This window comes from Scophthalmus maximus, chromosome 15 (genome assembly GCF_022379125.1).
Source record: "Scophthalmus maximus strain ysfricsl-2021 chromosome 15, ASM2237912v1, whole genome shotgun sequence".
Classification (NCBI taxonomy): Eukaryota; Metazoa; Chordata; class Actinopteri; order Pleuronectiformes; family Scophthalmidae; genus Scophthalmus; species Scophthalmus maximus.
Genome location: NC_061529.1, coordinates 18,501,823 through 18,562,770, shown reverse-complemented (window position 1 = coordinate 18,562,770; position 60,948 = coordinate 18,501,823). Strand labels below are relative to the sequence as shown.

At 43.7% G+C, this 60,948-nt stretch overlaps 3 protein-coding genes across 5 annotated transcripts; 2 read left to right on the top strand and 1 right to left on the bottom strand.

Moving 5' to 3' along the window:
• The first annotated feature begins 5,360 nt into the window (after nucleotides 1-5,360).
• si:dkey-16j16.4 lies at nucleotides 5,361-23,817 on the top strand. The gene is made up of 5 exons (XM_035610865.2): nucleotides 5,361-6,084; nucleotides 14,051-14,132; nucleotides 14,340-14,854; nucleotides 18,790-18,843; nucleotides 22,581-23,817. Exons 1-5 carry the CDS (start codon nucleotides 6,016-6,018, stop codon nucleotides 22,704-22,706), a joined length of 846 nt encoding a protein of 281 aa, XP_035466758.1. The 5' UTR covers nucleotides 5,361-6,015; the 3' UTR covers nucleotides 22,707-23,817.
• A 1,089-nt stretch (nucleotides 23,818-24,906) lies between these two features.
• On the bottom strand, nucleotides 24,907-34,865 carry LOC118286209 (solute carrier family 4 member 1 adaptor protein). 2 transcript variants are annotated; one of them, XR_004785340.2, is made up of 15 exons: nucleotides 34,014-34,865; nucleotides 32,842-33,055; nucleotides 32,560-32,688; nucleotides 32,409-32,469; nucleotides 32,183-32,322; nucleotides 31,928-32,088; nucleotides 31,495-31,564; nucleotides 31,215-31,404; nucleotides 30,922-31,018; nucleotides 30,586-30,820; nucleotides 30,110-30,208; nucleotides 28,272-28,351; nucleotides 27,337-27,406; nucleotides 25,743-25,974; nucleotides 24,907-25,323 (listed from the first exon to the last, which is right to left on the bottom strand). XR_004785340.2 is itself a non-coding variant. In XM_035610468.2 (14 exons), exons 1-14 carry the CDS (start codon nucleotides 34,845-34,847, stop codon nucleotides 25,925-25,927), a joined length of 2,430 nt encoding a protein of 809 aa, XP_035466361.2. In that variant the 5' UTR covers nucleotides 34,848-34,865; the 3' UTR covers nucleotides 24,907-25,924. The 2 variants fall into 2 exon arrangements, 1 of the variants encoding a protein (XP_035466361.2); XM_035610468.2 differs by having other exon boundaries at nucleotides 24,907-25,974.
• Nucleotides 34,118-40,113, top strand: supt7l (SPT7 like, STAGA complex subunit gamma). 2 transcript variants are annotated; one of them, XM_035610470.2, is made up of 5 exons: nucleotides 34,118-34,255; nucleotides 35,908-36,379; nucleotides 36,581-36,905; nucleotides 37,503-37,740; nucleotides 39,295-40,113. In XM_035610470.2, the coding sequence occupies exons 2-5, from the start codon at nucleotides 35,949-35,951 to the stop codon at nucleotides 39,591-39,593; spliced, it is 1,293 nt and encodes a 430-aa protein (XP_035466363.1). In that variant the 5' UTR covers nucleotides 34,118-34,255; nucleotides 35,908-35,948; the 3' UTR covers nucleotides 39,594-40,113. The 2 variants fall into 2 exon arrangements, with proteins under 2 accessions (XP_035466363.1, XP_035466362.1); XM_035610469.1 differs by lacking the exon at nucleotides 34,118-34,255 and adding an exon at nucleotides 35,032-35,162.
• The last annotated feature ends 20,835 nt before the right edge of the window (nucleotides 40,114-60,948 follow it).

Here is a 60,948-nt window from a genome sequence, read left to right as displayed (position 1 = left end):
AGTCTGAATATCCTGAGACTTGAGGCTTAAGTTGGACATTCAAGCATTCCTGCACATTTATATATTACCCTATTGAAAATGTATGGTCATGCTGTAATATAGGATGTGAAACATACTGGTTTGCAGATATGCATGTATGAACTGGTTCCTGAATATGTTGCAAACAAGCAAAATGTGCATGTTTTGTCCCTTCTTGTTATGAGCAGCTTCTTTATAATTTATATTGAACCATTAATGCCTCCATTTTTTTGGAAAATAAGTCATCTCACAGACATTCTTCCTGTAAGGGTGTGTGGCCACACGCCAAGTGCACTGTTGCGTAAACCAGTCCTGTGAAGCAATGCAAAGAGAGGAGCAGGGAGTGAGACAAGTACTGCGTAAAAGTCAGCCTGTCTTTTGTGTTTTTAAAAACTGTACTGTGGAGAGAAAATAGCAGCCTGGGAGACTAAAAGTAGCCTCTCCACCACAGATGGCCCCCACGTTTTCCGCCAGTGGGTCAGTGGGTGAGGGAAGAGTGGAGGGGAGTGGAGGCGAGAGGAGAGGCTATGGCCGTCCGCCGCTATCCAGGGGAGAGTGTGGGCGACGCGGGCAGCAGGAAAGAGAAAGACAAGGACTTCCAAGGCCTAGTGGGCCGAGGTTTGCAGTATGCACTGCTAAAAACAGACATGATGACGTTCAGGGGTCAGCCGGCCAATTTGTCATCAGCTATTTCAGCAATGTTTAAACAACTGACGAGGGAGGCAGGAAAAAATGTTGACATCACGGCCGCGTGCTCACATCATTTCTTGCCCCCGCATTCTTCCGAATGTGCAGTCATCAAAGCAGAGAAGTCAAACACTGTTTCCTGGATATGAGATCAAGGCCATATTTGGACGGGGGACAACACTAGGTCAAAGTGGCTGATGGGTGGAGTCATAGCATCACCTTTAGGTGGTGTCTGGTCCTGCTGCTGGTCAGAGTGCATGAGCCAAGGTCCTCTCTTCTCTTCTCTTCACAACCTCAAGAATTGCTTTCAGGATTTGTGAATGTGGCTCTGTCCTCTCTGAATCACATTTTGCAGTGATGAATAACTGTGATGAAACCCCGGTGAACTCTTACAGCAGCGTCTCTTATATTCAGTGGAATTACTTAGACGCAAATGTTTGGTAAATGACTATACTTCAAATGAAGAAAGAAACATTTGTGACTCTTTGTGACGCCTTGAACAGATTGTACCGCCCCGTAGTGTCATGTTAGGATAAATCAATTGTATACTTTCGGCTCTTATTGTCACAGAAGAATGAACAAACACCTCTCACACCTCTACTATCGACAAACACGTAGAAGCATTTCAGCCTTCACTCCCACTGATCTGTGCAGTATCACTGAGCTGCCAGCAGAGAGCAAACAAGACTGTTGTTCACTCAGGAGCTGTGTTTGCTGTGGCATGGTACCGCAAACATTAACATCTACGAAACGACTAGGGATAAAAATGAACTACTTACATTCTCCAAAAAACAACGTTCTGCTTTTTGAGGTTTTTCAACTCCAAAATCAGTACAATCCATGAGCAACTGGCCTCTGGTACCATCATACAGACTGATTTGCCATCAGCAAGTGCCATGAAACTGTCTATGTGACTCATCACTAAATCCAATTCCTCCACATGCCACCTGGATCCAATACCCACAACCCTAGTCAAAGCATGCCTGCCCTCTATCATCTCACTGATGACCTCCATCATCAACTCCTCCCTGTCTACTGGTACAGTCCCCCCTCACTGAAAGTTTCCATTTCCAATGCTATGCTGACGATACACAGCGTTATGTGTCCACCAGGCCAACCTCTACTCTCCCCTCCAGTACCCTCACTGCCTGTCTCCAAAATGTACAGCTATGTATGACAAACAAATTACTTGAAATTCAACAGTAATAAAACTGAGCTACTCCTCATTTGCACAAAAAACACACTGTCAAAAAGTAAAATCTGTTCACTCCCCATTGTTGACGCCACTTTATCTGTTTCCAAACAGGTTAAGAGCCAGGGTGTTATCCTGGACAGTACCTTCTCTTTCTCCAGCCATATACAACAATGTCTCCCTGGATTGTGTTTTTTCATCTACAAAACAACTCCAGATTATGCCCTGCTCTAACACAGCACTCAGTCCTGGTCAATGCTCTGGTCACATATGGCATTGACTACTGCAATGCAATCCTGACTGGTATCCCCAACAAAGTCACTCCAACTCATCCAGAACTCTGCAGCACGGATTATCAAATGTTCCAAGTCCACTGGACATGTCACACCCCTGCAGTTTCTACTACACTGGCCCCCTGTTTCTCAAAGGATCACCTTCAAAATCCCACTACTGACATTTAAAGCAGTTTACAAATTATTCCCTCCTTATCTCACAGACCTCCTTGAGACCTATACACCCTCCCCCTCCCCCTCCCCCTCCCTGCGGCCCTCATCGGCAGGTCTACTGGCACTACCAGACATCAAACTCAGTACTGTTGGTGCCAGAGCTTTCTCCCATACAGCACCAAAACTCTGGGTCTCCTTCCTTCCTCACATCCACTTACTGGACTCCATTACATGATTACAAAACTGATCTTAAAGCCCATCTTTTAATTTAACCTACACATTTTAACTTCCTTGTGTTTTACAATTGTTGATTTTAACAAATGAATGCTTTATAGTATTGTATTGTAGTACTGTATTTGATGTAGGTGACCTTGAGAGCCATGAAAGGCGCCATTAAATAAAATGTATTATTATTTTTACGAATAACGATCAGTGAGTCGCTCACCAAAGTCATACTCTACCATTACGACGTTGCCATTTGCAGTGATGTGCTGGAAATGGGTGAGTTGTCAGGAGAACGACCTACATTTCCCAGAATTTTGAGATTGTGGCAATTACTAAACAGGGGCTTGTTTTTGTCACTTTGGCCCCAGAGTGGCGTGATCTGGCCTTGACATTATTTGTACATTTCTGAACATGGTTTAAATTGACAGGGGCAAATAGCCAGACACTCTTTAATTTGATGTGTACTTTTGGAGATGCACGTCATTGTCAAGTTCATGTTAACTTGTTGATCACAAGGTAAACTCAAGGGCAACTTTCACTAACGGACAAACAAACGGGGTAAAAACATTTTATCCACATTTTTGAATTTAATATATTTTATTGACATCGAAATCTGACAGAATAAAGGTCAACGGTCATATTATTAACGTAACTTGTGGTACACCACCCACCCCAACAACAGCCACACAATGCTTGTGACTATCCTTGCCATCCAGGATCTCCTCTCTGATGTAATCCATTTATTCCTTGCCTCTAAAAGAATACAAATGCTGCCCCCAGGTGGGCGAAAACGTCAAGACATGAGCCCAAAAGGGTGAAGTGAGCCTACTAGTCGCCTCGACAACTTGTCAATGGCTCTACATGATCTAAAGCTTTTCTATTCTCATTATGCGACACCGTTTATTGAAATTATGACATCTGAATACACTTTTACACAGGTCTTAGGTATCGCTGACTCGCTTGCTTTATTCAGCAACAAATTGGATTTGCACTGACATTGACCTAGAGCCAAGTCACGGGTTCCTTGAAAAGTTTACCAGGTCATTGACCGGAGGTGTTAAGTAAGAAAGCCTATCACAATCAGGTGAGCCACAAGGCTTTTAAAGGCACAGCATGGTGTGAATGACAAGAAAGTGTCTTAGTTATTGTTGCATATTTAGTGTTAAGCAAGTGTTTGATTAGCATTTGGATAGAAATGTATTTCAGAGAGAAAAACGAAATTCTGCAGTGAAGGATGTGCAGCATGTGCTCACATGCATCGGCAGCTCGGAGAGTGGTTGCAAAGAATGACATCATTGAAACTGGATGCCCCACTTAAAACAATTACACCTGACCACCCCCTACACCCACTCCACCCCCAACAGAGATTCTTGAAAATGTGTGGTGGTTGTTGTTAGACATTAGAATACCGCAGGGAATAACAGCGGCAGAGAGGAAAACGATGGAAAGCCTCACAAATGGAAATTTCAGCCTGATCTCACATTTGGAAATATTTTCTTTCCTTGTGACACAAGCACCTGCTGCTATTTTAGAGCATTTCCATACCTCAGTAAATAGTATGATCCCTTTGTTTGGCTGTATGATCATAATATGCTACGGTACAGTGGTTATTATAGTCAAAAGAAAAGCTGAACCAGTCACATGAAAACATATTTTATGTTTTTGTGTCACGGTACAGGCTCCAAGAAATGGACAAAAACTGACACGACTACACTAATGGTATTATGGTCTGAATGACAATCCACAATGTTTGATAACTCAGGCATTCACACTGGGATAACAACCTGTGAATTAAACTATGGTGACATTGCAATTCATAGCTACTTTCCTGCTGAACCATATTTACAGTGCTGTAAATAATGTGTGGGAACTCCAGGCGTTTGCTTGGTGTGGCACAAAAGGAATGCGTGTATCTAAGGTGTCAATACATCTCAGACAATAAAGCTGATATTGACACAATTTGTTTTTTTTAACAAGAAATGTGGGAACGTTTAACTCTTCTACATTTGTAAAGCTTCTGGTGACCTTACACCAGAGGTATTCTGGATTCAACTGCTCATCATTGTACAAAATACTTATAATTGGCCGCACTTCAATCAAAAACAACAGTCACATGTTATTCACACAGCAATGCCTCTTTTATGACAAAAACAATGCAGCGGTATAATAATATAGCATCATTTTCCTGCACCAAGTGCTATTACTTTTGATGCATTGGTTAAATTTTGTTCAAATTCTTTCACACTTGTAGATTGTGACTGCAGGAATTTAACTTATATTGGAATATTTTTTTTCCCTGTGTGCCTCTAAATACTTTTTTTCCACTACTGCATTAAGGATATAGAAACACTTAACTTCGGGTCATTTACAAGTTGTACACAACTATTCATTAAATGCTTTATAACGCGCTATAGCGAAATCAAAAGCAGACATTGCGTTTGTCAATAACTGAGAGGCGGCTGAATCTATCTATCTAATGAGTCTTCGTAGAAGAAGAAGTTGTAATTATCACCAAATATTGTGCATTTATAACCATTTAAAATGTCCTGCATGGTGTTATGTGGGAGGAGACTGCTTTATGTTTTTGTGCATATGAATTAGGATCCTCCTATAAAAAAACCAACAAAAAAAACGAGGACATAAAAAGACAAGATAGTGTGGCTTTAACTCTCAGAGAGAGAGAGAGAGAAATATGACGTCACTCAGCGGTGCGGCCAATCAGAGGGCAGTACGCTGCCCGCTGGAGGAGCAACCGTCCTTGCGTGGCTGGCGCGCGTGCGTGCACTCGGCTGCGCGTGTGTGCGCGCGCGTGCGTGTGAGCGTCTGAATGCGAGCGACTTTTATGTTCTTTTTTTGTTGTTGTTTTTTTCATGTCTTTTTTTTTTCTATACATCTTCTTCTTTCGGTCCCCAATGTCTGTGAATGACGGCGTGGCAGTGAGTGGAGGTGTGTGCGCTGAGTGACGCGTCCTCTTCAGAGGAATAACACACACACACACACACACACACAGCGAGAGAGAGAGAGAGAGAGAGACAGAGAGAGAGAGAGAGAGAGACTCCACACAGGACCGCAGACTCCTAATGAAGTCGCGCACAGCACGTTGAGTTACGCGCGGCCGCGGCTACGCAGTTTTGGAAACGCAGTTCGCCGTGTCATGTTGTCGAGCGCCGCTCACTTCGAGGCGAAAGTCCGCAGCCGCGCGCGGTGTTGACCCCTGCTCCCCTCCCCTTCCCCCGTCGCCTCTCGATGTGGCACCGTGCACTCAGTCCAGCGGCAGTCCCGGCGGGCCCCGTGTTTCCTCACACGCGTCAAGTCGCCCGATGCTCGCGGGGCGACTCGCAGGCCGTCGCTCAGCGGTGAAAGACCAGAAGAGAAACAGAAAAGAGAAGCCGACTGCGGGGGACATAGGGCCAGAGAGCTCCTCCGAAAGACAGCGAAGCAGAGAAAATGCTGAAGACACTGACGAAGAAGCTGAGGAGACATTCACTCAACGAGATCCATCCTTTCCAGCTGAAGGTGAGCGAGACTCGGTTCACCATTATCACGGGAAATGAAGGTTGAAGTTGTCAATACACTTTTAGGAGTTCTCAGCCCCCCCCCCCCAGTGAACTTCGCTTTACTTTAGTCTGGTGACTTTTTTTTTGTTCACACTCTTTCCCTTTCCCTTTCTCTTTCACTCACACACACACACACACACTCACACACACACACACACACACACACACACACACTATAAGACAGCTACACGCCAAGAGACACACACACACACTATAAGACAGCTAGACGCCAAGAGACACACACACACACACACACTATAAGACAGCGACACGCCAACAGACACACAACATACACGTCTTTGTGGAAAAATGAGCAGCCTCCGTTTGTTCATTCCTATTCATATTCACTTGCATGTGTGTTGTCTGGAGGTATTTCCCTGCGTCTGTGCACCTCAACCCCCTTTCTTAAATCCCGCATCGGGGAGGGGTTCACTCCTCTTGGCTTACAGGACCAAGACAGATGTTTACAAGAAGAAGGAGAAGAAGAAGAAGAAAAGAGAAAAAAAATCCACATAGCTGTACAAACACATCAGCAAACATGTGGCAGGTCAACAAACTCACACTCCTTGACTCACACGCTGCAGCTCAGATTTGCTTTTGTCGTCCCAGAACAGTAAATCTAACACCACGCGAAACAAACGCTTCAGTGGAAACCTTATTGTCATGAGCTGTAGTTGTCTCAACAATTGGCATCTTTACGCCCCAGTTTTCCACAACAGCGTCTGTGTAAGTGCTCCCCGATTGTCACTGCCTGCCCAGTTTGCATAATGCCTCCCTTTTTTTGTGAGCAGAAGGGTGAATTGTTACCTGCACGGGTCACTAACTCGCTCCATCCAAGACACTGTTGTGCGTCAATGGACTGTAAAGTCGCATGGCAGCCATTTTGTGCCAAAGCGCTCTGGTTCAAAGGCCTGGCCGCGGATACAGGGGGAAAGTGTGCCATCCCCATTATCCACTATTGTTTGTGTTGTTGCTCTGCTCAGCTGAAGGACTCCTTCTGCTGAAAGCGGTTATTGTGATGGGAACAGTGAATAGGGAGTAGTGGGTCTGGTGCCTACATCCTAACCTAACCTCACCCCTGGCACGGGATGTCTTTTGCCTTCGTGTCGTACTGATACAAAGGCTGTGGACAAAGGAATTCCAATTGGAAACACTCCTAATTAGTAGAACAGCGGTTTCTTCACATTACAGCATCAGCTGTCACTTAAAAGTGCACAATGGCTGCACTTACATGAAACCTTTAAAAACCAACGTTGACAGTTGATGGATGACATGACAGTACGACCAAAACATGCACCACACTGAAAAATCTGACCCCCCCCCCCCCCCCCAACATGGTTTCTGTCATTTGTCGTGGTTCTTATCATTTTCAGATTTTTAGAGATTGACTGTTGTTCAAGTTCGGCGCCCGTCACTACTGCTCAGACACTGGCTCCAAATGACGTCACCAGCACAAGATGGCATCACCCGTATCTGGGATATTTTGGGTTTCATTTTTCTACAGTAGGATCACAGACTGTATATCAAAACGGATGCAGTCCAGAAAAGTCTTGTAATCTCTGGAATGGCCAGCAGAGGACGACTCCACTAGTTGCAAAGAGAGTCCGTTTCTATAGAAGTCTACGAGGAAATGATGCTACTTCTCACTTGATTTATAATGTCAGTAAACATTTTCCTGAGGAGTTTATGATCTCAATCTTTAGTTTCAAGTCTCCTGCAAAACATCATAAATGTAAATTATGCAAAATAGACAATAAAGCACCGTATGCATTGGAGCATGAATGCAGCATGATTGACAGCAAGTGACATCCAGTCCGTGCATGGTTGCAGGTGTAGGTGGACGCGCAGTGGACGAGCTCTTAATGAGACCCACCCACCTGTTTCTACGTTCCAAAAAGATGGAGCTGGTCAAAATACTAAACTGGAGGCTTCGAAACGGTCTTTCACAAACCAATGGGTGATGTCATGGTGGGGGCTTCACTTGGGGGCGTCACTTGAGTTGCGTCACTTGCGTTGTTCATTTATATATACAGACACTGGTTGAAGTAGTGTTGTACTGTTGTATTATGAAAGATTATTATGGTATTAAGCTTGTAGGACACCCAATGTGGGATCCTCCACAACCTGTATCCACGCAATGGATTTGTTAACTTCTGAATGTAGTAAATTGACAGTTCATTTCGATTTTGATTCTATTTTCACGGTTTTGGGCGTCTTTTATATCAGTAACAATAGCAATGGACTTGGAACATGGCAACATCATAAAAGAAGCAGTCAGGAAGTCTGTAAACAGTGACTAATGTTTGCATTTGTCTTTTCATCCAAATTAGTTTTTTCTATTTTGTGGGTTTGTTTAAAACACGTTGACTGTTTATTTGACTACTTAAATTTTTTGCCCCATCGATTCTAATCTCTGACAGGATGTTGGTTAGTAGACAAGGGTTATTATTGATTATAGAAACGACGGGAAAGGTTAGACAAGTTGTAATGAACTGGAACTATCCTTTAAAGGGATAATAGTAGCTTTAAATAAAAGAAACCAACTATCTTCATAGAACGCCCCTAGATACATCCTTAGTGGGATATATGATGGACAGACTATGCTATGGTGACACCTGGGGTCTAAATGACCCCAAACCAAGTTTATCATTTCTGTACTGCAGTGTCTTGTTTCTTAACTGTGAACTTTTGCTGTTGTTGTGAATGACAGCAAACCAAGATTGGGTTTAGTGTTTTCACCTCAGCAGTCTGATGTGAACCCTATTTTTAGTACACATTCCCATTGTGGCTATTTATTGACATCTGTTGTTTTAAATTAATGCTTAAGTAAGAAAAAAAAAGAAGCAGATTCTGGTCCTGGTTTGATTTAGTTGATGATATTTGAGTTGGAGGTGTACAGTAGTTGTCACTAGCTGATCAAGGGCTGAATGACAGGATAGTTGAGAAGGGACTGAAGGCCCCTTTGGCCCGGTTACATTACCAGTTACAGTACCTATCCCAGGAGCTTACACTAATCAAGATCACCTTGCGCCGCTACAGGGAAGATTCGCTGGAGTGTGAGCGAAAATTGAATCGACCACCTCTGACCCTGTGCTGTGTGTTTTTATGAGGGGACGGGGGACGGAGTGTGACAGTGTCTGTGTCTGTGTGGAAGGACAGGGCAAAGCTGATGTGTGTGTGAACTGGGTGGTGTGTGTACGCTGTGACATTGCCATTGATCCAGCTTAGCAAGCCGCTCAGCGTCGCAAGGGAGTGACAAGGATTTCATTCAACTGTTGTTGACACACAAACACAAAACTCTTTGTCTGCCCTTTGCATGTTTGCACAAAAGCAGTTTTTATGCCTTGGAGTTTGTATTTTTCACTTTGCTTATGTGTCTCAGCTGTCTGAATGATATCCCATAGCTGGTGTAGGTCTGCAATATGGATCATAAAGTTTAACTATGGATTATAAGGCTGTGATATAAACCTACTGAATTATAATAATTGGCCTTTCATGTGTCTTCCGTACACATATTTTATGAGAATTAGCTCAAAACAGTTGTCTTGCTCATCAAATCAGCATTTTTATTTTCCAATGCATGCAGACGTGTAAATGCGTTAAAGAAATATAGTGCGTATTGTATTGCATCATAGTAGATTTGGTTAGCATGTATGTTTTGAAAGTTAATGTAAAATCATGACCAATGATTTACATCAAGATTATATTTGAATTGAAGGAATGACTACTTTAAAAGCTAACTTTCAGAGATATGGCTAGTACACAAATGTGAAAGAACCAGTACAAGGTCATTTAGCTTTTAAATGTTACGTCATCTTAACCAACACATTTGGTTGTCACTGTGAATGTGATGCTAATGACTAAGACGCATGTGGTGAAGGGTGTGACTGGGTGGCTCTTATGGACATCTGATTGGGTTGTGTTTATGTGCTTCATACATACATCATGCACTTTTTTTCTCCCTTGCAATTAGTTCCTTATTTTGTAGCACAAATGTGTTGACTGTACTTTTCTTCTCAGAGAAAATCCTTTTTCGTGAGACACAGGCAAACATCTGTCAGTTCAACGTGGCATTTTTGTTTCATACGTCTCATCTGTGCTGTTATAATCAAGCTTGTCTGCAGATGGAAATAGGAAGATGTGTACGTGGTATGTGCAACTGGGGTTGTACGGCGCTTCATCCGAAACTGACATTTCTGGAAAGGCAGTGTCTGCAAGGATTATAATATGAGGCAGCCTATCCAGGTTGCAGTGGTGCAATCCAGGCTTAACCACAGCATTATACAAGAGCTGCAAATAGAAGGAGCTGTAAGTGACAGGAAAAATGGCGAGAAGAAATTTTATATGACGTTTCAAGAGCTGATTTTCATCAAATGAATCAAGTCCAGCTCCCTAAAGCTGTTTGTAACATTTGAAGATATATAATATGCAGACTACAAGTTAATAATTATGCAGCACTTTACCTTGTGACGAGATGCTATTTATTTTTCAACAAAATAATATTTTGTGCATTTATAAGACAAGTAAAATTGGACCAATGCACGGTTGGGATCTGGTCAGCTTCTGTATGATGGGGAAAGCCTGTGATTTATTTTGTTGAAGGAAAGCCCTTCCATCCTCTTTCTCAGACTCCCGAAAACTTGTTTGGAGTTCTGGGAAATGTCCAGAGCAACATTTGCGGAGATTTGCGGTCTCACATGCAGCCCCAGGAAAATATGCTGACTTCAGTGCATGTCTAAAAGCAGCTTAACTGTAAGTTAAGCAGCTGTAAGTTCAGTAAGGCCAAGTCTAGTGATAGTTGAAGCAAGATGAACCACTTGCACTAACCATAGAATATGTGATTCAATGAAAAACACATGGAAGTAATCTGGTTCTCTCTTTCATACAGGTATTATTTGTAACAATTCTGATGATAGATAACTAAGAAAACTGATGTCGCGACATCCTTCACGTTTCTTCTGTCTAAAAAAAAAACCCCAAATGCATAACTGAGGGTTTAAAACAATACTGGGAGCAGATACACCTTGTATTTTAACTATGGACTGTTGATGGATACCTGCTAGTCATTTCTCAGATAGTGTTGTAGACTTTTTAAGTGGCGTTAAGTGTTACAGTGACAACAATGAGCCAGCAGATTAGAAGTAAGGAAGTTAGTGAAAGTAGAAGGCTGTCGTGTCAGGCACCACAGCACACACACACATGCGTTGTGCTTGTGTCTGTCTGAGTCATGCAGTTGTTAAAGCATATTGTGACGGAGCGTGAAACACAAGAACAAGTCTTGTACTACGTTATCGGACATCAACACATGTCACAGTAGTGAGCTGCACATGGTAAATGGACTGTATTTATATAGCGCTTTTCTAGTCAAATAGACCACTCAAAGCGCTTTACAGGAAAGTCACATTCCCCCATTCACACACATTCATACAGCGCTGCTATTTACCACGCATTTTTCTGTCACATGCATACACATTAATCCACTGTCAGAAGAGCCGTCAGAGGCAAATTAGGGTTAAGTGTCGGCATGTGTACTGGCGGAAGCCATTTCTGTTGTTTTCACATCCATCAGGGACGGCCTGTGAGGAAGTCCCAGAGGGGACAAAAACGGCTAAATCGTTACTGTCATGTTATATTTTACTTGTGTTGCACAGAGAATGATTGCTCTTTGGAGAAAGATCCAAATGTCCAGGCCATAAGAAGCAGTGAAAATTAAAGCAGCCAATTCTGACTGGCTCTTTCTCTGGACTCGATCGTAAACCAGGAGCAAAGCTGTGCCAATCACGGCGCCAGTGCTCGCTACTTTCAGACCAAATGCAGTTGTTCTTCCTCACCGTCCGTTAGCTGTCGCTTCTGTGTGTGCGCTGGAAAAAAAATCTCAGTTTTCGGCCTGGCCCTGGCTCTGTAAACCAAAAAAAAGAGAAAAAGGTGCGGGCCGCACCACACAACACTGCGAATGCAGTTTGTAAACTTCACTCGTCGACACCTTAAAGCTACAGTGTGTAATATTTAGAAGAACTTATCCACAGAAATTGAATATATTGTCCCTAACCAATGTTTTTTCGTAAACTTTGAATGAGTTAAATATGGGTACATGAGGCGGATCCGTTCAAGTCGCCATGTTTGCTACGTCGTGTTGAAAACGGTTGCACAAAACAGTCGAATACGTCGAATTAGCACTGGATTTTCAGCGCTGCCGGAAACCAGAAATGGATCAGCGGTGCGCCACCATAAATTGACCCTGTTAGTTGCTCAGTTGCTTGCGGTTTAGAACTTTACCGCCAGATGCCACCAGAAAATTTAAAGAAATTACACACTGGGGCTTTAAGAAACGTGCTAGCGGGTGGCGTTGCAACTATGCGTTTTTGGCCTAGTGGTTGTTGCGTCAGACTCCCATACCCAGGTCGCGGGTTCTCGGTCCGGCCCAAGCAGTAAAATCACAACAACAAAGAGAAAAACAAGCTTTCTCCAAAATCGCTTACTACCCCTTCAAATGCAATAGGAGATGGCACTGTGATTGGTTCATTGCATGTTACACCTAAAGTACAGCCATGTATAATTAAGAGACTAAATACAACCCTTTTGAACCATTTGCTGCCATTGAGCAACCAAGTTGATCTGGACGCTCCATGAATGTACTTGCTCCAGTTGTTTAGATCGTGGGCAGAACCCTTCAACTCTTTCATCCGGCTGATTTCCCCGAGCGTTTAAACGCTGTCTGTGCCGAGCACAATCAAGACGTGAAGTTTTTATGAACCACCAACGCCACTTCATTCCTAGTATCCTGCAGCGGTAGCTTTTAATAGGATTTCAGCTGTTTCGTGGATGCCACCCAACTATAATTCACTGGAGTGAACGGTGTAGCCGAATCTCCAAGTCAACCACTTGCCAAAATACATTTCCTTCCCGCAGTTATTCCTCGGTGTGATTTTCTCGTGGAGTTCCTGAGCTGATGCAGTTTCAAACGGGAGAGCAGAGGTTTGGGCCTGTTCTTGCAAATCTTTCCCACAACTCGTGTATCGCTGAACCTTAATAACCTAAATAACTGGAACAAGCAGTGGGACAGCTGATGTTGAACAGGTGGGGAAAAAAGGGAAGCTAAAGCTACAGTATGAGACACATCACTCTGATTTTCATTTTACCAATTTGAATTGAACACCCTTTTTGCCCTTATTGGGCTTTGAGGCCCCAGGCTCCTCTCTCCCTCTTCTTGCAGCGCGAAAAAAGAGACGTGTGCGTGTGCATGTGTGTGTGTGTGTGTGTGTGTGTGTGTGTGTGTGTGCGTGCGTGTGCGCACGCATTAAAAAGTAGAAGGGAGTACACTATGATTGTGTGGCTGTATGTGTGTATAAGCATACGCACGCACAAGCACAGATGGCAGCTGCTCAGCGAGGCCTCGCAGTGGTAATTACCGAGTGTGAGGCGCATTACTTAACTCTTAGCGTTGGAGTCTGCAGGGTATCTGCATTGTTCCTATTGGTGCAGACGGGGAATTGATTTTAGGTTGGTTTCGGTCGTGAAGAGGGGAAAAAAAAAGTTTGCACTTAGTCTACGCTTTTCTACTTCTTTGTTCTTGCCCTTTGTGAGCATTACAGAGCCCATTTCACATCATGTCTTTGTTACAGATTTAGTTTTTTAACAGCGAACTAAACCCAAAATTAAGAATTTGTTCACCCCATTTTCCACTGCATCGTTGCAGTGGTTAAGGTTTTGCTTCTTGTTTAGAGTATTTAAGTTGCTCTCTATATCTGATGTTTTAATCCTTTATTGATTCAGTGAAATTGAAAACAGCTTTCAGATTTGATCTGAAGCAACATTTAATTCTAATTCAAGAAATTTTTTTCAAGAGAGATATTAACCAAGGTAGAAAATGTAATGGGTTAATTTACCAGACATATTTGACCTACAGTATCCAATCCTTTTTCCAGATTTCTTACCATGGCAGTGGAGAGGGAGTGGAGAGTGATGACTCAGAGGGGGAGAACCAGGAACTGGCACAGATTGACAGAGGTACTTGTCCTCTGCCAAACAAGTTAATTTTGTTGTAAACAGATGATGAGCTCTTCTGCATCATTAATTCATTCACACACATTATAATTAAATGTTTCAAGTCAACACATAATGTGCTTGTAGATAAAAAACCTATGCACTCTTTTGCAACCACATTCTCCACCTTCTGCGTTGACATTTTCCTCTCCGTTGACCCCTCTACTATAGAGAGACGGAGAAATTGTGCCCTCACCCCTTTGGCCACCAGCCAGCAGCACAACCAGGGTCCGCTCTCTCCAGCCCGGTTACGGCGCCTCCGCCTCCTTTTAGATGCCAATCTGGATCGACACTCTTCAGAGGAAGAGCTCGAGAGAATCAGCTGCGGGGACAACAGGAAGTGGGTGTCTGCACTCCCTCAGTGCCACGGTGACCACCACAGCAGCGCCTCCAGCGATGAGGAGGTGCGGGACCTCTGTGGCTGCGGGTCCCCGGCTGCCTCTGCAAGGCCGCTGGTTGAGCCAGGCGCTTGCCTGGCTGCCTCCCCCAGTCCTGTGCTCTTTAGCTCCAGCCCACCACGTAGCCTAAAGCCACCGCCCATTTGCTTTCAGCTGCAGGTGGTCCAGCCAGTGGCACGGCCCATTATTTTGACCCACTTTGACCAGGCAGCGCCATACAGAAAGTATCGACACAGCTACGGCGGGGAGCCGGGGAGACCCAGTCTGGACCTGGAGAAAATGCAACAGGTTAGTGATCCCAGTTCTAGCTACATGCCTCATGACGTTTTTTTTTTTACTTGCATAAATCCCTTTCAATGACATTTAAGCTAGTAGTTTAATAATCACAAAGTTGTTTGTTCCGTTCAAAACACTTAAGGTCAGGGGTCCAGTGCAGTCATTAACATATCATTAGGTCATATTATGACATATTAACAACATGACATGATTGGATGACTTGTTTAGATGCTTTATAAGTAGCATGGATATTTGAAGGTGACTTATTATTACCAAAATGTAAAGATATACTACTGTTATATATTTAGGTTGCATTCATGTGTAAGTAGGAGGTCATTTAATGTTTTCCTCGTACACAAATTAATTTTCTACACCTCAATACTTGAAAGCATCCATATGATGCCTTGTTTTCATGTCAAAAACTATTTTTGATTACTTGAAGTATACTTCGAAGTTAATAGCAATAGTAATACAGTCAGCCTCTGTAGCTGACTGTATATACATATATACATATATATGTACCTTTCACTAAAAGTGATAACAGTACTAAACAGTAGATGAGTCTTGCACTAGCTCACACTGCCATGTCAGGCGAGAATTGGGTCCAAAAATACAATGATGTCCCTGCAGACTACCCGACTGCCATCAACACACACGCGCACAAGCACGCACACAAGCAAACAAAGTCTTCCCTTTCCAAAGCTGGACGCTGGCCACCACGGTGGTCTGGCTGGAGAGGGATGAAGGAGACGGAGGCACGGACGGCAGATGTCCGCCCTCCTTTCTCACAAAGGCTGGGGAGCGAGTGGGGAAACGATGGAGGGGTGGAGGCAGAAGGAGAGGATTAAACAAACAACAGAAAAACGTCAGCCGCTAATGAGTCATGGAGAAGCTGGTCCACTAATTATTAAAATCCAATAGACTTGTTGGCCCACTCTCTGTGTGTGTGTGCTTGTGTGTGTGTGTGTGTGCTTGTGTGTGTGTGTGTGTGTGTGTGTGTGTGTGTGTGTGTGTGTGTGTGTGTGTGTGTGTGTGTGTGTGTGTGTGTGTGTGTGTGTGTGTGCAGAGAGAGAAACTGCAGGTTTCAGGGGTCCATATGTCCATGGGGTTTTTAGAGGGAAGGAACAGATGATGAGAGACAGCGGGCAGCAATGAGAAAGGTGAAGAGAAAAAAAAGAGGAAGAGAGAGTGTGTGTGTGTGTGTGTGTGTGTGTGTGTGGTTGGGGGGGTGGGGGTTACGCATCTATCATCCTGCCCATCTTTTTGTGGCTGCTCGTGTTCATCCTCCTGTTTGTGAGTTTGTTGGAGTTTGTTGCAGTGTGTGTGTGTGTGTGTGTGTGTGTGTGTGTGTATATACACCCACACACACTCAGTCAAGTGGAATGGGAGGTGCTGCATGGAATACAATAGGGGGCCTACAGAGGTAGCTCGCAGACACTGACTCAGTCTCCCATTAACCCTTTAACTGGACACTTTCCAAAGTCTGCCTCAACTTGCACGCCATGTCATTTCTGTCACAGATGCTCCTCTGGAGTTTTTTGACCAAAGAAAGAAAGATGGCCGAGTTGGGCCTTTAAAACAACCCAGCAGAAAACACTTAAAGCTGTTAAAACAAGGAGGATTCAGTGTGGCGCGGCAGAGCGTCAATCATCGATTGGTGGTCAAACTTTTGCTCAATGTCACATCATTCAATGTAGACTACAGACTCCTGTTTTTGTAATTACTTCCTTCTGTAATCGCATATGTGATGTTTTACTGCATCTATGAATTGCTGATGTTGGAGGAAAAAACACGACCAAAGTATCACTTTGTCTAATTGTTCTTGGTAAAAGGCAGATGAATATTTTTCATACTTTTCAAACTATTTCATTAAAGGGGCAGGATGTGATTCTAAAGCAGTACACGTTTTTGTAAAAATCTGTGAATATTTCCCTGCCGTTCGTTAGCTAAATGGCTTTGGTTGCGCCACACAACACTGCGAGTGCAGTTTGTAAACGTCACTCGTCGATACGTGTAGAGACGTGCTAGGAGGTGGCACTGAAACTCGAACCTGATACGCGGGTTCGCGGCCCCGGCTCGAGCAGGAACATCACAACAACAACAAAGGCAGAAGCAAGCTTTCTCCAAAAACCGTACAACCCCTTTAGGTGTTGCAATAGAAAACATTATTTTTAGACCAAGCTGTTCCTTATGAGTCCAGATGTGGTCTCCAAACCCCTCAATGGCCACATCTGACCCGGGACTTTCTAAAGCCACGGACTGACAAGCTTGCAAGGCTGCCATTGCCCCAGTGTGTGACCAGCATGAGCTGCAACCTTAGTCATACTGTACATTTATTTATCTTTTAACGTTCTTAAAGAGGCAGGGTCAAAGGTTCAGAGGGTTGTTTTCTGTTAGTCTCTGATTATCCCATGCTAATCCATGACCAATCGCTCAGACAAGGCCCTGCCATTGTTGGTTAGCCTGATGATCGTGATGGAATAAGACTTCTTTTTTTTTTTTTACACAATGTTGCCATTTTGCTAGTTTGCCTAACTTGCAGTCAAGCATAGCTGTTTGTTATTTAAATTTTATTTTGTTACCCAGTATTTCTATTTCCCTCTATTTCTATTTATTTCATCATCATCAAAAAAAACAAATCGTCAGGTTGAGATGTAAAACAAAATCACGGTGAGTAATCTCTCACATTGAACGTTATGCTCAACGTGTGTGTGTGTGTGTGTGTGTGTGTGTAGTATAAGAGGGGAGTTATGGTGGTGATATATTACGGAATGACTGACGGATAAATTCATCAATCAGGCTCATGGAGGCGTCGCAGTCACCTGGACGATTATTGGAGCCAATATTCAAAATGTTTATGATTATCAGTATATATATAAGATAATTTAATTTTAAAATGTGGTAATTTGGCTCTGATGCAGCCAACGTCACTATAACTTCAGCAATGTCCCGTCCATGTTTGTTTGTTTGTTCAACTTCATAATAATACGGCTGATAGCTCCCTGCACTTTTTTGGGGTTAAGGTCATGTTGAAAGGTACTGTGAATTAAACATATGCTTTAAGGTATTTCAACCAAATTTTGTGTTGAGAGTTTGTATCATTGACGGCTTTTTTTACTGCAGACAAATATCAGTTTCAATATCTAATCTGTATCGGTCTAATCGGTATCAGTATCGGCATGGAGAAGCCATATGGGTCGACCCCTAGAACCTTTGCTGTCTTTTTTGTTTGTTTCTTTTGAGCAGCTAAATTGAACAGAAGGTGCAAATTTCCGTTCTGAATTCATACTCGAGCAGCTTGCGTGTAGTCCCGTTGATTACAAGAAAAGATAAGAGCCGGCGGGAGGTGAGCATGAGGGCAAGTGCACACCAGCTCGCTCCCACACCACAGCAGCAGGAGTCTTGTGTTTCCATTCTTCCCTTGCGCTACCCTACCCCCCCCCCAAGAAGCTCCCCCTCCCCAGCCCGAGACAATTCGATGATTGTGTGGTCCCTCCACCCCCACTGAGTTTTTGAAACTAGTGGAGCGGAGTGGACATGGAGTGGAGTGGGAGACAGGATATTGCATAAGCTTCATTGACCGACTGTTTAGTTGAGTGAGACAGCTGGATTTGCCTCACTTCCTTGACCCCCCCGATCCAATGTTAATTTACCGCCAGTGATCACTCCATGTCATATCACTCAGTATGTTGCTGTTTTAATGTTTAAAAAAAATTGCCGTTCAAATAATGGCTCAATTCTTATAATAGACAAATGTGCTGCGGCCACGTCTTTGGGTAATCGTGAATACTGTATTAAGCAGAACATGACAATGTGTGTAGATTACACACACGTTTGGTTTCATACACGCAGAGAAGCTGCCGCAGGAGTTCTACACTGCGTTGGGAGAAAGGGAAGTGAATTCTCCTCCGTAATCGTCACCCTTGCATTCTTTTTGTTCTCCACAGAAAATGCTGCTGAAAAAGAACTGCGGAGGGAAAACGCGGACCATAAAGATCCGGGTGAGTGTAAACAACTTATGGTATGCAACTTATGGTATGAAACCCAGTTGTGATGGAGGATTGATTGTTTTATACACGTGGTATTTATTAGAACGTGCGCGCACACGCGCACGCACACTTTTATACAGACCCATAATATGCAGTCCGCATCCGGTTGTCCATTACAGCAATGATCCCCATCTTGTTGCCAACACCTTGATGTCCATCCAACTGCATGCTGGTACAGCATCTGGCAACAGTGTTTGCCCTCATGCCTCGAGTCAAGCCTGACGTGTCTTAAAAAAAAACTGATAGCACTGTCAGATAACTTCTGCAAGCAGCAAACCATGCTCAACACTGTTTACTGCTCTTTGCTTTTTCATGTTGGTTTGATCTCTTGATCTCACCCGACAACATTTAATAGCCCAGTTTCCCACTTGCACCATTAGTGGCCTTAGAAGTGCACATTTACTCGCCTAAATACTTAGAGATTTTTCATAAGACAGTGTCCCCCCCTGTTCTTCCTGTAAAGTGGGGTTTCTCACTTGGAGGACAGCGTTTCCGATAATCATCCACCAACACCACCGGCCACTGCAACTGCGCACGGGTGGACGTTGTGTGTAGTGGGTTAGGAGAGCGTGTTGGAGAACTGACTGGAACAAGCCTGGGCATCTTGGCACAGAGCAGGGTACTCCAGACGGATGCACAGTGTGGTGAGAAAAGTGACGTAATTATCACGTTGTGTGGGCTAGTGTCACTGAAACCTCATCACACACACACACACACACACACACACACACACACACACACACACACACACACACACACACACACACACACACACACACACACACACACACACACACACACACACACACACACACGTGTACAGCATCTAGGCTGCTCCGATCCTCCACGTTGGCATGTGTGATCAGTGCAAATATGTACATACACCCAGGATAATCTTTTAAGAGTGTTTTCGTGAAGAACAAGTGAGTGGAGATGAGCAATGGAGCCGAGGAGGAGGAGGAAGAGGAGGTGGAGTGTTGTGCGGTTCCCTTGTGGTGTATTTCCAGGGATGAAGTCATTTTCCATTTATAGCCTGGCTGGCTGCTGTCGGTTTAGCTCCACTGATAGTGCTGTTGCTCATTATCGTCAGTTCTCGCTGGTGTAGTTGGTGGTGTTGTTGTTGTTGTTGTTGTTGTTGTCCCGTCTGTGACGTCTGTGGGCATTGGGCACATTCCAGTTCATGGATTGTTCTTAAAGTGAGTACACAGTGAGCCTTTGGTTTGATGAGCCATTTGGGGTCTTGTGTTGACTTTTGTGCCACCCCATCCTGACATCCATTCCTCCTTCTCTGTTCCATCTTTTCTCGGCCGTGACCACTCCCCTTCTATCTCTCTTTCCCCCCTTTTATCTGTCAAACCTCCAGTTCCCTGGTCGGGTTCCAGAAGAGACACTGGATCTGGATGGGGCCCCGACTTTGAGACTGGATTCAAGCAGGCATGGGAGTTGTTAGGAAGGGTTGGGGAGGTCAATGATGGTGGTTGCGTTTGTGTTTTAAGGAGGAGGAGGGAGGGGGGCTCAGTAGGAAAACATAGCGGTGGCTGCTGCTGCTTCCCCCTCTCGGGGTTGGAGGTGAATTGGAGAGTGGTTAGAGCTTCCCAGGCTGCAGGAGGCGAGAGTGACGGCGTCTGGTTTCAGCCGCCGCAAAAGAATGGGCGGAGAGGAGGGCGAAGATTGATTGAGGTGAGGGAAATGGTGCAGTTCGATATGGGGGGAAAAAAGAAAAGTGGACGGGCAAAAGGAAAATGTGCTGCATACCCTCTTTGATTTTTGATTGAGGTAAATTACATGGCTTAGATGTGATCGAAGGACACTGGTGGTCGAGCATGAGAACAGACATGTTATAATGAGGAGATGATGCTACCGCCAGGGCTGGTAGGTGTATTTTTGTTACCTTTTGGACAGAGCTCGGCCAGCTGCCCTCCCTTGTTTCCAGTCTTTGTACTGGCGGTAGCTCCATATTCACAGCACAGACATGAGGGTGGGAGCAATATTCTCATCTGACTCTCTGCAGGGAAACAAATTCACCATGGAAGGATTACGAGACAATGGCCCATGGGCACAGACGTGTAATTCTACCTGGCAAATATATTAAGTTCACAGAAGGGGTTGTCAAAAGTATCGGTACTTTGATACTTTTTCGATACTCATTTAAATTTAAAATGATACAATCTCCATTCATTTAATTTTCGATAGTATCGAAAATACCAAAGCTGACCTCCAATCAAGCACAAGCAGGCAGCAGCGTGTCAGCAGCCGATGCGCGACCCCGCGCTGTGGTGAAGTGAAACTAGGTGACGAACATGGCGAGTCCTCAGCAGGCCGCTTGCCTCAGAAAGAGGCTTCTGTTACTAACAGGGGACCCCGTGAACCCCGGGCCGCCTGGACCTGTGCCTGGTTGGCCTGTTTTTGTGGTGGGGGGGTAGACCTAATGATAAAAAGGGACAAACCTAGAACTACATTAAATCTCCAGAGAGAAATATTTTTGGCGTGGTGTTTTAACTCTCGCTGCTTTTGACGTCTGCACAAACTGGGGATCACGTACTTTGGGGACCTGTACTCACTTAGTGTGACCCCTATCGGGCCCTAAACGTCTGTCATGCTGTAGATGTGACCTCGGAGCAGCTCTGCGGGGACTATTAATGTGGATAGGTAGCCCTCCTGATGTATGTCTCTCTCCCCCGCAGTTGGACAGGCTCGCAGCGACCATATGGAGAACATCTTAACTTGACTGTAACTTGTTCCTGAGGCTGCGATATCTGTTTTCTTCTCTTTTTTTTTTTTTTTTTTCCACCTGTCAGTTTTTGCCTGTTTATATAACATTGGTAGGTAAAACGGTGGTCCTGGGGATCGTTGCTGTGTTACTGTGGCTCACTGCTGAATCCCCAAAGATGTGGGCTGAAGTCATAGCAACACCTGTAGCCTCACGTGCACTGTTAATAAGGGTTTTGTTTTTGTTTTGTTTCTCATATGCACTGATGTCACTTGGTATTTTTCCAGCGAGAGTTGGCATCTGAGTGGAATCAGTCGGTCACAGGGATGCATCTGTCCCAGTTCTCAAAGAGGCATTTGGCTCTGACAATATACAGCTATCCATACAAACGCACGTTTATTCCATGGGACCCGCTCCCTAATTGCAGTGACTCTGTCTCAGGGTCCTAATCTTTCTCCGTCCGACCTCTCACAAACTTCACTCCCCCCTCAGCAGGCTCCGGAGAAAGTGCTGCCTCGCTGCCAAGTCCAACAAAGTCATTTCCTGTCGTTTCCTGTAGGGAGGAAAAATGACCAGGGCTAATTTTAGCTTGTAGAGCTACAAGGAGCTCAGAGGGGGAATGTCTCTGTGAGGGGAAAAACGCATTTGTGTCAACCCACCTGCAGTGTGAATGAACCCAAAAAATAATTCACTTAGAAAATGTTTGAACGAGGCGCAGTCATTTTCCACTGTCCGCCTGGTTTTTCATTCTCTTTTCTCAGTCACGTGTAGTAACACCCTTATTAATGCAGCCAAAAAATAACCCAGTGTCACAAGTTCCTCAGTCACATATAGTCATAATGAAAAATAAGAAATCATATCTCAGGGACAACAAGTAATCCTCACCTTTTCACATGCAATGTAGCTCAAAAGCTGGATTAAAAACACCTACTTGTGACAGATGCATGACCACCGTTCTCTCTCCTTTTTGTGTCCTCAGAATCTGACGGGCAGTCGTCCTCCGCCCAGGTACACTTACGACCCCTCCATTTTCGCCTTCCGCTCCTTGAGCACAGTGCCCCCCTGCAGGCCCCTGACCCCGTGCGAGGATCCTCCCTGCTCATAAAGACTTTCATCCACCGGCAGATAAGCCTCCCCCTCCTTCATTCCCAGGTGGCCGCTTTTGTGTGGCTTCTGCGGCGAGACCAAGGAATGACTGTTTTGACTGAATGACTGACCGCTTGAAAGACAGTTGTTTGATGGTCGAACTATTGCACACTCAGGTAACGCCACCTTGTGAAACGCCGTCACTTTGACCATTGATTCTCCGAGGGAAATCGGCAGGAACACTTTGGAAAACAAAATGGCCTCAACGCGACATTTCTACGTATTCTTCAGGTATCGCAAATGTATAAGCCGTTTCTGAAAAGATCCTTTGACCGGAGGAAGAATGATCCAAGAAACAAATATGGAGGAGTAGTGGTAATGGGGCACAAAAAGCCAACCGTTGTGAAACTTAGTATAGTTTTGGGTTGGACATAATGCATGTAAGACAATCAAATGGTTCCATGGTCTCTCCCTTCGATGTAAGAAGCGGACATCTTGTAAGGCTCTTGGTAACTTCCTGGACTGAACACGCGGTGAGGTGAGTCATCTGCTATCTTGTTATTGTTGAAATGATCATAGACAGTGTTCACGTTCCTGTATGAAAAAAACGACTTCTCTGGATGTGTTATTGAATATGCAGGTCATGACGAGCTATAACAAAACATGTATGACTGTAGCTGAATAGTAGATCATCGATGATGTACGTTTTCTTAATGAATTTGTCACTTCTAGTCCAGCTCAAGAGTTAAGTACTTGTATCCTCTTTCCTTGCATGAATTCCATTGTTTTGCAGAAAGAGAGGTGTTCTGAAAATAAGGACATATGACAACAGTTTGCCGCACATTTGGCGAGTGTAACTGGTGCTTTGTTACGCATAGCCTACCTGTAGGTAGAAGAGGACCGCTGGTAAAGGCGCCCCAGTGTTTTCTGAAGATCTCTTAACGCCGTGAAATCACATTCCTGTTGTTTCTGTCTGGACAAGGTGGTTCGCAGCTCCTGAAATGAGCTCAATTGTTTTAAACGCAATGTCACCGCTGTAACTAAACTTTCGCCGAAGTGAATGTAACATTGCGACGTGCTCCTGTTCACTGTTGCACAAAATGAATCAATAAAATGCCCTGTGGCCTCTTGTTGAGATTTCTTTTCTTTTGTGATACGAATACAAAGGGTGACTATAAATAAAAGGGGAAACCTGAACATTATGCAACAGACGTGACAGTGAAATCAAAATCCTTAAAGTAGAAATAGACAACTTTTTGGCTATTGGTGATAGAAGAACTACACCAGCCACTTATATTGGTCCCCTACAAGCCTTGCTGTCACGTTATTACCAAAACAAGGAAGAGAATAGAATTCTCCCGGTATCTACCCTAGTGATGGAAATGGCAGACAGTGGAACAGCCCAATTGATAAAAACACATTTTCATCTTCGCAAGGGAAGAACAATCCTGTCGACCTAAAGCATGAAGCAGAAAAATTAACTTAAACAAGACTTGATCAAATTTGGATTTTTACAAGCGTTTTCTGCTTTGGACAGTTGCCAGGCAGCTCGCATTGAGTTAGCCATAATGCTAACGCTGTCGCTAGTTCACGCCAGGAGCCAGAAAACAAAGGAGCTTCAGTTTACATATCCCTTTCATTCATCAACCTCTTTGAAGCTCAGCATTTACCTACCTACAGAACCCAACATGCAACAATGAGTATTTTTATACATGATGAAAAATATTTTAATGTCCCCCTTTCCTCAGGCCTACAATTTCACTCTGGTTCACTCTCATCCTTTCCAACCGAAGCAGGCAGCAGTTTTCGTGCTAATGTTGCCCCAGTTGCATAAGCAGGCAACTGTCTGCTGACCTGTTCGCCACAACAACTGAACACAGTGATTATACGGCATGTCAACACCGTTTGCTGTGGCAGATAAGACGACTCCTCTCGCGTGTTTGGGAGAGAGAGAGAGAAACGACGACGACTGCTGCTGCTCTCCGTCTGTGATTATTAGGTCACAGCAAAGATCTGCAGCCAAGACCACAAGCCTCTTTGTGCCAGATGATCATGTCCTGAGAAATGCTCTCTGTATGTGGGAGAGAGAGAGAGACTGACGTCAAAACCAGGCTGGGTGTGAAGGAGGCCCTGCAGTGGACTCCACAGAGGGAGGACTGGAGTGAATGTCAGACTGTGCGATCGGTTTAAAGTAAAGGTGAGAGTGAGCAACTCGCAGGTTATGTACAGACACTTTTATTATACATTTATATTACAAAATACACTTTCGCCACGTCGTCGTTTTAGGAAGAGAAGAACAGGAAAGAGGGTGGAGAGTAGGGCAGGAAAACAAGAGCACAGCAATGAGTGGGATTTCACAGAGGGTGGAATCCTGCTCTAGGCAGACGCACCGATTGCTGACTCGCTCACAAAGACAATCATGTTAAAAAGAGAACTTTGAGAAGGTTGGGCAATGAGTGAGTGAGTGTGTGTGTAGATGCAGACACACACACGCACACTCCACTTAGCTTGAGTCATTATCAGCTTGCGTTTCATCCAGTAAGCCATCCAAGTGTCCAGATGGTCAGAAAAGCTGCTTCAATGCTCTCCCTCTCTCTGACTCTCTCTCTCTTTCTCCCACCCTGCTGCAAACTCTCCTTTAGAAAAAAAAGAAAAAAAAAAAGGTTACGCCAGAGATTGACTGATGCCAAACAGGAGGAGGGACACAGATTGGATGTCAGGTGGATTTAACTGCAAGAGGAGCAGCCAAAGAGCAGAAAGCGGAACTCGGATCAGTCGCCGCTCCGTCCCTTTCCATTTTCTGCTTTGTTATATATATGTATATTCAGATTTTAAAGAAATTCAGGTGCCTCCAAAATCTATTGTCATGGTATAAAGGGCCAGCAGGCAGACTGCACAGTGCCTGCTCTCTGGGGGGGGTTGTTTAATGTGAATTGGAATGCTGTGGTTTTTTGTTCATCACAGTATGCAAATATCCTCAAGGGATGAATAAAAAGGTGCAGCAGTGTGATCTCTGCAACTCCTTTTTTTTTCTTTTTCTCCAGGCTCCTCTTACTGTAGGTGCTCCCCACTCAGGGCACGGAGGCGGGTGGGCGGGCGGGCAGGCCGAGGGGCTTAATGGTCGGAGCTGAAGAGAAAAGGGGCTGTATGTCACAGGTATTATCTGCGCGGTGAAAGCTGGTGGAGTGGAAGATTGAAGAGGTCTCTCTCTCTCTCTCTCTCTCGTTTTTTCAACCCTCAGTAGCCGTACTTGTCGTTTAGGTGTGTGCGGCCATCTCCGCTCTGACCTGTGAGGGAGGAGGAGGATGTTTTAGCATCAAAAGGATCCACACACACACACACACGTTTCATTATATGCTGAAAAATAAACAAATGAAAGAAGTTATTATCCCAAGACACTGTTGACTTACATGGCTCATGATCAAACCAGTCAGCGCACCGACACGACGTGGGCACAATTAGTCTTGACCCTGAATCCGAACTCAGCCTGGCGGCCATTTCAGAGTGTGTTTTATTCAAGCTTATCTTATCATCCCTGACTGACTTTGATCTGCATTCCTCTGTGAACAATAAAAGTGTCACAGCAATTTCGGCTGCACAAACGGACCATGGAAAACGTTTACTTTACTTCCTCTCACAAACCCTTGATAAAAAATAAATAAATACTCCCCTTCATTCCTGAGCTCAGTGTCCCGAGTCTATTAGATACTTACTCAGTTTGTGGAGACGTTAGAAGTAGGCCTGCACGATAATTTGGCGATCCCAATGTTCCCTCATTTCTATTAAATTTCCCCTGCATCAACATTAGGGCCCTATGTTCCCTATGTTCCCTAAGCCCACATACCCCAACCCCGGTCGTATTTTGTGTTTTGGATATGTGACAATGTATTCATTGGGTTAGGGTAAGGGTTTAGTGTTAGGGTAGGAATTGGGTTAGGTCCTAATTTTGATGGGGGGAACTTTTATTGAAATGAATGAACATAGACGTTATCGACTTATCGCACGATATTTGAATATGAACTAAATAATCTTTATTGACCTCAATAAGAGCATTTTGTCTGACATAAGAATGAATGTCAACAACAGTCCAGTATCCTCTCATCTGCTCTCGTCGTATGAATAAGTCTGTTAAATGTCAGAAAATAGGGATTTCTTTTTCTAAAAGCCTCATGTCTTCAAATTACGAATTGTTTTGTCTGGGCCTAACTCAAGTCTAAATTTCTCTCAACAGCAACACAAATCGTGTAGGACTTGCACGCGCAGCGACCTATTCTCAGATGATACAATATCAAAATGGTCCTAAAATTACGATAATATTGTTAATCGCAATAAATTCTGGGACAATATATCAAATGCAACAAAAAGCAGTTATCGTGACAAGCCTGGTTAGGAGGCTACTGCTTTGTCGTAAAAGAGAGAACAGCGCTGCTGTTTGTGTCCAGCTCTCTTATTTAACTACTTTTCATTCTGCAACCTTTTTGACCTGATACACATCTGGACTCAGTTCAAGATTTAGAGAAAGAGCCTCTATCCTATCGTTCAGGGTTGAAGTTACACTGGATGCTGTACAAGCTTGACCAGGGCCTGAAAACGTGATCGATTGGTCAATAGCTCCTTTTTCATACGGTCACACCAGACAAGCCGTTTACCTGTAAGAGGCATCCACACAGAATAATCCGGGTCGTCCTCTGGATACTGTCCTGAGAGCTGTGCTGGAGGCTGTGGAGACAAACCACGAGGAAATCCAGCTTATGTCACACTTTTCTAGAGATTTCAGACGTGAACTCAGGAAATTTTTTTTCATCATTTCTGGATCATTCAGGCAAGCCTGGGGTGCCTGGGTATAGAAGCCCCTGGGAATTTTGCGATTTTCCCTTTGTTTCCTCACATTTCATTTCATTTCTTTATTTAAACATATAAAAAGAATTATAAAAGATACATTGAATAATAAAAAGGGAATGTGAGGGAGAATTGCCCCCTCAAAAAAACCCTCACAGGGGCTTAACAGGTGGCATTCTCTGAAAATCTGATTGTAGAAAAAAATTACATGGAATAATAAACAATTTAAAGAACAATGAATCACATAATGTTAAACAATACACTTAAATACAGATTAATAAAAGGAATAACACATGATACTCATAATAAGTGATGAGACTACTTTGACCAAGCTCATATTGGCAGACCGCAATCTTTTTTCTTCAGACTGAAGTTTGTAATAATGGATATTTAATGTAAAATTATGGAATTAATGTAGAATCAACACAAAGGAAGTATTTAAATTCAAATATCATTGTGTAATAGCATCCTTTTAACTTTGAGCTCAGATTCTCACCTGTGAACTACAGATTTCCAATAAAACCATCAAGGCCAAAGTGAACAGAAAAAGTGTATAGGGAGATAATTCAAAATTTTAGACCCTCTGTAAATAATCCACATACACTCACTCAGACATTTTCAGGTTTTTCGGGTTTACTTGGGACCTGGCAGGAATAGTCCAGGAAAATGTCCGGACTGCAGCATATGTCTGACAGCAGCTTATGATACAGTAGCTGATAATGTTGGTTCTCGTGTGAGGACTCACCCTGCTGGGGCCCATCGCCTTCTTCTTCTTCCTGGGACCGGGGTCGGCAGCTGGCTCTCCGTCACCCTCTGCTCTGGACTCTGTGGAGACATAGGTACGGCACATTAAAACACAGTGTGGAAACACAACGGTGACTTTGATTACCTCAACTTCAGTAATGAATTTAGGTACAATTTTGAGATATATATTTTCTTTCAAATGAGTGTTTATGATTAATGTTGCTTTATACTTCAAGTCTGCTTCAGTTCAGAGCGAAATGTATTTTGCTCCACGACACTTTTGTAACATATTTACTTACTTACAATTCAAATTAAGATCTTACACATAATCATATCTATATATACACTCACCGGCCACTTTATTAGGTACACCTTGCTAGTAAAAGGTTGGACCCCCTTTTGCCTTCAGAACTGCCTTAATTCTTCGTGGCATACTTTCAACAAGGTGTTGGAAACATTCCTCAGAGATTTTGGTCCATATTGACATGAGAGCATCACGCAGTTGCTGCAGATTTGTCGGCTGCACATCTATGATGCGAATCTCCCGTTTCACCACATCCCATAGGTGCTCTATTGGATTGAAATCTGGTAACTGTGGAGGCCATTGGAGTACAGTGAACTCATTGTCATGTTCAAGAAACCAGTTTGAGATGATATGAGCTTTGTGACATGGTGCATTATCCTGCTGGAAGTAGCCGTCAGAAGATGGGTACACTATGGTCATAAAGGGATGGACATGGTCAGCAACAATACTCAGGTAGGCTGTGGCATTTAAATGATGCTCAATTTGTACTAAGGGGCCCAAAGTGTGCCAAGAAAATATCCCCCAGACCATTACACCACCACTACCAGCCTGAACCGTTGAAACAAGGCAGGATGGATCAATGCTTTCATGTTGTTTACGACAAATTCTGACCCTGCCATCCAAATGTTGCAGCTGAAATCGAGACTCGTCAGACCAGGCAACGTTTTTCCAATCTTCTATTGTCCAATTTTGGTGAGCATGTGCGAACTGTAGTTTTAGTTTCCTGTTCTTAGCTGACAGGAGTGGCACCCGGTGTGGTCTTCTACTGCTTTAGCCCATCTTCTTCAAGGTTCGACGTGTTGTACGTTCAGAGATGGTATTCTGCATACCTTGGTTGTAACGAGTGGTTATTTGAGTTACTGTTGCCTTTCTATCATCTCGAACCAGTCTGCCCATTCTCCTCTGACCTCTCACATCAACAAGGTGAGTGAAAATCCCAGTAGATCAACAGTTTCTGAAATACTCAGACCAGCCCGTCTGGCACCAACAACCATACCACGTTCAAAGTCACTTAAATCCCTTTTCTTCCCCATTCTGATGCTCGGTTTGAACTTCAGCAAGTTGTCTTGACCACCTCTACATGCCTAAATGCATTGAATTGCAGCCATGTGATTGGCTGATTAGCTATTTGTGTTAACAAGCAATTGAAAAGGTGTACCTAATAAAGTGGCCGGTGAGTGTATATTATAGATATATTAATTATAACCCAATAGCATATAGAGCCGATACAATTATTGACACCCCTTGACCAGCTCCAAATGTAAAGTACTGCTTACATGTTAATGCATCAATAGTAATGGTTCCAATAAAATAACAACAAAATCATGGGCGTGAGTCATTTTGCAGGCAGCTACTTTTGTTTTTCGATGCTAATATGCTAATACGCTGAACTTTGACTGGAGTCAAACATCAAATATGGAACTTTAGGATGATTTTATATAATAGTTCTTTCTGCTACATGATCTGAATGACAGATTTGAATACCTGATGGAGCACAGACTGATATGGAAACGATAAAAAAACACATCACCCACTTGGACTCGATGGTGCAGGGGACTTGATGCTCTGGTGCTCGGGCTCCTGGTCTGCTGTGTCGGCACCGGCCCCGCCTCTCGTTGCTTTGTGGCTTTGCTCTGATATATCGTGCAAACAAAAATATTAGTATTAGTGTAATAGGAGAATATGCACTGATCTTTTGAGTTTATGAAAACAAATCCTGCGGTGATATTGTTGTAACTGAGGTGGGTCATTGAGGTCACACATGGCCTAACTTTGTACCAAATATGCAAAAAATAAAATATGAGAAAGTCGATCTATACAAACCGCAGCTTGTTTTTGAAAACATCAATTGGCATATGGCAGAATACAAAGTGAACACTGTGCTGTTTGTATATTTAGCAGATCTACTGCCACCCGGTGGCATCAGAGGATATCAACATAATTGAAACTTGTATTTGTCTCTTCGTTTTCCTCATGTTTGCCTTCTTAGTAGTATACAATTGCTTCTCACCTTTCAGCTCGTGGGACTTGACCGGTTTCTTTCTTCGCTGCCCGGAGGAAGACGTGGATGCACTGGACTCTGCAGAGTCAACATTTGACTCCACGACACTTGTACATTGCTTATCATCATTGTCCTCATTTTTCTCTGCCTCCTCTTCTTCCTCCTCCTCCTCTTCTCCACTGGGTGGAACTTCCTTCATGTTGAAAAGCTCTGCAGGCAAATTGGGCCGCTTAGGAGGCAACTTCTAAAAAAGAGAGAAAAGAAAAGAAAAGAAAGAGTAAAAGACGGGGAAATTTAAATGTCAGATGATCAGACGGAGTTACAAACAGAAGAAACAACACTTACCCCGATGGTGCCAGACTTCAGTTTGAATTTGCTTCCTCCCTTCATTGCTCCAAACAGCGGTAAAGTCTTCTTTGGCTTCTCCGACTCTGAGCTGCCACTACCTCACCAACACACATCAGCGTAGCTTGTCAATGTTTTAAATGTGTACATTTAAAACATTGACTTTTACCTGCCATAAAACATCCTCCACAGTAACCTCGGGGTAAAAGCATCTCACAAAACTAAAAGGACATTTCACAGATTGCTGTGGTGAACCAGTAAATCCAGTGGAAGGAAGACAGTGGATGTCTCACCCCTGCAGCAGTGACGGCATCTGTGCGGGCCTTGTGAGTTCGACCAGTTTGCGGAGGCGCTGGGCGTCTTTGCGCAAGTCTGCTGCGTGAACGTGGAGCTTCCTGCGCTCCACGGCGTCCATCGCCTCCTCGCTCCTCACTGCGGTCATGAAGGCGTCCAGCGGGTCGTCCGTGGAGGAGCCAGAAGAGTCTAAGAGGATGGAGGAAACATGAGGAGAACATGCATCTGTAAGTAAAATAGCGATTGACGTAGAAGAGTGAAAAAGTGACCATGACTCACCTCCTCTACCGGAATTGAGCTTTTTCTGAGTGTCCTCCAGCTCCTTCTCCACCTCCGACAGTTTGGCCACCTACGTTCAAATCAAAAATACAATGTGTTGAACGTGAAGGCACAAGTGCAGTTTACTAATTATTATGTTCACAATGCTGAGTTGTTTCCAAATCCAGGTGAAAAAGGTTTTTCTAACACTTTCAGTACAAAGAGCAGCTGCCTGAACTTCCCACACATTTATACATGCATTGCATTATATTGACAGAGACGACTCAAGCAGCTGGTGATTGGTTTATACATTTTGTAGGTACAAAGTGTGTGTCACGTTGCGATCTCTAAGCTGTTTGTGGCCCAGGAACACGGCCTCAACCATAGCTCCTATGCTTCACTGTCTATCAAATAAAGGCACGCGGCTGAACAACAATTGTGGGCGGATGTTTACCAGTGATTCGTAGGTGTCGGGCCGCTCCGCAACCTTTCCGGCCTTTTTCATTCGCTCTTTCCTCTTCTTCTCCACAGTGCCCGTTCGGTCCAGGAAGGTGTCATCGTCGCTGTCGTAGTAGTCCTCGTCTTCCCAGTTCTTCTTCTTGCGTTTACGGGAGACTGGAAATAGGAAGCAAATAAGGAAAATCGCTAATCAATCCTCATGGTTCACGATGCCACTTGCAGACTTTCTTGGAGTGGGCTGAGCTCCCACCTGCTTCCTGTCGCAGCAGTCCTCTAGCTTCCAGCATTCGACACGCATCCAGGCAGCACTGGACGGCTGCGTCTTTCTTCTTCCCTGTGTGGGTCACCTCAGCAACCAGCTGCCGGCCAGCGGCATCATCCACGGGCAGCCTAACAAAAAAATTGTCATTAAATGATCAACCCAAACTCTGCAACTCCACATCCAACCACTATATGGCCCATTTGATGTCGCTTACTTTATTCTGCACAGCCAGGAGCCATGGCTTTTGTCTTCATACTCAAACTCCAGCTCCTCCCCTGAGACACAGAAGATCAAATCTGAAGTCAAAAAATTCAGGAAACAAACTATTTTCTTCTCCATCCCATCTCACAGAACTGTCTTCTCACCTTCCCTGTCATAGAAGCCCTGCAAGGCCTTCTTGGGGTCTTTCAGATATGCGGCCTCCTGGTCCTCCTGGAACTCTGTGGAGAAAGGGTTTTCCTCGTTCTCGTCTTCCTCTGGAACAACCTCCTCGGCTGCAGGGTGGATTAGCACGTAGCGAAGGGAAAGGAGAGAACCAAGGGATTAACTGGTGCCTTTGGTTTACTCACCCTGAGAGACAGTTTAACAACAGTTCACTCGCGATGACAACACAGTGGAGTAAGCCTGGAACCGGAAGAAAAGCTCACCCATTCCCCATGAACAGCCCGAATCTTCCTTTGATGGTTTGCTCTGGCACTTGTTGCTTTCACCTTCCCCACCTTCCTCCTTCTCATCCTCCTCCTCCTCATCAGAGCCGTCTCCCATCATCCTCCTCTCCAGCTCTGCTTTCTGTTTCTGGGCACGCTCCCTTAGCTCGGTCACTGTAAGTTCAGACTCCTCCTCCTCGTCGGACTCTGGACCCTGTGGAAGGAGGGTGATGACGAACATTTAAGAAAGTTTTGGCAACACAAAATGTATACTGTTTATGTAAGATAATAATTTTAAAATCTGTCGGGAGATGCCATGTAAAATGTCCAACGGTTTTTTTGGCTGATGATTGTAAATTATACAGGAACTTTTCTTTCCCCTTTTTTGTCAATATTTGTCTGCAGTAACAAAGTGTCAAAAATGCGTCAAATCTTAAAAAGGACAAACTCTTAACACATGACTTGTCATCATGACTATAAAACAAAAAGCGCATGGAGCTATCAGCAGCATTATTATGAAATTGTGGCTGCATCAGAGCAAAAGTAGCACATTTGAAAATGAAATTGTCTTAAGGCGCCGATAATCGGGCGAACCCCAGTGAATATATCAGGACTCAAAAGGCGCTCGGCAGCAGAGGACATAGAGGTTTCAGCCACAGTCTGTATTTGAAAATTTCTGAACATTTTTTGCCAGAACACAAAGGACTAGATAAGGTGGCTGATTGAATATAATTGTCATGTGACCAGAAAAATAATACTAATGAATTAATAGAAACCCAGTAGACAAGATAAACTCAGACCGTGCAGCCATACAGAGTTCAACATGTCAACCACGTGGACTATTAGGAAAATTGTTATGGGCATCATCATTCATTTCTCACTTTTGAGAGACTAAACAATCAAATCCATGAATCACGTAATAGCTTTTGGAAGCAGGCGTTTCATTGGCTGGACTGTCAGCAAACAATGGGAAAGGACTGGGTTTAAAAGACAGAAATAAATAGGAGAAAATGAAAACCTGTAGGGGCCCAAAGCAGTCTGGAATATATAAATCTGGGAATGCCATTATGTGAAATGGATGGTTGAAGGGTTTAGACGACAGCGTGTCTCAGTAGTTCCAGTGCACGGTGTGTGGAGTGTGGTGCGGGTGCGTGTCCGCGGCGCGACTTCACCTGCAGGATGAAGAGTCTCGTGCTGCCGCCGAACTTCAGCACGTGGCCCACGCGGAGCCGGACATAGGTCCTCGGCGGGACCTTGTTCTTGTTCACCACGGTGCCGTGGGTGCTGCCCAGGTCGTGGACGTAGAAGCCCCGCTCCTCCCCGACGCACTCCCCCTCGCCTGCGCGCCCGCGGAACTGAATCACGGCGTGGTACCGGGAGATGGACGGGTGCTCCAGGGCCACGTCGCACACAGGTAGGCGTCCCACCACGAAGAAGCTGCTGCGGGTCAGGGGCACCGTGTCCACTATGGCGCCGTTCTTGAGGATTTCCAGCGCGTACGGGGTGTCCGGCGCCCGGCCACCCCAGGGTGGCTCCGCGTACGGCAGGGGCGGGAACTTACCAGCCGGGGGCCCTTTGGCCGGCAGCGCCCGGGGCTTAGCGTCTGGTGTGGTTCTGACAGCAGCAGCCCCCTCGTCCCTTTCTCCATGTTTGTCCTCTTCTTGGTGATTTAGCGCGGGTTTCTCTCCGTCCGCGGGACGGGCCGAGGGGTCGCCGGCGGCCTGCGCGACTGCCGCGTCTCTGTTTTCCTTCACCGTTTTCGTGTCGGCCGCCGTCGGTTTGGGCGAAGCGGCAACGCCGCCGCGTTTGCCGGCGAGAGAAGGCGCGGCGAAGAGAGCCGGTTTCTTGAACGGCTCCCCCGCGTCCGGTTCGGCCGTGGACGAGTCTCTCTCGTGGGGCGCGCCGCCGCCCTTCTCCGACACGGAGCACTCGTCCGCTGCCAGCGCCGAGCTCATTTCTTCACCTGTGCGTTTCACGCTCGCGTCCGGCGGCGGGGAGGCGGCCATGTTTATCCGGTGCGACTTCAAAAATGTCCGGGTTCTCTAAACCATCAACAATACTCAGAAAGGACAGCTAGTTCGTGATATATATCTCAGGAAAAAAAAATGTTAAGAGTAATCCAGCAATAAAACCACATAGCAGGTTGATATAATTGCTAATGATATATCCGTAAAAGTGAGTGTTTGTTGCGGAACAAAACATCGCATTCAACTGTTTACCCCGAGTTTTTTTACAACAAGGACGAGAAAGCCTAGTTCCTGTGCAACATCCTTTAAGGATACAGGAGCTGTTAGCGTGCGTTTCATCCATCTCCGTGCAATGTGAGTGACAGTAGTGGTTTTAACTCGAGTGTTTCTCAAGTTAGCTGACTAAACTTACATGCGAAGTACTTGTCGTTAGCTAATAAACATGTTGCCGCTGATTCGTTCTGCCGGGTGTGCAAATCCCAGTACCAAACTCCAGCCGGACACCTGGCATATTGTGTTTTCCTGCTATTTGGCAAACGGACATTCCTGTTGAATCTTGACTTTATAGCTTAACCAGACCAGTGTAATCTTCGTCTCTTTTCGGCATGCACCACGCACATCTTATAGCCGTTAACAAAAACTGTTCCTCCCACTTTCTCCATTCTTAGTTAAGGAAATGCGAACCTATTGTTGCGGCGAATGTTTTCTTTAGGAAGTGTTAGTGGTTGGCCGGATCAGATTAATGCAGAGATGATCACGATACATGTTTAAAGCAGTGTCCATGGGTTGATTTTTGTCATGTTTACCTTGGCGCTGAGGGTGAAGCTGCCACTTTGTATCGGCTGAAACATCACTTGTTAAACTATTTTGAAACCAAAAAAGAGCAAATTTAGGTTGGGGTGTAAATATTCAGAATTAATGCTACACTGATAATGATATATATATATATATATATATATATATATATATTTATTTATTTATTTTTTTTTAACGTCGCATGTTGTTTGCTCTGCTGCATCACTCCCAGGTGTGCCACTTTTGTGTACACCCTCCTCATTCTCAGTTGTAGCCACTTCTCTTCCTTCTTTACAATTTCCAGACCTGGTGCTGGATTGAATCCAGCGTCTTTGATCACCCGCCATGATGCGTTACTGGGGAGAGATCCCCGGACCCGCGGGTGCACCTCCCAGCCGCAGCTCCTTTGACCTGCTCCAGCGGGAGTTTCGCTCTGTGGAGATGCAGGACCCTCCCCTCCACCAGCCCTCGGCGCAGCGTCCGCGGCCCACCACCATGCTGGACATCCCCTCGGAGCCCTGCAGCCTCACCATCCACACAGTGCAGCTGTGTCAGCATGCCCGCCGCCTCCGTGGCCTGCTGACAGTGGCCCAGACTCAGGGTCAGAGCTCGGCGTCCAATGAAGGTGGCAGCAGAATGGAGGAGGCTGACGCCAACTTTCCTCCACGTCCTCCCACCCCACCTATCATGCCAGATGATCTGCTGCCTGTGGACAGCAAAGCCCCCAGGCAACCCTTCCAGCTGCGCCACAGTGATCCTGAGAGTGACTTTTACAAGTAAGTTCATCTGGCTTTGGGTCTGAGCTAAAACCAGAGCCCTCTTTTGTAATCAAATCCATATCTATTGATGCATCTTGTTGCATTAGATACTGTAATTTATATTCATATCATCCAACATTGCATAATTATAATCTCAGCTAAATTAGCAACCAGGTATCATTTATCTCCTCCCATCTCCTCTGGTTCTTCCACCGTAAGGGGTAAAGGGGAGCCTGTGACAGAGCTGAGCTGGCCCTCCTGCAGACAGCTCCTCTACCAGTCAGTGGCCACCGTCCTGGCCCATGCCGGCTTTGAGTCTGCTCAAGAGAGTGTTCTGGAGACCTTGACCGACCTGGTCCACGAGCATTACCTGCGCCTCACCCGCCTGCTGCGGGTGGCGGTAGACCGCGAAGCGCGGCTGGGGGCGAGCCCCTTTCCAGACGTGGTGGAGCAGGTGTTCCACGAGGTGGGCATTGGCAGCGTGCTGGCCCTGCAGCGCTTCTGGCAAGTGAGGATCAAAGATTATCACAGCTACATGTTGCAGGTGAGGTTGGGATTTGGAATGGGTCATGACTGTTCATTGGATTGGCCTTTTTGACAGTTTATATTTTGAGAAGATATAGTTTTTCTTTACTGTTACACTGCGTATATATCACTTTTAATATTTGTTTGTAATGCGTTGCTGTGGATGTTGCAAATCAATGAGCAGGACTCTTATGGTAGTTTTTATTTACATTGAATAAATTCACAACGATTATAATAAAAACACACTCTCTAGTTCCAGCTGCTCAAATATCAGGATTTGCTTACAATTTTCAAATTTATTTTGACATTTTATAGACTAAACAATTAGTCCTTAAAGTTATCGGCAAATTAATCAATTTTGAAAATAGTCATGTTTGGCACAGTGCTGAACAAGTGTGGAAAAATGCCTTGGCCCCTCACCACAACTCACTGAATCATTAACCAAAAATAAAAAGTTAAATCCTGACAGGTCTATTTGCTGAAGATACTAACCTAAGTTTTTTAGGTCAGAAGAGAATAATATGATCATTACTGAATTTAAGATCACCCTGGCTCAATTCTCACATTGGCTCACACCAGAAATAGTGGTATTTAGTTATAGCTTTTCCTCTTTCAGGTGAGCAAGGATCTGTCGGAGGAATACGAGCGGCTTGTGAACCCAGAGAAAGCTCTGGAGGATTCTAAGCCCCCAAGGATTAAGGAGGAGCCCATGAGTGACATCTCCTTCCCTGTCAGTGAGGAGCCTGAGGCAGACCCGGCCTCTGGAGACCAGGCTCTGCCCATTGGGGTCCTCGGGGCCAACGGTGAAAGGCTGGCTTCGGGCCTGGACAGTGTACACTCTCCTCAAACCTCGGGTGAGACCAGCGTTCCCATTCACATTGATATTCTGCATTCATGAATAATTTCCCGCAGAGAGGAGTGATATGTGCAGGGTCTCGAGTTTAAACCTTCAGTGTTGCAGGAAAGCTGTCACCACATGGAGCAGATAGATTTTCTGCTTATAGCATTATGGTTGTATTTTTACCGTATTGTATCTTAATCAGTGAGTAGCTTCCTACCTCCTTGATGCCTATCTAGGACACTGCTATATACACCTACTTCCCATTGATATAGCACTTGTTGAAACGTTATAACAGATTTTGCAAGGTCTTGTAACCTCAGGTACACCTGTATGCGTCCACCAAAATTTTTCAAAACGCACCTTCAATGGCGGCTTCTTACAATCTTGACATTTTGACTATCTATCTAGAAATATTACCTTAACTTTAAGATGGATTTATAAAGTTTAAGTAAGTTTTTAAAATAAAATTACCTTTTCACTATCTAAGTTCAGTTCATCTCTTTGAGTGAGGATGTTTTTCCGTCCTACGGAGCTAGTTTTCTCCTCATCCCGGGCGGGGTAAATCACCATGGTAACTGATGCAGAACGGCTAACCTGCTCCAGAGCAGGTTAAGTCTGTGATAAGAGATCATGACCTGTTAACAGCCCAGATACTGACTAATCAGATCACTGGAAAACCAGAGTCATCGTTCTACAGGATCCTGACTGGGACAAAACAGTTTAGAGTAACGTGACAAATAATAAAGCGCAGCAAATATTTATAGATGAGTTGAATCTTCTTTTCATGTGTCCGCTCTGGTTTTAAAACAGTTTTTAATAAACAGAAGGGAGAGTTTATCACACTAAATAATACATAGACTCATCAATATAAAAGCTTCGTTTGAATTCAATAAAGATGATTTGATTCCCGACAGATTCATTTTAGTTTCTTATTTTATCACTTCAGACGGAACAAGAAGTGGAGACTGTGGCGATAAATAGTAACAAAAACATAACACTATCTCTTTTATTTGAACAATGAGCCACACACTTTGTAGAGTGTCACTTTTACACATCACCTAAACCAAATTGACCTGCAGGTATCAGCGTTTATTTGCGTATCATATTAAAAACTTAATTCATGGTTCTGACAATGTCACTTGTAATTACAGACTCAGCCTCGTCCATTTGAATGCGCTCATAGCTGGATATGAAAACCAAGGTTGACTTACACAGTTCATATTCAGCTTGGTATTAAAGGTTATCAGGTTGGATGACGTACGGTTAAGTCAAGCCAGATATCAAAAACATATCCTGTGTATGTTGAACTGGCTTTGTAGTGCAGGCCTCAGGTGCTATGCATTCTGGGATACGGTCTGAATGCAAACCTTAACATCTAGCTGGAGAATGCACTGAGGCCTTCTTCCTGTATTTACTTCATTGCTCCCGCACAGACACATCTGAATAAAGTTGGGATTTCAAAACCATGACTCCAGGCAGGAGCATTTTAAATCATCCCCAAGCATATACATTTAGATGACCTTTGTTAAATATCACCGTTGTAAAATTTCTTCTCCTCTCCTATAAGGTGGGGGCGGGGCCAACAACTCCCCTCTGTGGCCGCAGGTAAAAATGGAGCCGCAGGATGGTGAGGACGGCCAAGGCTCAGGCCACCACCACCACCACCACCACCACGGTGTCCTTGGTGGGGATGTGTTCGAGGAGGGGGGACCCATGTCCACCATGAGCGAATCTGGAGGAGCCATGGCGCCCTCGCCCGGTGGTGCGGCATCAGACGCCAGTTACGCCTCGCATTCGCCCGACTCCCTGATGGGCTCGTCACCCGTCTTCAACCAGAGACCCAAGAAACGGGCAAAGAAGATGTGAATAAGAAGCTCTTTGTGTTGGAGCAGACGCAGTGGACTCGCCAGCTGTACAGTTTTAAACTCCATATGTTAGACTGCTCTCCAGCCGTTGAATTGAACTAATGGGGGATAAAGATATTATGTAGTTTTTCATGTAAATGTTTGTTTTTATGATTATATTTTCTCTCAAACAGCTGAAGATGTTGCCACTAAATATCTTAATGAGGTCTGTTTTCAAATGAATATTTTCTCAATACTTTGAATTTTCTTTTTTTTGTGTGAGTTCAGTGTTTTTCCAAAGGGAAAAAAATTGCACACAAAAAATAAAGAATTATCTTTCAGTTAACCTAATAAATTATACAACAGGAAAAAACTAAGAGGCCTAAAAGCAAATCATTTAGTTAAACAGCTTAATAATTTAGCAGAATGGTTTGTTTTCCCAAGCTATTAAGTCACTTTCTCTGCACATACCAATTAGTGTTTCTGTGCCATTCATTACTATTAAAAGACACGCCACCAATGAGGAAAATTCATATATTATATATTAATATATTTTTGTCCTTTTTTTCTCCCGTCGTGATCATGCAGTTTAATATTCTGATGTACTGTCACCCCATTGCGCAGTGCACCTTACACACAGCCCGACACAGCAGAGCCATCCATGCGGAGACGCACACGCACCCTTCCCACACCTGTCAACCTGAAGTCACTCTGCCAGAGTAGCATCTGTTGCAGTAATGAGGCAAAGCTGTGAATGCAACACCAGAGGCAATTATGGTCTGATTGTCTGCATCATGACGGCGACATCAATCCAGCCTTAATGGCGAATTAATTACGGCGTGCATAATTTTGCATACAGATCGAGTGGGTCTGTTTGAATGCGTGCGATTTTCCTCCGTGTGTGTGTGTCCCTCTTCCGTTCTCACAATTGGGCAGGTAATTTTTTCTTCCTATGGGAAGTGCTGATGGGGTCATATGTATTGATATTCAATTAGCTGCACCGATTGTTGATTCATGTTTTTTTTTCTTCTGTTTTTTTTCCGTGGCACACCTTGAAAAAAGGCGTCTGATCTGCAGTGCTGTGGGAGTCGGAGCAGCTGGAAAACAAAATCAGTATTCGGGAAAAGGCTCGCCTCGTCCATGCTTATAACTGTGACAAGTGTCGCCCGGTTCTTTTGGGAGTCCTGAATCATTTTTTCTTCTCTGATGTTCTGTCAGAAAAACTCAGCAGTTGCAGCAGAAAGACATCATCGACATGGGCCTTGTCACTTCCAGTCTGTGGTGACTGCACAAGACGGAGTCTGCGCCAGATGTGTGCTTCAGGAAACAGAAAAAACTCACGCTTAAAACATTCCATTCCAACGTTTTCTCAGCAACTGTGACCAATGATGCAGTGTTCCAGTTTATATACAGTCTATAGTTCCAACATAACCCAAACAGAAAACGTGGCTCGATGGATGGGAAGTACACCACTCTCATCCATGCTTCCAGATATTTGATCAATTAAATGCATTTCCAGTGTGGGAACTTTATCCATCCTTTCTCTTTCATTATGTTTTAACCCCTAGTTGGTCTTGTTCCTATAATATCTGTGTACATACATAAAGGAAGGGTCAGGTGAAATTCCATGGGGAAAGGGTGACAAGGTCCAAACAAGGTCCACATTTGACCATTAGCACAGAATTCTAGCTTCTCCATTTATATAATTATTACTTGAGAACATTGTGTTTGCTCCCACATTAAAGTTGAACGCACTTAAATACATCTTTTAATATATATATTGTGGGCCACCAAGCGGGTTCTGGCTCATAAGGAGAGTCCAGTCATTTCTGGGGGTCAGTGCTTCTGACTTCTTCAAGAATAGTTCGGAGTAACTTCACTTTATTTGAATTAACATGTTTGGCTGTAGTTAGTAGTTAGTGATTCCAGTGAGAGAAGAAATATTGGTTCACGACTCTGCTGAAACATTGAATAATAATGAAACACCTTCAAAGCTGTTCCTGTGCCTTTGGGAAGATGTGGCCCAAAACATGGCTTCTCCTCAGCTGGACACGTGAGTCTTTTCAATTTGAATATTTGATTTATTGAAATGCCAAAGAACACTAAAGGAGGAGGAAAAACAATGTATTGAACTTAAATAGTTAACTGCAATCTATTAGCACTCAGGTCAGATTCACTGAAATTAGTTCTTAGCAAGGTCCTCATTTGCACTATTGTAGGTAAAATTAACTTAACTACTATAATTATATAACTCTATGACTATAATTACACAATTTGAATTATAAACTCTTAGAAAGTAAACTGGCAAATAGAACATTTCTCAATTGTCATGATTGCGACCGCTGCGATTTAATGGGCGAACCGCAGCCTTGTTGTATTCGTGCCGTGGCAATGTGACCCCTCAGTTTGTCAACAGCTGCTCCGTTGCTTTGCGGCGGGGGGGAAAGAGGTGTAATTACAAAAATGTCAAGATGTTTTTTGAGCAGGGGTCTGTGAGCGGGGCCAAAACGTGCTGAGAGCCCCAAGAAAAGCCCCGTCAAATGATTAATCACTTTCCAATGTGCAGGGTCATTAATGCGGAATGAAATTTAATCTCCCCGACCGTGTTGTAAGTTTGTGAGCAGAATGAGGAATATGTTTCATTTTTTACACGGCGAGCTGGGATGGCCCTTCGTGGCGCTCATTTTGTCTGCTTTTGCACAAATCACCCTCAACACAACGTAACGTCACGTGGGATTTCTTAGACTTCTAGTCATTGCAATCACTTTGCAGAGATACCGTACATCTGCGGTGTAGACAAATAATGAATTACAAAATGAGATGATGGTATCAACCGAAAGATGAATTGCCCTACATAGGGGTGGTGACAGGCACAAAGGGTCCCATGCCGCACATGCCTCTGTTACAGCCATTTCACTGCAGCCCCGAGATGAGAGAATTGATTGCAAGGCATCAGAGTCTCAGTCTGAATCTATTGATGGATATTTTCTCTTGGGTGATCAGACTCAAAAATGTGAAATGAAGCAAGAATTGATGCATTCTTTTTCAATCTTGGAATTAATTTGTCTTTTGGATCTTTTTTTTTTTTTTTTAGTTTGGGTTAAAAATGGCCCAAACATATAATGAAGAATTACAAATGAAAGCTACAAGAGTTCATCAGAAGGTGTGAGTGAAGTGTATAACAAGCAGCTGCTCGCTGAAGGCTCTGAGAAAAGCAACCTTGGCAAAAATATGATATATATATAAATATACCAGTGGAGGAAAGTAACTAAATACAGGTACTCAATTACTTTACTTTAGTACAATGTTGAGGTTTTTGAGGCTATCTTTAAGTATTTCAATTTTGTCCACAACGATTCAGATGGGAACATTTTTAGTTTTTACTGCACTACATTTTTTAAAACCACCATATTCCGAGGGTCGTGAGGGGGCTGGAGTCAATCTCAGCAGACATTGGACGAGAGGCGGAGTTCAACCAGGACGGGTCACCAGCGAATCACAGGGCTGTCACATAGAGAGACAAACAACCATTCACACCTAAGACGATGCATAATTTAATTTTTTATTAAAGGTTAAGGTCAACGGTTTCCAACTTTTTAACTTCATGACAAAAACAACAACACGCTTCAGATATTCACGAGTTATTAGTTCTACGAAAAGAGTGAGTTCCCCCTCGGAATTTCGCAGTTATTTTTCTAAAAGCTGCTCAAGGGCTTCAGTGATCTAAATGTCTCCATTATTTCCCCAAGTTTAGAGAAAAGTTCATCACTGGATATAAACGTGTGTTCGTCCTTTAGGAATCCTTGCTGGATGGTCAGACAGCCCCAGAGACCCATCCACATCTCACGCCTTGGCTCCAATTTTAAAGCTGCTCCCATTTATTCATGTAACTTTCTGAAAGGGACAATCCAACATCCGCTCCCACTGTACTCACAATTGATTATGAGTGGAGGTGAGCGTATGCAGAGTTCGAATTGTCCACTTTTTATGACACTATTTTGTTCACTTATCGATGCGAATGACCAAGTGTCACACTGCAAATAGCTCCTGGGAGAGACTGTCTGAATTGATCCCATATTTAAACAATTTTCCCATCACCCTCTCCATCATGGCCAGTTTCTCACGCCCTTCTTTGAGTTTAGAAATGTTATATGTGCACAAGTTAAATCTAGCTCCACCAGCATCAACGGCCAAATGCTACATGATTCATTATTAGCAATCGAACTTCACAATTCACAATTACTTTCACTATTCATGTTGCCAATAGCACCCCAGTGCCTGTTATGGAGTATTTTACCCAATAGTATTAGCACTTAACTTTGTGGATCTTAGTATTGCCTCTGTGGGATACAAGAAATGCTGTACCTGACCAGGTAGATCTGCGGAGAATCTCATACCGAGAGCAAAGCAGAAGTTCTCTAAAGAAAAAGTAAAAAAGTGTTAATTTAACACTGATACCATATGAAGGAAAGGAAGAAGGATTTGAAAAAAAAACTAGGCTGTGTTGCATAGTCATCCAACATGTGACGCAAGAGGAGAAAACTTTGTTTTAAGGTGTCGCAAGCCGTAGGGGTTGAGAACTATTAGTTCTGGTGTTTTCCCAGGTCAGTGAGTCGAGAGCATCACCTGTCCCGGGTCAAACCTCCACCTGATTCAACTGAGCTTCTCGCTGTCTCTTTTTGAGAGGTTTTGTCCCCTGTAAACATGCAAGCCGCAAATTTTGACATGCAGTCTGCCCACGAGCCTTATTTTGCCCCGGGTAAAAGCTTCCCCAGACAGACCTCGAAAAAAACACTCCCACCTCCTTCGAAACAACTGACAGAACTTGACCCATAGCCTCAACTATGTACACCCCCATGCATCTGAGTGGCAGAGCTCACCGGGGAGGCAGTGCTAAGTGTGGGATGCCCGGGGCGGAGAAGGAAACAACAACAACAACAACACAACAACATTTCTATGTAGCACTGCGTAAAGCGCTTTCATATGACAGCTTTCGTCTTCGTAGAATGGAGTCGACTCTGAAAATGGAGCCCCTCTACAGCTGATCCATTTTTACTGGAAACAATATTGGTCTTTTTTTTAGAAATGGGATAACTTTTGCATCAGTTCATCGCGCCCCCACTGGAGGGCAGCGTTGCGCCACGTTCAATTTTTTTCTGCCGGACTGTGGCGCCCTCCTCTTCGAAATGTTTGCTCTCTCCCAGTTGCCACGGAGAACCCGGGGCACTCCCAAGCCCCTCGGAGCGAGCTGCGGTTTCATGGCACCACAACGCTGCAGAGTACAGTGCAGTCGGGATCGACCAGGGGAATGTATTTCCTCAACACATTAAAAAAAATAAAAAATCATTATTAGCTCGCTGCTTGCCATTGCATTCCATGTCCCCGAATGTCTGGATTGAGACATATCTTAAAAAAGAAAATAAGAAAAAAACACGGTTATACCCATCGATTTGAACACAATTCACAATGAGCTGAACTTGCTCCTCATCAACATGAGAAGATTTTCCTGCAGGCCTGTCTCATTGCAGGATATCCCCCCCTGCTGTGATGCCAGTTTTGTGATCCCAACACATTATATTTTACTTTAAAACCACAATCGCTAATTGCTTGTCAGTCACGGCAGGCGGTTATTGAGTAGGTGTTTCCTCACATCCACCTTTGCAGCAGAAGGGCTCGGGTGACCAATTAGGGTATTGTGTCTGCATATAGCTGGCAGCCAACGGCACCAAAATAGCTCCGCCGTTTTCTCTCATTTCATCGCACCCCCAGTCGATGTGCTTGTGGGTAATGTATTCACATCAGGCGCTGAAAGCACTCTGGATGATGGCCCCTGATATCATGAAGAAGCCCTCAATCCCCTCCCGCGCCATCTACTGTACAATACAAGCTCTTAGTGTTCGCATTCATTAAGCCGGCTTAAACATAAACGTGCCTGAAACTACCTCCGCTCGCGTAACGGGCCTGAAATGTTGCTGTGCGCCTTCTCGTTGATCCTCACACAATGAGAGAGAGATGTTCGTTCTCGCTTCACGTTCTCCAGATTTTTTTGGTTTTTTTACATTCTAACACAGTGGGAAGTAATTAAATGAATCAACAACATTAACAAATTGTTCAGTATAGATAGAAGTTATTACTTCTATTTCTGTTCAAAAGGCTTCTGACAAGTGTATTTGTTTCGGTTTTGGCAATTTGGAAACCATTAAAAGGACGTTGAATTGAAATCGAAATGATAGCATACGCGTGAAAAACTTGCGCAGTGGAGATATTGGCATTCGTGTACAGTACGTTCACACTGAATGTGAGAGATGTTTGAGATGTGACTGAGTTATGACTCACGGAGGGAGTGTGGGTTTTTTTGCATGCAAACTGAAGCAATCAGGCGCCAACGGTCTCAAAGACCTATATCAAATCCTCCACAGGCTGAAAGAGCGTCCAAACATGCCACCAGCCACCGGCAGAAGCACACGAGCAGTATGATGGCAATTTCGTCATTTTTCTACTAAACTGTTGCAGTGTCAGTTTGACGTGCCGGGACGCCGCAGTCACGTTTAAGCTTTGTGGCGTCCGGGAAGATTCCCGGGAAAAAAAAAAGGGTCACTGGCTTGTTGCACCTTTTGGCCCCTGACACCCCCCGGGAGTCCTGGAAAGCAGACGTGTTGTAGTCTGAGCCGGGATCAGGCTGTCACACTGTGTTTTGTGAAGCTGTGACACTTTGATCAGTCCTCAGCGTCAGCTCTTCGCCCCACGTGCTATTCGCCGGCACTTTCTCCGAGACATGTCAGAACATTTTCCCGGGGATCGCGCAGAGCTGAGTGCAAGCAGCGACGGCTGACAGAAAGATGCTCTGCTTCTCTCTTTTTTAAAAATATGTATATATATATATATATATATATATATATATATATATACATGACACCATTCGATCATGACTGTTTTGTTTACCCGCTGGTATTCCCCGCAAAAACTGCAGAGTTTAGCCGTGCAGTGGGAAAAGCCTGGCAGAGAGATTTGTGTACTCGCTGGAGGAGACGTTGGAATGCGAACGAAACCGTGACCTAACCTTTGTGTAAAAATCCGCTCCGGGCGCCGTGCGAGGTAAACAGCCAGGGTTGTTTCTTATCAAAAGGCCAGGAGAGGGAGCACGGGCCTGCCACCGTCGAGGGAGGTTCCTGCAAGTACTTCTTCTTGACAAAGGTTCGGTAACGGTGTACCTGCAGAGCAACACGCTTCCCCCCTTACGCTCCCGCTGATTTTTTTTGTCTCCCACTTTAAACGTTCGAGTTACTCTCCACATTCAAAGCGACGGCTTCCAGTCCTGACCCTCGGATCCTTCGGGAAACACGTGTTGTTATCCATTTTCGCGTCCCTGTTTCGCCGCTGCCTGGTGTTGCTGACGTTTGTCCATTGTCTACGACGAGTCCTCTCGGGGGGAAGCCGTCCTGTTGCGGCTCCTTGATACTGTGAGATACCCGTGTGAAAGAACACAGTTTTGCACTGGCAGGAGTCGCCCTTTTGAAATGAAAACTCCCCGAACAAATACTGTCTGCTTTTGTGTGTTTGCTGCACGACTGTCGAGCAATGCAGCAGTGGGGCAGAGCCTGACATTGCTAAATGCTTGGGGAATATGCTTATCTGCTGTGCTGCCGACAGAGATAGTGGTGGTGGGGAAGTTACTTTTACAATTGAATCAGTAACATTTTCTAAATCAGAATTTATGTTACTTTACTATTTTCTTTATACTATATATATATATATATATATATATATATATATATATATATATGTATATATATATATATATATATACACAGAGAGAGAGAGAGAAAGAGAGAGTGTGTACATATATAGTATAAGAGACAACAATGTAACTACTGAATTTTCAAATTTCAATCCCTAACTCATTAGCAAAAGTTATCAAGGATTTGACGTGTTGCATCAAAATGCGCCGCTAACCCACAACTTATAATACCATGACTTATAAATATTGTAGATATCACGACTGCCAGTCATGACAGTGTGGATGTTATTGTTTTTATCTGTGTGTGTGTGTGTGTGTGTGTGTCATGGCAACATGTGAGCTTGAACACACAGGACCACTTGTAGAACCTTGTGTCAGTCAGTCAGTCACAGCGATAGCGTCACAAGAGGTGCCGTCACGTAAGTGGGTGTGGTCCAACTCATGAGCCCTGTGAACTTGTGTAAACTAATAATCATAGACTGTATGTAAACATAGACGTAGTCACCGGGTCCGTAAAAAATTAAGCCAATGTGGAAAGTGCCCTACAGCCTGTAGTCTCCGGGATCACCAGCAGAGGGCGACTCCACCGGTTGCAAAAAAGCAGTCTGTTTCTCTAGCAGTCTATGAGAAAATGACTCTACTTCTCACTCGATTTATAACATCAGGAAACATTTTCCTGAAGATGTTATGGCCTCATGGGCTCATTTAGTAACTTATGGTCACATGTAGAGTAAAATAGATGATAAAGCACCGTATGCGTTAGCAGTGTTAGGCGAGCTACTCAGGAAGGGTAATAAGTTACTTATAACTTATTACTCTTTCAAAAAGTAATTATATTACCTTACTTGTTGCTTTGTTTTAAAAGTTATTATTTACGTTACTCGTTAAATTACTATATTACTTTGGAGGGTTCTGCATATTCAGTCATAAGAGCAGCAAGGAGTAACTGATGGTTTTACGGAACATACAACGTTGCATAACGCCCAAGCGGATATTGTGTCCAGGTTCTTGTTCTGTTATTTCTGCCCTCACATATAAAGCAAGGTCCTGCTGTTCAGAAGTGAAACAATGATTGTATGTCATAAGCAGAAGCTTCTCAAACCTCTTATCTACGATATACCCAGCGACGGGCTTCTCCGGATCGCTGTCATCCACTATCCTTCGTGTAGCTTTTTGGCTCGTAGCCGACGTGACCTGCCCGCTTGTACATGTCATCATATAGTAATAAGTAATGCAGCGTTACTTGAATCAGTAAAAATTTCGAAATATTTTGGAAATTTTGATCCCTTACACTACTAGTTACTGGGAAAAGTAATAATAGAAGAGTAATATATTAGTTATTAGTTAATAATTAGTTACTGCCCGACACTGTGCATTGGTACATGGATACAGTGTGATTGACAGCTAGTGCCATCCAAGCGGTGCATGGTTGCAGGTGTAGTTGGGCGCACAGTGGACACGTTTTCAGTCAAACCCACTCCCTACGTCTGCTTCCAAAAAACCAAGGTGGCGCCGGTTAAAATGTAAAATTCGAGGCTTCAAAACGGCAGTTCACGAAAAACCAATGGGTGACGTCAGAGTAGGATGCCACTTGGTAATAATGTAGTAATCGTGATAATGGGCGTTGCGGCATTTGTGATCCCGTTGCAACAAACTACTTTTTGGCCTGGAGAACTGGACGAGGATTAAATGTCCCGGGAGGCTGATGTTGTTTCCTTCTGACAGAGTTAGACGTTCTCACTTTGTTTGCCTTCAGTCACGCTGAGGTAACTGGCTGCAGGCTGTCCCTTCACATTTACCATGCCGACATGAGGCCGGTATTGATCTTCTGATCTAACTGTCAGCGGGAAAAACAAAACAGCCTCCTGTAAGTTTGTTGCAACACTGAATAAACTTTCAGAAACAAGAGTTTTCTGGGGCCAGATCATGTGACACGGCGCATTTCAGATAAGGGAAAAATATCTAAATAAATAAAGGGAAAGTTAAGTTATCTCTGGTCCGTTATCTGGGACTCTCAGGAATGATGACCAACAGCAAGACCTGAATGAGCAGCTCTCAAATTCACTGAAGTGCCATTATGGTCTTGAGAGCAAAAGGTCGAGATCGATTTTGTCATTGTACCCGTAGGTACAATGAAGTCAGATATGACTTCATTGTACCTATTTAACCCCAGAATAATCTTTGTGTTATCACAGTAACTCAGTCAGGATCAGTTGAGATTAAAAGACATATTATTATGATTCTATGACTTGTAACTGCATTTTTAATGGCGACAGTCATATGTTTTCTTTGTGGTTTGCTTGCAGACCTGCGTTGCCTTTACAAAACAATCTAATCATAATTATTTGAGCTCAATTAACTCCTGCCATCCCCTTACATAGCAGCTAATCGGAGCCGCATGATGCTGCGAAGTTCCCACTGCAAGTGCTCAGGTTGTAAAATATGTGGCCTTCAAATACCTTTGCTGTACAAATGATTCAATTACTCCTCCTTTTAAATGTGCAAGCAGAGATAACGTTTTGCTGCCAGAGAAGGAAAAGAGAATGAAATTAACCTCTGCCTTCTCTCTTATAGCCTCCACGCTCATATTGTGATTTTCTATTAAAACCCTATCTTAGGTATAATGAATTTTGGTCCTCGTGTTTGCACAAACTAGTTTTTGTTTGTGTTCAGGTGAACCCTCAAATGAGGGTGCGCCACTGAAAATCATGAAACAACCACTAAAATATTTGGAAAATCGCGGTTTTGACATTAATCATACAATCCAATGACATGGCAATTACTGTTAAATTGAAAGGCTTAGAAGGATAAACAAACCAATAAAATAATGTGTTTTTGATGACATGGGTGTGCATAATCTCCACTCACCGAGCACTGCATTAGACACACCTCTACATCTGCTTTTTCATGAAATCATCCAGTCATCCAATCCGGTGGCAGCGGTGCGATGTACAGTCGGCATTCTGATCTCTGGATGCATCATGCAGCTAGAGATGGGGAGCTTCAGGTCAGAGGTCACAGCTGGTCTGACAGGTCAGAGCTGGTGTGAGTATTTCCACAATTGCTGTTCTCCTGGGATTTTCATGCTCAACAGTCTTGCGTTTCCCGAGAATGGTGAGAAAAATAAATAAATAAATCGACATCCAGTGAGCAGGAGCTCCGCGGGAGGCGAACAGAAACGTCTCGTTGATGAGGGAGGTCAGAGGACAGTGGCCAGACTGGTCGGAGCTGACAGACAGGCCGCGGCAACTCAATCCGCACAACTGCGGTGAGCGGAGGAGCACCTCAGAATGCACAACGGGTCGGAACCTCGAGGTGAATGGGCCACAACGGGGGGAGACCATGTCGACTTCCACCCCTGTCAGTCAAGAGCGGAAAGCCCAAGCAGCGGGGGACCCAGACTCACTGAGGCCAGACAGTTGAAGACTGGGAAGCGTAGCCGGGTCCGAACTTTGGGCCGGAACGTGGACATCGACATCATAAAGCCATGGACCCCGCCTGCCCTGTATCAACAGTCCAGGCTGCCGCTTGTGGTGGTGCAATGCTTTGCTCTTGAACTCTAAAAACGAAACCCAAATCGCACCACCGCACACCTGATTGTTGCTGCTGACCACGTGCATCCCTCTGAGGGCGGCTGTGGATCAGGAGAGAGAGCCGGTCGTCCAATCATTGGTAGGTCAGTGAGGAAAGTGTCCTTTGCCCCCGATAGGTATGCGTTCAGTTTGTGAATGTATGAATGAATACGACAGAGGGGCGCTACATATAGAAGCTGTATGAAAGGGGTGTCTGTGATGCGAAGCACTTTGAGTGGCCACTAAGACCAGAAAAGCTCTATAAATGCTGTTCCTACCTCAGTGGCCTCCCCCAGTCACCAGATGTGAATCCAACAGAGCACCTTCGGGATGTGCTAGAACAGGGGAACGGCGGCACAAGTGTGCAGCCCCACAAAAATCTGCGGGAATTATCTGATGCAATCATTACGGCATGGGGCAGAATCTCCGAGGAATGTTCTCTAACCTCTTGTGGAGTCCATGCCACAAAGTTGAACCTTTTGCGAGCAGGAAAGGAATCTCCACCCAGTATCGGAATGGCGTTTTTTAATGAAGTGTACAGTAAATTCAATTCAAAATGAAATATCAGTGGTAGATATCATACATGATGAGAGCATGGAGGTATTTGGCTAAAAAGATCAAAGCTCGGAATAGTACTCTCCGAGACCCCCCCCCCCCCCCCCCCCCCCGCTTTAAACCCACAGCAAACTGTCTCAGTGAATTTGCTAAAGATGAAGGGGTGAATGATTAAAAAAAAAATGCCATCTCAACATGGATCAAGTGATGCAATATATCGATCCAAAATAAAAGTTCACTACGTGGCCAAAAGTTGGTATGTAATTCTCCCCTACGGCTGTTTTTTTTCTTCATGATTTTGGCCAGGCCCCATAGATCCGGTAAGGGGATATCTAAAGTGAAAATATGCAAATTGCTTCCTTACTAGAAATAAGCAAGGAAAGCAATTAGAAATAAGTCAAATATTCTGAAATGTAATAAAATTGTCAAGCATCAAACAAAAAAACATCTGCCCCGGGGGAAAGCCAATGTCTTCTCTTGAATGAAATGACTTCAAGAATGTATAACTTTATCTGAGATAGATAAGCAGCAAAAAGGGCTTAAAATAGGACACAAGTTCTTTGAATTGCACATGAAAACCAGTTACTTTATCCTAAATTAAGACATTAACATTCTCATTTATAGTCCTTTTTTAATTAAAAAACATCCAGGGCCATCCAGCATCTATGATCCAGGACAGACCACTTTTCCCAAAGTGATTCATCACTAACAAAGTGAGAAACAATATTCAATTGAGTTAGGGCTTCTCCAATAATACACTGTCAAAAAATGAATACTCCAGTTAGTCTAGCAGCAAAATAGATCAGACCACGGTTGCTCCTACTATGTGACATGTGCAACAGTAGACTCTGTTCTGAACGTCTGACAGTACTTATTTGTAATGTAATAAAAATAGAAGAACAAACTTTAATTGACGTCATTTCACAAGATTCTGAAGTTGTGTGCATGGCCTTTTTCTAAAAGTAAAGGATAATGTGCAATCCTTGTTGAAGCTTGTTCCTGGTTTTTGCTCAGCATTAGGTGGAATATCTTAAGAAGTCAAAGTGAGATTATTTTCTTTAAATGATTTTACTTTTCAACAGCAAAACATGCTTTTCGACAGCAAAAAAACCCTATTTTTTTTACAGATTAAGTGAGATTAAGTGAGATTAAATGTGATATATGTGATATATGTATATATATATATATATATATATATGTATATATATATATATATATATATATATATATATATATATATGTGTATATATATATATATATATATATATATATATATATATATATATATATATATATATATATATATATATATATATATATATATATATATATATATTGGTCATGTGAATGCAGTGAAAACAAGTTGTACACAGAACACTGAAGAGGCATCGGTGGGTTTTCACCAAACTTGGGGAGATTATCACATTATATTTTGATCTGATCGGTCAAAGGCCAAGACCAAGAAAACTCATTTTGCAAAATACAGTATCTCCGCAAATAATAGGACTAGAGAGAGACAATCTAAAGGTTATACTGATCAGAACATAATTCCCCATCATATGATGTCATATGATAAGCGATGTCATGAACCTTTTGCATAGTTCAACAATGCATTCTTCGAGGTATCTCTGCATTCCTATAGGACTATAGACCTAAACACTTATATAGATTAACAAAATCGTTTATGATCATGATCATATGGTCGGAATAACGTTAACATAGCTTCATTATGAAGACAGAAAATTATACTTTTTGCAACCAATAACATGAGACACACGATCTACACCTTGTTAAGATCAACCAATCATTCGTCATCATATAAATGATGACATGTTGACACTATATTGAAATGGCATTATTAGAATATAAAATTGGCTGATTGGGGCATCACAACGCCTCTGATGCTTTTTATCATCTCTGTTCTTTTGTGGCTCTGGGTGAATTAATGGAACTTGACAACCTAGTTACTCTGCACTTATCTACCTTAACCATGAAGAACTGCTCTGTGTGGCCCATGCATATTGTGGGACCACACGGACTCTGCAAATGAATGGCTGATTAGAACTCTGGCTGGAGTTTCTCAGGGACTTTTAAGAAGCCACATTTTATTCCTTTCGTGATAAATTCCTATTCAGAGCTGACGCTGTTCCTTCGGCTGCGAGGTATCAGGGGTTGTTCCCATGCAGCTGCTCTGACAAGAAGAAGAACTCGATAAACAAGATCAGATTGCACAGACAGACAGGGGATGAGCTGTTACTATGGCAACCCCCCTACACCGATTCTCCCCTGAATCAGGATCCCTCATTCTAGATGCAGGCGAAACAGGAGAGTCTGACATGGCACCACTTGGAAAGTGAGAGACGGAGAAGACACTTGTCACTGTGGGTAACCCAGAGTGGGTGTCATGACCTGATGGTATCTTTACTACATTCCTTACTTTGAGAACTGACGGCTGTCAAAAAAAGACGAAAAAAAAGCATCTAATGGTGAGAAAAGTGGAAGAAAACGTCAGGAGAGGTTGACGCAAAGGTACATTTTATGCATATTCAAGCAAACGATGAGCAGATGGAAGCGGACACGTGCGCCGCTGCGCATGTTTTAATGCATAGCAACACAGGGACAGACATCACAGATGCAGATGTATCCTCTCTGTTTCCGCATGCACACCCATACACTCCTCAGTGGTCTGCCTGTGTACCCTAAGCCGCTGAAACGGAGACACTCAACATGCCTTCCTTGGATGTGAGCCCTCCTATGCATCCATTTTTAAGCCAATGCAGAAAATGACTGCTCTTTTATGCCCTTAATGTGCTCCCTCTCTTCATTTCAATTTCACTCCAGAAGCCCTCCCCCTGCTGTCTCTGCTGTCACAAATCCTCTTTCAAACCTTATCAGGGAGGATTCAACATCAATAAATGAGGCGGGCACACAGTCGCAATGCCACTGCCTCTGGCTGCCAATTCAAAGTGCACTTGGATACAACGCGATACAGTGTGTGTTGTCTGTAATGACAAATGGAAAATGACAAATGCATGTTGCCTGTTTTTTTAAAAGTACCGTTTTTTAGTTTTGTTACTGTATTTTAAGTCGCAAAGTTATTGATTCAATGATGAACATGAGAGTCAATGTTTGAATGTAAAAAAAAAGAAAAGAAAAAGCTTTTCTTTGTCACAGCCTTCAAAAGCACGGAGGAGAGGGGTTGGTATGTGACTGCTGCATTGTGGGCAATGTTGGATAATCACAGTCATCACGTCAAAGCGCTGAATGGGGAACATAGGTTCAATATCACCCAGTGGAGGCGAAGGGAAACATGCATCACGCTCCTTGTCGACATCCGTCACCAAACCATGGCGAGCTTCCCGTCTGCTCGCCATGGTTCAGAGTGAATAGATGTGAGGCCGAGGCCGTCTTCACACCGACAACCAACTGTGTAGCAGGGACGGGTCATCAGTCAGTGCTCCAGCTCCCTCCTACAGGGCACCATGGCTCTCTTTCACTTTCTCCTCTGAGCACAAATGGGAACAAAAAGAACCGGGGAGCCAAAATAAATGAGAAGATGAGAAAACACGTGTGTAAGGTAGAAGAGAGCCATCTTTAATACTGGCCCTTAAAGTATTTTATGACTACAATATTACTAATGAATATTTGCTGCCAAAATTGGTCAAGCTTTGCATTTTCACACATACAGTATGCAGAATACCTGTTAGCCCGGTCTTTATCTTTGAGCTTTGTATCTGTCTTTTTATACCTTCTAGCCCTTTGAAATTTGCATTACAAATTAAATGTATTATTCTTTTGGAATGGAATTTCCAGTCTTTATTATTAATAATAATAATAACAATAATGAGTCCTTGATTTCAAATGGGGGTGGACAACTTTTCTTGCTGGAGGCTGTCAGTTTTGTCGGCTGAAGGGAAAACGATGGATTTTATCAGCTGTCGCTAGCTGGCTCTTTATGCCAACGTTACCATTGTGAGTTCATTAAAAATGCAGACTTTTCAATATTTCATGCCCACTTGTTTCAAAATGAGGAGGGGCATCATTAGTCTGGAGCTTTATAGGTCACGGTCAAAACGTCAGTGTTCTGGGATTGCAATGTAGAGCTATAGTTTGTCTTTGTGATAAGGAATTTTTTTTTTATTTCAGTCTAACATGTATTATGGCTTACATTCTTAGGAAAGGAAGGGGTTAAATCTCTGCTTTATTTTATTCATTTTCCACTACTGTCACAACAGTTTTTTTTAAATGAGCGTACACCAGTGTGGTGAATGTAACTATCTCTGACAAGGAGACTGGCTTGGCCTGCAGGCTGTATACTTCCCCTCATCCATTAGACCAGGACAGAGTTGCAAAAGTTTGATGTGCTAACATTGGAACCATACATCAAAGCAGACTCGGATGCAGTTTTAATGATTCCACACATTTTTTGCTCTTCTAGTTTTGATTTGTGAAAGGTAAAAAAAAAAACAACACACCATCCGTACGGTGTAAATGGAGAATACACAGCTTCCTGGACACCACAGATGTGTCGACACCGGACTCCAAAATGGGGCCCACTCACTTGGAGGAAAATTGCTCACTGAGGGCTTAAGCAGAAAAGGTGTTGTTGTCTTCAGATTTATTTCTGTGTTTTTCAGACTATGCACATTAGTGGAAAATTGCAGTTTTGGGGGGAGAACTTTACAGAGAGTCCGGGGGTTGCAGTTTCACCTCGGTGTAATTCGTTTCTTAGCATTTGACAAAGCTTAAAGAGCGACCTGAGCAATTCAGTATGGAACTTTTACTTTTACTGGGGGTGGGGGGGTTACAATCAGCAGCAGATATCCTGATATCCTTCTTATAGTCCATTGTGCGGTTGATGCTGCAGTGCCACTGGATCTTCCCATATTGCAACTAAAAAGCATCTTTCATTGGAAACTTCTTTCAAAGATCACATCGCTAGACTGCAATACAGGCTTGCATAAACTCAGATAACCTTGATTATATCTTGAGGAGATCCTGCTATTTTCGCAGACATTACAAATCTCCTCAAGATAATTCATAACTGCCTTCATGTGCTATAGGTGACGTTTCAGTGTCAAATTTATGTAATGTCCGTTTAAATGTTTCAGTTTGTGTTTAGGCAGAATATACAGTATACATCAGCACACTCCCCGGACAGGGTGTTTCTGGTTATCAGTTTCTAGCAGATCTTTCAGGACTAGCAACATTAATTATGAAGTGTAGCAGTGAGCCAAAATGTTTACGACAAACAACAGAATAATCATGTGGCTCGTCAACATTCAGTCCTTGCTGGTTATTAAAGCCCTGAATGGGTGTAGTAACTGTGTGGAAACAGTCGCACAAAATCTAGACTCATGGTGATGCTGCCAGTGAAAAGAAGAAAAAGAAAGACATTTGTTTTTTCAGAAGTTGACATTGTTTTGTATTAATTATGTATTTCGTCTCTATTCAGGCAGCTGTCACATATACTATATCTTAAAGCTGACATATTATTAAAAAAATTACTTTTTTCAGTGTTTGTGCACATAAATGTGTGTATCTGCGGAGACAAACTGTGAAGAAAGTTGCTGACTTGAGGACAGTGGGCATAAAGGGCTCAAAAAGTCCACGAGCGAGCCCTCGTGCACTTGACGATTTGACAGTGGGACAGCCCTAAGCCCTCTGGGACTTCTGGGGAAATCCGTGAGTGTGGACATTGAGATTGGACCAATTTCCACTTTTCTGGTGAAGGGGTGTGATATTTCCTACACGCTTTTAAAAGCGGTTGACCAATCAGACCAGACTGGTGGTCCAGCTGGCCAATCAGAGCAGACTGGGGTTTATTGGGAGGGGGAGCTAAAAGAAATCTAGGCGTTTTAGACAGAGGGATAAAAGAGCAGCTGCAGGAATGGGCAATATGAAAACACTGATGGCTTTTCTGAACATTAGAGCATGTAAACCTTTTGAAGCGACCCACGTTAAAAGTATGAACCTGAAGATGAGCATAATATGTTACCTTTGATTCATTATAGATGTATACATTTCCTTTGCTAAATTGTGTTTCTATTCATGACTTTTATGGATTTAACTAAAACCAAGAGCCCTTATACAGGCCAGCTAATGTATGCATTATGATTCAACTTTGAAAAAGACCATTCCTTAGCATCCACATTCATATTCATACTTGCATTAAATAGTTATCATCTTCAAGGTGGGGAAACTATTTTGAAAACCTAATGCATCAAACTTCACAAAATTGATGCCTACCTTTTCTTTCTCCTGACATTTGCAATAAAAATAATCACATCTTGGCATTTGGAAATGGAAATCTTAACTCCCCCCTTGGATCTACTGTGGGAGAATCGCTCGGCGAACGCTTTCCTATCCTCTTTTGGCTCAGGCAGGCTGACACTGAGTGTCTGAGCCACTAAACGGAAGCAGCCAACACAGCATGCACAGCAAGTTCAGTGCTGAGGCCTCTGGAAACGACATTCACTTCCACTGAGAAGAGCAGATTACTCAGTTGTAAACTTAATTCATATGTAATTTCCCAGTTGTCTCGGGAAGAATATTAGCGCCAGTCGAGACTGCTTTTGTATTATCCCACTTTAAATTAAAATCAATATGTCTCGCCCATATGGACTCTATAAATAAGGGAATGTAAGGTTTAATCCAGTAAAAACTCAAATAAAATGAGCCACAATATTAAAGGCCTTTTAACAAAGCTGCAGGTACAGCCTATTGAGTTGTCTAATACTAGGGCAACAATTTAATTTATTTCATCAATTAGCATTATAAACAAACCAACAGGAAAAAAATGTAATTAAGGACCATGCAGTGAATTCGGAAACTCCTAACACCCCTAATATAGCAATCTTGCACAGAAAAATAAATAGGATGAAATTCGTTAACGTTATTTTCAGCTTTACTGTTTTGTATTTCTAGGGTCTTAGAGAATATTAACTACGAATAAAAAAATATTATTTGAAAAGTAAATGTGGCACACCCTTTCATTCCTGAGCGGTGTCTGCACTGTGAAAACTGCAACCCAGAATGAAACAATCAGAGGTTACTAGGCCTCTCACATTTAAAGAAAGGTGAGTGATTCCTGATAATCTAGAAACTTAATCTGTGATTCATTTTAGAGTTCTGCTAACTTGTGTTTGTTGGATTCAAGTTCAAATTGTTTAATTATCAAACTAATAATCGCACCGAGTAAGGACACTATAAAATATGTCAGACGGCATATGGGAAAAAGGAAAAAGAATCGAGCATCGACATAACTCAGGACATGCTTAATGACTCCAGATGAAAAAACTTTCTTCAGTTTCTTCATCGCTCCCAAACTCGATTGTGCTGCTGGAGGGAATGTGGAGAGGTTATGGCTGATCACGCTCATATCTTTTGGTCTTGCTCACCTCATATTTGTTTCTATATTTTGTTCTTTATTGTTTGTTTTTGTGTCTGTTTTTACGCTCAATGTAGTTCAAATGTGAAAGATATTTACGAAAAAAACCAACTTATAATCACAAATTTGTCACAATCAACGCAGGTATACCCAAACATGGGACATGGACTCAAGAGTCACAATGAATGCGAAACGTTTATTGTCTGCTGTAGGGGAGTGAAGCTGGACAGAGGCGAGGATTACAACAGGCCGAGGGAAGCTGGCTGAGTCTGCGGTGGGGGCAGTGTTGTGAACGTGGCTTGGTGACTGATCGGCAGGCGGGGAGTCGAGCGGGGAAACAGGCTCCTGTGGTACAGAGAGATGAAGGGGACGGTCGAATTGTCAAATGGGCTTAGGAGGTTTCAGAAATCTTGACGTGACCCGGAAGTATTTTTCATCCGCAGCCATGATAAGAGCTGTTCGGATTCTCTAACTGCTAAGGAGAGGTGCTCCGATGCTTCATTTCCTATCTCCTTTAGCATATGGTACACTGGACCTAACTATGCAAAAGGTATGGAGAAATAGAGGGGGGGGGGGGGGGGGGGGGGGGGCTGTATGTGAGAGCGGAGAGCGGAGAGTGGGCTGCTTTATCGTCATGTCCTGCCTCCTGCATGCTCGACCCAGACGCCACAGATGGGTTCCGGAAATGTTCCTGTTGGTCTGAACGAGTCTGACTCAAAAAGAATCTCCTGCTGTGTTCGTCATATGTGAAGGGCAAACTCCGAAAAATGTCTGGATCCAATTTTCCTGGTCCAAGATCCAAGTCTGTCTGATGTTTGGATGTTGGCAAGTAGCGTGTGTTGTCTTTATCAGAGCCTTCCCCCCTGAAAACCGCTGCCCTCCTGCATCTGCGACCGAGGTTGATGATAGCACAATATGCCATGCCGGCTGGAAGACCAAAGCATTGCTCTGCACAGGTTTAAATCCTCAAAGCCATGAGAGACTGCATAATACATATAAATCTGATCGTTCTGTGAATATATTATTGCAGCTGTAATCTCAACACAGTAAGCCTGTATTCATTTTGCATAAATGGCGAACTTGTGGCCACAACCAGGCAATAAGCCCTCAAAGGAGTGCTACTGCACTGTGTTTGACTGGAATCTCGCATAATCTGCGTGCTTTTGAAATACAATTTGTATTTGGCATCCAACCCCATATTGTTACCCTTCAGAGAAAAAGCGGCCTCTCATTTTAGTCCAGTTCATTTTTGTCACTTCACTTTAAAAGGATGGCTTTCGCTCCCCTGCATTTTACGGTTAAGCCGTATCTATAGCTCTCTAATGGCCATGAGCGAATTTTTGACATCATAACTCAAGGAGGGGGCTCTTCAGTGAGAGCTGGCTCCACAAGCCGTCATTACGGGCTATGTTCTGTTTTACAAATGTAGAAAGGATACTGAATGGGGGGGCCACTGAATAAAAAAGCACTCTGCAGAATTGTTTCTCCTCCCTAAAGCTTTGTCGCTTTATCATTTAGCAACCAGGAAGCGATTTGCTTCTCTAAAACTTGGAGGAGTGCATGCTCTGCAGCTAAAGGCACTGACCTGGCCTGAACCCCCTTCATGTCATTTTTTTATTACCTCAGTGTGACGTGGATTTAAAGCATAAGTCCGAGCGCTACAGCATTTTTCACTCAGTCCACACGATTCTCCGGAGTCTCTCCCAGGAGCTCCTGCTTCGATCTTTGTCCTTTTTGCTGCGACTTCAGTGAGGGAGCTGTGATCCAACGCAAGTGCAAGAGCAGCCAGCCAGCCTTGGCATGAAAGACAGTCTGGGATGTGTCTTAACAGGAAGATGAGCTGTAAATTCAGCTTCCCTTCACTGGCATCTACCAAACGCGAAGGCGCAAACACACGCCGACGCGGAATACACACCGACTCCGAAGGCGCGTTTGGTGTTTCAAGCAATCATTTGAACGAAAGACAACAACCCACAGCCTCCATCTCCCTGGTTTTATCCGATGCAGTGAAATCTTGTTCTTGCGTAAAGTTTTTTGCTCCTTTTTTTTTTCTGTCTCGGAGGCAGAGTTAACATTTCATGACTTTTCCCATAGCCTGTTGATGCAGAAAATACTTGTTAGA

Bases quoted from the DNA above. Each gene is read 5' to 3' on its own strand.
- si:dkey-16j16.4 (XM_035610865.2), top strand. From the start codon at position 6,016: ATGCTGAAGACACTGACGAAGAAGCTGAGGAGACATTCACTCAACGAG. The intron at 6,085-14,050 runs GTGAGCGAGACT...TCCTTTTTCCAG, and splicing joins TCCATCCTTTCCAGCTGAAG to ATTTCTTACCATGGCAGTGG. The intron at 14,855-18,789 runs GTTAGTGATCCC...TGTTCTCCACAG, and splicing joins ACCTGGAGAAAATGCAACAG to AAAATGCTGCTGAAAAAGAA.
- LOC118286209 (XM_035610468.2), bottom strand. From the start codon at position 34,847: ATGGCCGCCTCCCCGCCGCCGGACGCGAGCGTGAAACGCACAGGTGAA. The intron at 32,689-32,841 runs GTGAGCTTTTCT...TCCACCCTGCAG, and splicing joins GGGCTGTTCATGGGGAATGG to CCGAGGAGGTTGTTCCAGAG. The intron at 31,019-31,214 runs GTGAGACATCCA...TTGGTGAGGTAG, and splicing joins ATGCCGTCACTGCTGCAGGG to TGGCAGCTCAGAGTCGGAGA.
- supt7l (XM_035610470.2), top strand. From the start codon at position 35,949: ATGATGCGTTACTGGGGAGAGATCCCCGGACCCGCGGGTGCACCTCCC. The intron at 36,380-36,580 runs GTAAGTTCATCT...TTCCACCGTAAG, and splicing joins CCTGAGAGTGACTTTTACAA to GGGTAAAGGGGAGCCTGTGA. The intron at 37,741-39,294 runs GTGAGACCAGCG...CTCTCCTATAAG, and splicing joins ACACTCTCCTCAAACCTCGG to GTGGGGGCGGGGCCAACAAC.